The following is a 72,089-nucleotide window of genomic DNA, read 5'->3' as shown; positions in this document are numbered from 1 at the left end:
ATTTCATTTCAATAAATACTGCATTAATGTAAACTGACTTGGGGAGTGGGGTGTAAAGTTAACGGTAGGATTCCCTGGGTATATTTCGGGATGGGGAAAATGTGATGTAAATCTCCAGTCACATACACATCACAAAGGCATATGCTTCTGCCTTTGGTACAAAGTACCTGTAAATGTTGAGACTACACATTTGCTGTAAAGATCAGTTACTTTTAAGGCAAACTGGTTCACAATCTGGGCATGAAAAGCTTATGTTGCATGTGATTACAATCAGTGAACATTTTACTTGTTATTAAGATTAGTTGGAAGTAATTGTTTAGTTCGCCTTCGAGTCATTTCTGACTTATGGCAACCCTAAGGTGACCCTATCATGGGGTTTTCTTGGCAATATTTGTTCAGAGGAAGTTTGTCAGTGCCTTCATCAATAGTTATTAATAGGAAATGTGGAGCCAGGAAAAACATGGAATGAGGAGTTTTCACCAGCAGGTTTAGTACTGTTGTTCCAGTGCCAGGTAAGTAATCCAGACCTTGAATCTAGTTTTTGAACACTGAATGAAAATGAAAGTCCTAGTAAGTCGTGTGTGTGTGTGTGTGTGTGTGTGTGTGTGTGTGTATTACTTCTATATACATTATCCATAGAATCAGGAACATGCAGACTAAAGGGAACATTTGTTTTCTTTTGTTTTATTGCTTATTTAATATTTCAATCTTGCTCTCCAGACTTGCCCTCTGGGAGTCACTTCCTCTTCCACATCCCATATGTGTATTTAAGAGAGAAGGCCAGGGTAGAGAAGGAAGATGGGAGCACAGCATGCCCATGTTCCGGTCTGGCTCAGTGCATTGTTGGATCAGTATCCACTTACCATTGGCTGAGCACTCAAGCTGATTTTCCCTTGAGACAGTGATCTTCATAAGAAAATGGTTCCCATTCCTATATAACTAGTATAAAATCTATACTATATGGCAATGTTCTTTTTCAGCAGTGCTCTCCTCTAAATAATTTTGTCCAAGCGGTCCTTCTTTTTTTTTATCTTGTAATTGAAACATTTGTCGAGTAGTGCTCTTTCAGGTACCTATAGCTTAACTGTGACATTTCTGCACTAGAAAAATTTCTTGCAATGTGTGCTGTATTGACTGTGCCAATGCAGCCCCATATGCCATGATGTTGCAGGGATGTTACACCCATGTTCAAAAGTATGTGTCAGTCTCATTAAGCATATCATCACTAGAGGGAGCTCTAGATAGGTAATCGTGATCAAGCCAAAGTTAAGAAATCACATCCCATTGATTTTAATAGGTGTACTTTGAACTGGAAAATATACTGAAGAGCAAAGAGATAAAACTGAGCACTGAAGTCAGAATCGTTCAAACCATTGTATTCTCAATTACCATGTACAGATGTGAGAGCTTGCCAGTAAAGGTAGCAGACAGACAGAAAGAAAATCAACTCATTTGAAATGTAGTCCTGGAGAAGAGTACTTAGGATACCATGGACAACCAAGAAAATAAACAAATAGGTTCTTGAACAGATCAGACCAGGGCTGACTTGACTCAAGCGCAACTAACAACAACTTTGACAATGTCCTACTGAAGTCAATAGGACCTGTAGAAATTAGTGAGTGTTATACAAGTGTTTCACATTGACCTGAGAAATCAGTGAGTCTTAAAAGTGTTTAACTTGACCCAGACCATTGACCTGGAAATAATTAATTTTGTTGTTTGTTGTGGTGAGGCCCTCTCATAGGGTTTTCTTGGCAAGATTAATTCCTTTACCCAATAAGGAAGCTATTATCACATTACATTACATTAGTAGCATCATGGGAAATAGTTGCAGTCCATTTGTGGTGTAATTGTAATATAAAGTTAGTTACATAGTCATGGGGTTGTGGCTTAAATAAATGGTGAAGGAATAATATCACATAAGACCCTTTTGCATTACATCGTGATGCTCCAATGTTTTACACTCACCCCCCTCACTCAATGTAGTATATAAATAAAAATATTTTGTCTATTTTGTGTGTGTATTTTCATTTATGTATATTTATGTATATTCACATTTTAATATTTTAAAAGGAAATAATATCATTCAAATTATAATAGTTTTATTTAAGTAAAGTCAATACTTAATGCATGTGCAAATTTTACACATAAAAAGGTTTGGGAAGAGAGAGTGATCAGGGCCTTCATCTTTCACATACTCCTTTAAAAACTATTGCACCCTCCCTGGGTGTCCCAACCCACAGTTTGAGAAACATTGCACTATATGATTATAGCAGTATAATTCCATTATAACTGCCATGTTTCTATCCTATGGAATTTGTAATTTGGTGAGGCTTGGTTGCTGGCTAAGAATACCATTCACTAGCCTGCAAATTCCAAGATTTCATTGTATGTTACCATGCGAATTAAAATGGAATCATAGTGCTTGTTCAGTAAAGCTACAAGTGCCTTTAAGTTGATTTGTGAGTGAAAGCTATCTTCTAGTTAATTCTGAAACTGCTTCCAAAAGGCTGTGAATAAATGAGTTCTCCTCTTTAATGAAGGATTCGCCCATTTACTTCAAATCCAATGCACTTATCCATACATTTATCATTTGTGTGTGTGTGTGCTGCTACTGCTAAAGTACCCACTTATGATTTGATTGCTCAGAGCTGAGAGGTCAAAAACTCTCTTCTCAAAAAGCATCACAGAGATCTATAGCTGCTTTGCTCTTGTGTTCCAAAGGTGAAATGAAGATTTGCAATTAATGGTGCATTCTAAAAAGGCATACTAGTGAAAAAAGAGGCAAGGTTTTAAATGGATGGTTATAAGCAACAACAACAAAGCATAGTTGATAGTACATGGTTGGATAAAAATGTGCCAAGTGTGTCTTTATTCAGTGGGTGGGTGTGCATGCACCCTTCCAAAACACTTCTTTGTGTATCTTCTGTCTTTGCTTATTCAGTCCTTCCAGTCAAGTAAAATGCATTATCCCAGACCAGTGGCTGACTAGCATAGTGGAAATATTCCCCAGACTAGTGGCTGGCTGGCACAGTTTTCCTATTTTCAGGAAAACTGGAAGTAGGTGAAAGGAATGGTTTTTACTCATCCAGTTCTCTTGACATTATACAAACAGAATGAAAGAGAGATAGAGAGAGAGAGCTGCATGATTGCATAGGATATTCTGTCTAAATTGCCACAATGTCATGGACTAAATAAACAGAAACTGAGCAAAAGTCAATTTCTGTGTATTTACACAGAACAACAACAAAAAGAGAGAAGATGTTAGCTTGATCAAAAAGGGTTTCTTGTAGTTTGTCAGCCATTTACAATACAAGCAACTTTGCGCAGTGACCCTTGCTGGGCCTGATGGACTTTGAGCTAACCCTGCATGGCAGTCTGCATGCTCTTGAGCAAGTGTACATATCTGGATCAATTCAGCACAGACTGATTATGCCTCAGCTGTTAAAAGAGACTTTGAACATAGCATCTTGCTTTGTAGCTATAAAATACTTCAGTGAGCCTCAAGGAGTCTAATGAAAAGTAATCAGAGTGTGGAAAAGTTATATTTTGGGGATTATGACTTCCAAACTTCCCCAGATAGTGTGGCCCTCGCAGCTTTAGTCTAGAAAAAGTAACCTGTCCAATCTTTGACTGTGAAAGAATGAAGCTAGATTAACCCTGAATTTGATTGTGCTGACATGGTCTTATCATCTACAGGCAATATCCTTTTATAACTGACTGGCAGTTTTGGCTTTACTAGCTAGTGTTTTGCTTTCCTAATGACAGACACATTGGCTCAGCGTCTCCTGCGACTGGGCAAACCAAGAGCAGGTGCTATGCCAGGCATCAGAGCTGGTGTGCAACCTCTTTGCTCTCATCCCTTCTTTGGACTGTAGCTCTGCATGTCATCTGTGGAGGATTTAGGGCTCAAATTTGCTGAAAACGTGGTTTCTTCTGGTTTCCATTACCAATCACTTTTGGCCTATTTTCTTAATTCAGAGGAGGAGGATGGAGTGTTTCAAGGGTGGACTGTATCTCTTGTGCAGTTATTGACCAATCCTGTTCAATTTCCACAAATCATTTTTTAGGGGGACTCAGGCACTTTCGGAGAGCTGGAATGGGGAACAGTTTTCCAATTTCCACCATAGAAATCGAGATGGGGTAGAGATGGGACTGCCAATGGACCTTTGCCTAAGTATGTCAAAAACCTAAAAGATGCCCTGGATCCTGAATCCTCTGTGTTTGCACAATGCTCTGCCTGGAAGCTGTGAAAGAACAAGGGGTACAAATATCAAAAATGTTGGAGTGTTCCTCTTCATTGTTCCAGTTACGTATGCCTCTCTCCATGGCGCACCATTCCATTCGTCCCCTGCCATTTTCTATGTTTCTCTGCCTGAACAACTAGTCAGAATTTCCTGACCACTGAGAATGCCTAATCTTCACTGAGTATGGCGAGGCAGCATTGTTTCCCCTATATAGGATGTACTTCTTTCAACATCTTTTTAATGGTGCTGTTTGGACACTTATATCTGGACATGAGTAATATGGAGCGTTGTAGTAAAAGGATAGGGAGGGAATGGCAAGTGAGATGGACTTTTATTATTCTGTTCCACTAGCCCGACCCAAGATGCATAACTTGTATTGGTGGAGCTGTGAAAAATGTGGTCTCTTAAGATCAGACTTCCAAATAACAAAAACTCACTGCTGTGTGTAAAATAAATAAATACTTGATTGCAAACACAGAACCATAATAGATGTTCAGAAAGGTAAACAACAGAATTTTATATGCATTCCTTCTAATGTTAGCTGACCCATTCTGTAAGGCCTTAAAGACAGAACTGCAAATACTAGAACAGTAGGTTTGCTAGATTTCTTTATAGGATATGAAGGCCAAGATTATGAAGTAAACATATCCATGGCAATGTAGTCAAAAACATAGTGTTAACAGGATTGCCAATTTCATTCCCATTTTTGAGGAAAGGGTGAGATATAAATAAAGTGGAGGAGGAGCAGCAGCAAGAACAACAAAAACAATAATACTGCCTCAATCCACAGGGAGAGGTGGGAAAATACAAATACAAATTAATAATAATAATAATAATAATAATAATAATAGCAAGAACAAGAAGTGTGATGGTTAAGGAGCATCCCAGGCCCAAATTTCAGGGTGAAAACCTTGGACCTAGGATTGTCCGCTGCTGATGTCACAGAGGCAAGGACTGGGAAAGTCATTGCTATGTTAAGCATTAATTTACATTAAACTTAGGAGTGTCATTTAGATAATAAACACGAAGTCTTACACAAATTATAAAATATTTCTCCAGTGGGAAATTTAGTTTTCCAAGCTCTGCACTGAACAGAAATACATAAATGTGCTTCTTGGCTCTTTTTAAAAATACTTTTGCAAAAACTGCTTATAAGAACACATGCAAGTTGTAGCTGAACTAAATAAAGTTTTCCAAACTCTGCTTTGAACAGAAAACTGTTGGCAGTAGCATGGGTGAGACAGCTTTAATATATATATCGGAATTTAAGGCTTTTATGAAAAGGGCTGTATTTTAAATTGTATTGACTTTTTATAAAAATTTTAAAGGTGAATTTATATAGTTAATATGGTTATATAATTCAGTTTTAAATGTTGACTTTATTTATATTTTTAATTGTAATTTTTTACACGTATAAGCTGCCTTCAGTCCCAGTCTTGGGGAAATAGCAGGGTGCAAATAAAGTTGCTGTTGGTGGTGATGATGTTCATGATGTTTATGGTGATAGTGATGGTTTGCAGTTCTCTCACCCTGAGGAACTAGGTAAGAGGTTCTAGGTCCTGAGACTCAGGTATGCAGAATTATACTGGAAGACATCAAAAGTAGACACACTAACTCTCCTTCCCTCTCATGTTGTGAACACACAGTCCTAAATCCCTTTGTTATCCCCCTTAAATCATAAAAGAAATCTCAACAGATTTACTGTAGTTGGGACAAACAATTGGACTGAGGTCATAGATTTCTTCCTTTGCTTGTTTTTGTTATTTTTTAGGTTTTGAAACACTTTAGCCAGAGTCCTGGGATATCAAACAACTTTTGCAACAACCCAGGATCACTTTGACATTTTTGCCAGTTGTGCACTGAGGTATCCAGGATCACATTGCACAAGTGGAAGTTGTGTTATGCTGATGGTAACTGCTGCACGAACAACAGCAAGCAGCAGTGATCTCACATAACTAGGCGAATGACTTTTCATTTCACCATCATTCCATAAGATCTTCGCCCTAATAAGCAGAACACAGACACACTGGATAAAACAGGCTTGGGGTGTTAGTCAAGTCAAGGACCTTTAAATCTCATTAATGAGAGCGATATAACTCTAAAACATTGGTTAAACAATACTTTCAGTGTAGCATGATTAAAGGAATAGGTGGGAATGTTAACAGGAAAAAAGAGGACCATATCAGAAAATGAAAACACAGCAATACTTGCTAAAAGTTTCAACCTACTACTGAAACACACTTCATCTGTTTCCTTTCCGTATGACAGCAAAATGAAAAAAAAAAAACAAAAACCTTCACCCTCATAAAGAACTAACTCTGCCTTTTAAAAGATGTATTCTGTTTATAGATTGATGCTTCTGGCACCATATTTAATGGTGGAAACACTGGAACATGACTTCATTTGAAGAATTAGTTGCTTGATGCCTTTGCAAACTGAGTGCTGAGTGAGCCTAATGAAGGAGCTTGGATTCACCAGTAGAAAATGAAGATACTTGGAATGTTGATAATTTGCAACAAAGAATAAATATGGTGCCTGGCAGCTAAATGAGGTGATAGTGGAAACATGGTATTTTCCCCAAACTGTTGTTTACATTAGTAATTGCTGAGCAAAATTCAGTAATTTTGGCAGAACTCTGCGTGAAGGATAAGTATTCACAAGTGAAATTATGAATGCTTCAAGGGCTTATTTACATGTTGTTGTTGCTGTTGTGTACCATCTGACTTATGACAACTCTATTATAAGATTTTCTTGGCAAGATTTAGTGAGAAGTGTGCCATTGCCTTCCTTTTAGGCTGAGAGAGTAGAGATTATCATTTTTTTAAAAAAATGATTTACCCCTGCTGTTTTCAAGTCTGTTACGGGATGCAGTCGGGTAATATGAGTATCCAGCTTGTTGGGGGCAATTAGCTTACAGTTGTAAACCACTTAGACACTACTTAGTTCAGTATGAAGCAGTATATAAATGAAGCTGCTATTGCTATTATCACATGGAAAATGCGGCCGATGCTGCTGACTGACTGCATCCCACCTAAATCCTGGTGAAAAGCTGCTCTCAGCCAGCCGATTTGTACACACAGGAAGCTCCCAACTTTGCAAATCGTCCATCTGAGTGCGGCTGGTAGCTAGCCGGGTTTTACGTGGGATGCAGTCAGGCGGCAGCATTGGCAGCATTTTCCATGTGACAATACGCGAAAATGGCAGGGTTAAGTTGGGTTTCTTGTTCATGCGATAAACTCCAGTGTAATTTGCCCAAAGTTACCTAGTGGGTTTCCTCAAAGCATCCATTTTCACTGGATCTAATGTGGCTACAGAGCCCTTGGCTCTTCCCTCTGGTACAAATTTGTTGCATAGAGGTAAACCCTTACAAGAAGAAGATTGAAATATCTAATATCCAGCTTTCTTGAAGACAAGAAATGCCAAATGATGAGAAGAATTCCCCAAATTCCTGGCCTGCAAACTTATTGTGCCAACCAGCAATATTCCAAGATAAAACCAAAAGAGAAAACTGTGATTCCAATCTGTCCAATCATGGAAAGTGCATGAAGCAGCTCTTATTAACAAAAGGGGAACCTCAAATTTCCCCTAAGCTTTCCTTAGACCTGCCCCTTCTTCCCAGATCTGAAAGGTTCTTGTTAAAATTATATCTAAAATGTTCCCATTTGCATCTGGGTTGGGTATTCCTGGCATGAGTTTGTGGGGCAGGCATAAGGATTAAGAGCAGCAAGCCTAGAAACTAGTTTGGCCTGGTGCCCAATGCACTTCCAGGAAACAGGGATGTTAATGTAGGTAGGTTATATAGGAAGGCATGGCTTTACTACCAATACTGCCATTATATGAGGATCCCTTATACAGTAAGTGTGAAACCATTTGGGCTGATCAAAAGAAAATGGCTAGTGACTTTTCTTTGTCTTGTTGATGTGAATAAGTAAATGTGGAATTTTGGGCTAAAATGTGCTTATCCCACTTAAAGGACACATTATTATTTGTAAAGTTAGGGAGTAAGGGCCTCTACAGACCAGTGATAAATGCTGGCCTGGTGGCAGAGTGGGGCCATGGCTCCTCCATCTGTGAAAAGGGGAAAAACATTGTTTCCAAACTGTAAAAAAACAGGGGTGGGAAGCAATATTCTGTGCTTAATTGTTGGATATTTATTATGGATTTTACATGCAAAATCTTTAACATTTAAATTAAATATGTAAAGATGAAGTATTGCTCCTTGTATTTAATACCTTGCTTTAATTTACATATGATATCAGCTTTCCCTTTGCTGTTGAACTGCAACAACCATCATCCATAGCCAGACTGGAATGGTGAGGATATCTGGAGGTTGCAGTTTATCAATAGCTGGAGAGGCCACATATTATCTATCTCTGATTAACATGTAGATGTATGATATTAATTACAAATTATTAAATGGATGCATTTAGATGTGAAACATTTGCACATTCCCTACCCCTGTGCTAGTTTGTAGAGTATGAGCATTTGTATACTGAGGGAGAATCCATGGTAAAATACATTTTATCCCCCAGCATTGTCTGCAGAACAGAATGGCCTTGATGTGCTTTACTTATTGCTACTGTATGCAAGACAAACAGTGGAAAAAACCTGTATCTCTAAATGCAATATGCATTTTAGGAAACATCGCTTTTGCAGTCAACAAATGTATGCAAGAAGCTGAAAAAAATGTTTAGACTTATGTATGGTCTCATGTTTGCTTCTTGATCTCTCTTTAGAACTGGATAGCTAAGTCACACAGCAATGAAAATACAAGCTTCAACTAGTCCATAATGTTGCCACTTGCCTCCAGATGGATATCAGGAGACAGAAACATTTCTGTCCCTGTGGCAATAGCTGCATTGGTAGCCTGTTAGCTTCAAGGCCCAAATCCAGGTGCTGATGATGCTTACCGATATAGCTCTCAGTGGCTTGGGAACTACATATTTCTTAGTCTGCCCTTCCCAGCAGGAGCCCTGCCTTGTTTACATTCTCCAGGTTGGGTCCTGTTCTGCATGCCTTCACGGCATGATGCCTACAGGGCCTTTATTTTTTCCCCAGAGGTGCTTTTCCTAGAGGTTGTGGGATGACTTCTCAAAGAAAGGCTGAGAACTATTCTCTTCTTTTCAAAGGCAATGTAAAATTAAAACAAAAAAAGGAATCCAACAAAAGTAGGAAAATTACATAGAAGGGGATTTACTAGCTATATACAGCAAATATCTTTCATTCTTAGCACCGTACAAATACTGCTATAATGCTTAGGCTGTATCTGCACTGTACAAATAATACAATGTGACACCACTTTAACTGCCGTGGCTCAGTGCTATGGAATCCTGGGATTTGTAATTTTGTGACGCACCAGAGCTCTCTGACAACGAAAGCTAAATATTTTGCAAAACTAAACATTCCAGAATTCCATAGCATTGAGTCATGGCAGTTAAAGCAGTGTCAAACTACATTATTTCTGCAGTGCAGATGAAGCCTGAACCTGTGACTAGTTCTGTAATTGCTTGGCCAGTCGTAGTGAAATAAGAGTCTGAACTAAGTGGCAGAAAATGGCTTGCAACTGCCTTATTTATGAAGCGGTTCTCTTCAGAAAATTGAAACATGTTGGGTACTGGCACTATTGTTTCTATATAGTCAATGCCGTTTGCATTTTTAAGGTATAATCACCCACCTGTTCCAGAAGGTTTTTTGTTGCTATCTCCAGCAGTATAGCTGTCACTGTCACTGTTATCTTTATTGTTATGTTTTATTGTTCTGTTTTCTTTCACTGTTGTCAGTTGCCTTGAATTTTTTTTAAATTTTTCTTCTTCTTAAGGGTTGAAAACAGACTGACAAATCAGCATACATCATCAACACATAATAGAAAACCGAACAAAGATAAGAACCAAATAGTCTAAATTTCCAATACTTTCACAAACGTATAAATATGTTACTAATTTAAACTCTACCTTAAATTTCTTTCAGTTTTGGAGAGGTGGATTAGAATGACTAAATCCAATTGCTAGTCACAACAAGGAGGAGGGCCCTTGAATTCAAACTGGTGAATGATGAGTCAAACACTTGTCCAAATCACATTGCTTCAATAGATGTATTCTTGTTGGGACTAGCAACTGGATTTAGGCTTGCTTTTTAATAAATAAATAAATAAATAAATAAATAAATAACAGTATTATTATTGCTATTGTTGTTGATGATGATTTATAAATAAATTAAAAATATATATTTACGAAAGAAAGAAAGAAAGAAAGAAAAGGGATTTTTGACCAACAGCTCTTAACTTAGCAACTAAGTGATGCACTTTTTACAACAACAGTTTCATTGGATGCTTTTTCTTGGAACAAAGAGAATTAGAAGATAACCTGGTTTTTACTTTCCAAGTTTAGGATACTATAGTTACAGCAGTGCTGCAAAATGTATCTTTTTTGGCCTTAAAAGTCATGAAACCAGATTGCCAGTCTGAGAATATGATCCAAATGAAAGGTTCAACAATAGATTTCAAATTACTGAAATGCATGTATGTGTGTATCAATTTATCAATTTCAATTTTAATTAACAGATTTTTAAAACTGTAAAAACAAGAAAGTGGTTTCTGACTCCAGCATGAAAAGTGAGCAGTCTAGCTGTACCATTGTGTTAGCCTAGAGAGCAATTGGGGTTGCTCTCCCTGTTCGTAACTTTCTTCCTCTGGTGGATGGTAGTCACTACTGTGCATGGAAGATTGTTGAAAGAAGTTGTCAGGTGGCCTCACTGTGGTGAAGGCCAAAGGAAGGAAAAGACTGCAAAGTGTCATTTAATATACAGTTTAGGAGAGAGAGAGGAAGTGCTAATGGCTTTGAACTATTAACATTCTTGTGGCTGAACAAGGAGCATTTGAGAATTGTCTACACATTGCATGGGAACTCCAAGAGGAGTCAGTTCTGTAGGAGTTTCCTTGGTGCCAATTTCCCACTGCTAAAATGCCTTGGATGACTGTGTACTTAGAACTGAGATACACCTTTGGTGAGGCAAAAGCCTTCATCACAATCATGACTGTTACCTCTAAGTGAAGCTGATGGCTCATGTTAACATTTTGCCAAGCAGCTATGCACCAATGTAGACAATTCTATGTGGAGACTAATTTCTCCCAAGAATGGAGTATCCTTGCATGGCTGAATCCTGGATGCCTCACACCACATAGGAAATGGCACTCTTTTTGCCCTCTGTCTGGTAGCCATAAAGCAAGGCATAAATGTTTTAAATGAATGATAGAGCTTGCAGTAGTTTGTAGTGGGATAATGAACTCTTCCAGCAATCAGGAGCTATTAATATGCTAATTACCTGCCACTTTTGTCTCTGAACAGAGAAAAGGGGGAATGCCACTCAAAAGGCAAAACAGAAAAGTTTGCTGCTTTTGGACTTTTAAGCAATGAGGTGCAAAGGGAAAGCCCTTGTAATAAACAAGAGTTTATAACTGGGAAGGAAACCCTCTGAACATCCACAATCAGCTTGCTACAGTCCACACTGTTTATGCTGATATTGTTATTTGGACTAAAACTAGTGAGCATAAACTCTTTTCTATGTGTCATGTGGATGTTCAGTGTGTCAACATACTGATCTCCCAGGAAACACTTCTTATTGATATGCACTCTTTGTTTAATGCACTATTCTGTCATAAGGACTTGTGGCTTTATACTGGATAGACACAAGTACAGTTCTCGCCGAAGGAGTGCATTTTAACTTTAAATTGAGAGGCCAAATGTGCCTGTTTTATTGCCTTTGTTCCCACTCAGTTTACAGCCACAGGGGGATTGTATGCGTGTTTGCACTGATTTTTTTTTGTCTGTACCACACAAAATGTATATAATATGACCACTATTCTTTCCCCTATATGCTATTTTGCCATCTTTGCATGATGAAGAAGGATGTGAAGTTTTGAAAGCTAGCACACTGTAGTTTGTGTATTTTGCTTGGCTCAAAAAAGGTTGTACCAGAGAATGGATTTTAGATTTTGTTGTTTTTTTATAATGATCAACATCTACTCCTGCTGGAAGTTAAATCAATGCCTTTGGCTGCAGCTACATTGCAGAATTAATGCAATTTGACACTGTGTTAACTGCCATGGCTCAATGCTATGAAATTTTGGGATTTGTAATTTTATGAGTTATTTGACCTTCTCTGTCAGAGAGCTCTGGTGCCACAACAAACTACAAATCCCAGGATTCCATGGGTGGACTCATGACAGTTAAAGTGGTTTAAACCTGAATTAATTCTGCAGTGTGGCAGCAGCCTTCATCAGCTCATCCTCAAATTACTATGAGGTAAGAACTATGACCAGAAGAAAGATGGATTAGGAAAGGCTGTGGGAGTCTGGCATGGTGAGACTTTATGTCTGGCATTGCTGGAGAAGAAGGAAGTCTGGCTTCCTCTCTTAATCACAAGAAAATGCATGTGTACAACTAAAGAAAACATTTGTCATTCTGAAGTACCTATTTCAGTGCTTTAAGCCTATAAACAGTAAATACTTTGGCACTTTAATTGCAGAATAATAGCTTTAGTTTGAAAGAAGAGAGACTAACATATTGTATTCCTCAAATGCAACTTGTTCAGCTTACCCTCAAATATATTTCTGGCTCCTCTGAAAATGCAGTGTCAATTTTAGGCCTTGCTGGTGTTCACATCTTTTCCTTTCCCTGCACCCTGGGATATAACTTGGGGGGAAAACAAGTACCATTGGCACTGCATCCTGAGCTGAAACCACTGATTAATGCATCACTTTCAGGCTTGGTTGTGGGAAAGTGTGTTTCTCACTGAAAAAGAATCCATGCAACTTTCTGCATAATGTCTGAATAGACATTATACAAAACAGGTCTTACTTTCTTGGAAGGAGATCCAGTGAAAGTCTGTGGTCTCTGTTATGGTTAGAAATGGCTCCAGCGTACATTTTAATTGACAAGAACCAACCTTCCTTACTACAAAAGACTGATGGAACCTGCCATTTCTACTATATAACTATATTGGTTTCCATTAATTATAACCAATGACCATTTTTCAAATAGATTATTATTGCAATGGCATAGTCCTCAAAGGCAAGCTGCCTGAAGACTGAATAATTACAAATACAAAGGGGAGATGCCTACAAGAAACTAAATGGGCTAAGTAGGGAGCCCAGTGATTTACCTTAATATGCCTCAAGAAGAAATTTAAAAAATCAAGATGGACAAAATATTTAGGTTTAGGGAGTAATCTTGCAACCTATAAGCTGTTTAGTGGTTAGCTGGGGGACTTTTCAAGATTGCTGTTCTTGTGGAAAGGCACCATCTATGCCTCCAGAGGAGCATCTGGTACTCCATCAATGAAAACTTGAATTGATGCTAATGACTTGCCAGCAGTGAGTTTGGTGGCAGTAAGCAGGAAAAGGGCATTGTGCAGATAAATTGGAGGCAAAATGGGTAAGGCCTTGGGTCCATAAGTTCCAACACCCCCTTGTTCCTTGACATGTTCCCAACAATAGAGAAAATTGTGCTAGACACAACAGAGCAGGGGAGAGGAAGAAAACCAATCCACTTTACCAACCAATACCCTCCAACTGTCCCAGTTTGGCAGGGACAATGTGAAGTCGAAGGCTTTCATGGCTAGCATCCATAGTTTTTTGTAGGTTTTGGCGCTATGAGGCCATGTTATAGAAGAGTTTAATGAAATGTTGGCAGTTATGCCAACTTGAGCTAAGAAGTTGTGATCCCTCCACCATGAGGTTTCCCTCAGTTCTTCCTCATATGATTGCTTTGCCAAGTGATAGTAACTGATGGATTCAGAGCTGATGGACCCAGCGTGGATAGTGGCTGATGCCCCAATGACATCTAAGCCCTAGCCACCATTGCTGCTAAAGATGATAGGCTGTAGCCCATTACTAAAATACTTCGGACATAGTGAGTACCATGAAATAAGTAAATATGTGGCGTGATCTGCCCATTTCACTTCCCTTTTTCACACTCATCTTTCATCCTCTCTCTGCTTTCTTTCTCACTTGAGGTACAGTAGAGGTTGTATAGTCATCATGGTCTTTGGAGTAAGGTTTCTACACCCTAAAATTCTTTTCTTTTTTTAAAAAAATGGAAGAAGTAAATGTCTGAATTTATCTGTAGGAATATTGGTATGGATACATTTTTTCTCATCCTTTGTTATCAAATTTTCTTCTTATTTCCCATATTGTACAATATTTCTCTTTTACATTGGGAACATAAACTATTAAAAATAAACTATTTGTGAGAAAACAACAACAACAACAACATATCGAAACTGCAAGAGGGTCTCCAAAAGATACACAACGTCTATTATACTTAGTCGGAGTGGATGGATGGATATAAGTCATACTCAGTAAAGAAGTGAATATAAATATAATACACATGAGAAAATTGTTAATAGTGAAAGTCAACCAACAAACAATATAACTGAAGCACAAATAAAATATACCAGACAATGATATGATAAGCTTGAATGTAATATATAGAATAATGCACAGAAAGCAAACAATAAACATGAAATAAATATATAAATTAAAGTCCATGATATTTTCAAATCATAAGTCCTTCAATAGTAAAAATAAGCAGCTGTAAGAGCTTGCATGAAGGGTTGCAAACAAACAAACCAGTAATTATGTTCTCTTGTCTAAATAATTAAGCCACAATATTTTATGTGAAGAACTGTAGAAGGACGGGGAGAGAAGCCTGAAAGGTTTCAGAGAATCCAGCAAGAGAAGCAGATGGCATGGGCATTATTTGCTGTTGCGGTTAATCGCCATTAAGTTGGGTTCCATTTGTAGCAACTGCATGAATAAGAGACCTCCAGGCCATTCTCTTGTCAACAGTCCTGCTCAGGTCTTGCAAACCCAGAGCCATGGCTTCTTTGGTTGAGGCTATCCATCTAGAATGTGGTCTTCCTCTTTTCCTACTACGTTCCACCTTACCAAGCATTATTGTCTCTTCTAATGAGTCATGTCATCTCGTGGTATGTTCAAAGTATGACAGTCTCAATTTAAGAGAGTTCAGATTTGATTTGTTTAGTACCCATTTGTCTTTTATCAGTCTATGATATCTGCAGAACTCTCATCCAGTACTACATTGCAAATGAACTCATTCTCTTCCTGTCAGCTTTCTTCTCTATCCATCTTTCAGAAGCATATATAGAAATCAGAAATATGGCATGGACAATCGTGGCTTTGGTATTCCATGAAGTATCTTTACTTTTGAGAATATTATTTAGTTACTTCACAGCTACCCTTCCAAGTCCTAGTCTTCTTCTGATTCCTTGACTACTATCTCCCTTTTGATTGATGACTAAGTCAAGGTACAGAAAATATTTTACTGTTTCAGTGTCTTCATCATCTGCCTTAAAGCTACGAGTATATAAATAATCTGTGATTACTACTTCTTATTGTGTGCCTACAAGTAGCTTTCAACTTACGGTGATCTTAAGGCAAACCTATCGCAGGGTTTTCTTGGCAAGATTTGTTCAGAGGAGGCTTGCCTTCACCATTTTTTGAAGCTGAGTGAATGTGACTCACCCAAGATCACCCAGTGGGTTTCCATGATTGAGTGGGAATTTGAACCCTGGTCTCCAGAATTGTAGTTCTATGTACACACCATTACATAATGCTGGCTCATGGTCACTACTACCAGCTGTCATTATAATGATGTGTTGTAGTGCCTGAGAAAGTTATATTGGACTACAACTCCCAGAATTCCCCAGCTATCAGGGCCACTGAGTTTTATAGTCCCCAAAGTAGCTTTCCCAAGATCTTTAATCTTTGCTTTCAAATTTTAACATGTTTTGAGCCAGCCATCTTTCACCCAATAAAGTGGGCACCTTGTACTCTTTGAGAGCTCTTACATCAAATTTCCTATCCACAGAACAATTTTTTTTCACTTTTATTGGAAACAGAATGTCCATGGTCCAAACAGAGAAAGCAACATGCTTTAACTATAAAGCTTTTCCTGCAGCTCTGTCATTCTAGTTTAGTAGACTCCTGTCTCTTCAATCCTCATGCCCTTTGTTTCTGTGCTATAGTACAGTGTCCCACCATAAAGCCTCAACTCCATATCAAATCAGGCTTATAAATCATTTGTCCTAATAAAAGGTAGGTCTTTAAGTGTAGCGCGTGGGTCTTTCTTGCTGTTCGGTCAATCCTGGCCAAAGTACACTTTTATTGGACCAACAGTTGTGCAATAAACACAGCTCCAGAGACCTTTGCCCTGCTGCTTCCCAACAGAATTTATGTTTTGTTTGCATTCGGGGGTGGAGAGTAAGTGGAAAAGGTAAGGACTGTTGTTTTAGAGTCCTTGTATTATACCACTTATACTAGGAAGGTAATCTCAGAGTAACATTAAGAAAGGACTGCCTTGTATTATGCTCGGAAGTAACAATAAGTGAAAAATCAAATTAATATAATTAGAATAGGATTGAACTGAACTATAGTTATAGCATGTTGGTTACTGTCCAAAGGACAAGTGGTGGAAATGTGGCCCTTTTATAATGTTATTTTCCCATTTGTGAGACTATGGCCATTTTCACATGTTTGTAATGTTGCCTAAGTAAATTTCACCTTGGGTTTCCTGAAGTGTAGCAGCAACTCCATGATATAAATAATCAACATCTCCCATGAATTCCTTTGTTTTGTCAAATAACATAGTTGTGAACTGGCCACATTATTTTATTTTCTTCTAATTCCTTCTAACTACATTGTACTCCATTCTGATGGAAGTACACTCAGATGCATTTTTGGATGCATTACTTCACATTTGACGCTCTTGAATTTCACCATTTCTACTGCTTCAGTTTCTGACATCATCCAATTCTTTGTGTATGACTTTCTAACTGATGTTTATATGTAATATCATATTTTACACACACACACAACACATAAAGTTGTTATATCACTAAAGTCCCACTGACAAAAGAGATTAAAAATGACGAACTGTTTAAAATAAGCTCATTATGTAAAATATGTGAATTTCATTTATCTTCTTCCACAAACTATATAATCCTAACATATCAAAGGAACTTGACGTCCAGTCATTTGTTACATATCTCAGATACATGATCTGTAAAGCAAAACCAGTGTCTGAATTTGGATCATCCAATGTTCCAGCTTGCTCTTGTCTGTGTTGCTCCCTCCCTAGTCCTCCACAAGTACACTCCACTGTCCTGAATACTTCCCAAAGTTATGTGTGCAGTATTCCTTTCTTGTGGGAAATGTGCTAGGTCAGAAGCTTCCTCTGCCAGACATCTAATGATCACTAGGCTGCTATAGAGAGAACCAGAAAAATGTGGATTCCTCCCCTATTCAGTTATTATGGATGGTTATGAGCATGGCTGGCATTGCTTGCCTTCTCCACTCCTGCTAGTCTCCTGCTTCAGAGTAGTCAGAGAAGAGGCCTGCAAAGGCTACTGCTTTTATGGAGTCCATTTTAATCTTTTCTTTCTTTTCTTTAGAACTTGGAAAACTTATCATTTGGACAAGTTTCCACTGGCCATGCTGGCTAGGGTGCTTGTGGACACTGTGGTCCAAAAAGTAACTTCTCCAAGTTCCGTTCTTATATACTGCCATGCGATGCATATTAGCCATTACACATATTAGCCGTTACATTAGAAAGAAAAGCTGCTATTTCCCTGCTCAGAAATGTCCACAGGAAAGAAGAAAGAAGACATATTGAGAAATTGTTTCTGCCTGTGTTCCTGTTTTAGTATGTACAGATTTTCGTGACCTTTTGACTGTTAAGATATTTTCCAGAAAGGACTCAATGCTTACAGACAACTAATTTTTTCAAAAAAGAAAGAAAGAACTTCAGGTTTTCAGACTTGGAATTCTGCCGATGAGGAAAAGGATCATGACAAATGCTTTCCCCCTTGTTTCAGCTAAAGCGCTTTGAAGAATTTTTGCTCTTGTTTTGCTCTGATGGAATCCCACGCCACTGTACATAACAAAACAAGTTATTGCAAAGACACCATCAATCTCCAAAAGATATTGGTTGCCTTGAACCTAATGCCAAAATAGCATTTTTCTTCCGTTGTACTGAGGGCACAGCTATCCTTTCTGTACATTTTTTGCTGACTCATATAAGTTTGTAATAAACACAACTTGCAATAAGCGGGCTTGCAATAAAGCATTCAAACTAAACGTGGGGAGAGGGTTCAATCCAGTGGTGGGATGCATAGTTCACATGTCATAAATTTCACATTCAGGCCCTGCCATTGTTAGTCAAAATTGCGAAATAACTTCACCTCAGATCAGTTAGTTATGAGTAATCAAAGTCACCCTATGTGTTTGAGATGTTAGGACATTTCTACCTGCATTTTGAATTATTTTGTTTTCCATACAGTCAGCAGAAAAGAGTGGCAAGGAGAAAATATTCCATGACATCAGCCTCTTTTATCACATGTCCTTTCTTTGCTTTTTTCTAATATACATATTTGCCCTTTGGTACAGGTCAAAAAGTGCATCTGTTAAGGCACAAAATGAATTAATCAGCCACTGCAGGTTCTAACCGAGGCATTCAGCCTCCAAGCATGGAGATATTGATGAACACACATATGAAGACCCCATGTTGTCCCTCCCCCCACTTCTCCAACATACAGCTATGGCTAATATAGGTGACTTGTTTGCAGGGAAGTGAGGGACTATTTGTGATTCCATGCAGACTTTGCTGTGTGCTAACTCTATATAATCTGCTTGTCAATGGTGTGTTGATTTTTCCTGTCCCATCATGGCTATGCAGGTCATTTGTGCTTATTGCAACTCCACTTGTACATGATGAATTCACCATGCACACATGTAGTTGTGCAGAAAACCAAAATGAAAACAAAACCCAAACCCTCGCTATGCATTTGAGATCAACATGGTTGCACTGATAAGGGCCAATCATATGTTTGGATCATATACAGGATCATTTTCACTGATTTAGACTTGGATTCATGAGCCATAGATGACTACATGGAGAAGATTAGTGCTTAGAAGAGTGACTAGTTTGGCTTCAGCTCCCGGAATCTCCCACCAGCATGGTCAATTAACTATGTTGGCTGGGTCTTTTTTAAAAATGTGTTAGCCCTTAAAGGAAGATTCTATATCAGCTGCTTAGTTAAGTACCATATACTAAGTAGCATCCCTCATCCAACCTCTCCAATCCAAACTTACTGAATATCAGTCACTGTGAGTAATGGGGATACAGCAGATGGATATTTCTACCCCCATTCATGAGCAATATTGTGTGACAGTCAGCAGGAGGAGGATGGAGATGTCAGTTTGCTGCATCCTAGCTGACAGGAGAACAGATTCCTATCAGCTGCAGCAGCTAATGCCTGGTAAGGCAGAATTAAGAGACTTCCACAATCCATACATATTTACTACACTATTGCATAGGTAGGAATCATGAAGGAGGGATAATCATGAATGTGTAACTCTAGGTTAATTCCATTCCAACTTTTAAGCTCTGTACTTGGTGAATGCCATACTTGCTTGAGTACATCTGAGAGTTATGTCACCATGCTCTGTAAATAAGCCTTCTTGGAACACAAATGATGTGCCAACTTTTGATCAAGCATTAGGCCAGGATTGGGGAGCTTCTGTCCTGCCAAATATTGCTGGGCTCAAGCTGCCATTGGCTCTGGATAGTAGATCAGGTCATTAGTGATGATGGGAGCTGAAACCCAACAATAACTGGAAGTACACAGGCTCCCCCATTGCTATAGTAGGATCACTTTTTCTAACTGTAACCTGGGCTGTGTTCAGGCAGAGTGGTTTTTCTGTCTGCATGATAGATCAGGCTCCAAAGGTAGCACATTTTCTGAATGCAAGGAACGCTGCATGCATAATTTTGGGAGGCAATTAAACATAGACAGAGATTCTACATTGGAGACATCTCTCCAGCCTGCAGCTATGAAACCTCTTTCTTTCCTGGTGCAACCACTCAGTACAGAATTCCCAGCAGCCTGGGGCACACTCAGTACAGCATTTCAAGCTCCACAATGTCAAAAAAGTGGATTCTGTTAGTTGGATTTACACCACTGTAACTCACTAACTGGATGTCAGCCATGTCCAGGTTCCATTGAAATCAAGGGTAGAACTTGGAATATTGTGGCAATAGGCACTATGAATTGGAATCCAGGCAAGCTTTTCAACTAGACCCATATCTGATTTCAGGAACCAAAGCAGAGAATTGCAGGACATAATTTTATTTTGAAGGAACACTAGCTGTCTTCATTGCCAATACATATTTCTATAAAAAAGTTAGGAAACATGGGGGCACATTTTACAAGAGGAGCGCCAAGGCACTGAAATAACAAAGCAAATCTCTACTGTTTCAAAGGTTTCCCAAGGGAAGAGAAGAATTTGATTTCTCCTCCTTTTGAGTCAGTAGTCCTGCAAGTTAAGATCTAGAGCAAGGCTCTGACGAATTTTCAAAAGAGTTTCTGCCTCTGATCCCACCACCTGGTAACTTACTGTGATGATAATATTCAAAGACATAGCTGTGTTAGTCTGGAAAATCAATATGCAAAGGGGTTTTGTAGCACCTTAAGTTGGCAGCATGATCTTTCCTAGACTTGAACCTACTTCCTCAGATGCATAGGGCTTTTGAAAGCAACTTCCCAATAGTAACAAAAATTGAAATGTAATACTATGTGAAAAACCAAATGGGGAATAAAAAGAACTGTACACTTTGTTGGAGCTTAAAACTCATGATTTTTAAAATCATGGGAGTACCTGGACTCCAAAATTTTCTAAACAGTTTTCTAAGCTCATCATCCAGACCAAGGGAGTGCACATTATGGTGGTATGATGGAAACCTGCATCATCATCATCATCATCATCATCATCATCATCATCATCATCCTGAAACCAGTTCTGCCTTTGCTTAAATGTGAACTGTACAAAGGTCCTCTACATTAGCACAGTGCTGAGATGGGGTCACAAAAGGGCATTTTGCCCATGAAAACAAAGTTGGCAATATTTAATGGTTTCAGAATTCTAGGGGCCATCACCATACTCAGTGATATCAGCATATTGGAAACAGAACAAGTTTTGGAGGAAGTAAAACCAACTAGCTTCATGATATCACTTGCAATTTTAGGGGACATGATCAAGGCACTTCAGTTCTTCATTATTTGCCCAGGCCACAGACGTAGTTGTATTGAAGAAGAAATGATGGATGCTAAAATGACAAGATCATATTGCAATGAATTCTTGATCACTTAATGTGCTACTGATATATGTGCATACTGTAAGAGCCAATACAAATAGAGGAATAGAAAATGAAAAGGACTATTATTAGGTAACTAATGTCGACATAGCCAAATTATGACACATACTTGTAGGTCATTTTAAAAATGGTATGCAATAAGTACGTTTGCAATATGTGCCTATATATGCACATTGTAAATGACACAAGTTTCTTTTTCTTGCATGCTTTGTGTGGAATTAAGAATGTATTCATTTTTAAAGGAAGCATTCTTGATAAATTGTAAGATTTGCACATCAGTGCCTACCGTTTGAATTGGGGGAGGGGAGGCAACCCACCATAACCACGCCTAGTCTGGATGGTGAGCTGCCTTGAGTAGTCTTGTCTTCCTTCACCATTTAGAAAACTTTGGATTCAGGTACTCCTGTGATGTTAAACATCATTGAGTTTTAAGTTCAAACTGAGTGTACAGTTCTTTTTATTGCCCTTTTGCTTTTTCCGTCTCCCACAATAAACAGCATCAGATTTCAATTTTCATGAATATTGATAAATGCTTAAGGCATATCTATACTCACGAACATTAGAAAGTTACTCTAAAAGGAAGCATAGCTGTGATTTCAAGATTATAGCAAGCTTTACAAAAGTTCCCTGGGACCTACATTTTACCAACATGTCTGCTATTAATTCCCTTGAATGATGCAACTTAAATAAGGAAATTTTCTCACATGCTTTATGTTTATGCAGCAGCATAACAGCATAAAACAAGAAATGTAAGATGTTGACAAAGCAGGTGTATAATACAACTGATTGATCCCTATCTGTGGTGCTGATGACTGAGGGAAATTAACATTATTTCTGTGTATGGATAAAAGAAATCTGAATATTTTTTGATGCTTACCAAATTTCTTTGCAAACTAGCAAAGAGATACGCCTAATAACTCTCTATTTTGTGATATATTAAAGAGAAATCACATTGTAAAGAAAGAACACATAACCCTTTTATTTTCAAAGCTCCCGTGAAGACAACTTTCCAAATGACATGCCATACCATTGTTGCTGTTGTTTTAATGTAACCTAGATCAGTTACATTATACAGACTGCATCCAACATTTAAAAAGATGCCTTACTATTCTGTTGGAATATTTACAGATTTCTCCACTAGGTAGTAAAGTTTCACTGCAATTGATACTTTTCTAGCACATACTTTATTCAGTGGCAAGATAGTGGGGATGACTTTATAGTTATATATAAAAGCTTATAACCAGATAGACAGCTAGGGTCATTTTTTTCCTGAGAAAATATTTGTTCTTGAAAGTTTTGTTTTAGAAATCAGAAATACAGAAGTAGAACATTTTTGTTGCAATAAAAAAACCCTATCAGGATACCTTGGTTAACTTTTTTCTTTTAAATTATTTACGTACCATTAAGTTAAAAGGTTTACATTCATTCCATTCATTCATATAAAAACTGCTGTTAAATCTTCTGCTTATGATTTAACACTGATTGCTGCAACAGAAATTGCACTTATATAAAAACAAAATTATTGTATATATGGAAGGGGGGAAATTCTACCCTGTTTACAAATTCTGACTGTTCAGTCATAACACAGAAACATTTATCCTCCTCCATCACAGTATATGTCAAAAACAAAACACATGTATTTAATAGCATGTTCTCATTAGCATGTTGTAACTTGAGAAGGGTGTACCAAATGTGATTTTCTTCATTGGCCTGAATCAGACGTCAGCATCAGAAAAGTTGCTGGGAAATACGGCCATGTGATGAGCAGAAGGCATTTGCTGTGACACTAACCTGTTAGAGGAGATCACATCAAACCATCTAGTCCAAGATAGGCACATTGGAATAAGCTGCACACTCTTCTGTGTTGCGCTATCCTTTAGAATGCAAACTAGGCCTACTTTGTCTACAAGAACATGTCAATACCAGTCAGATCCTGGATGTTGGGCAAGTGGGAGTGAAACAAATACACCATCCACAATTACACAAGGCAGTACTAGGAGTTGTGGCGAAGATCTATCAATAGTGCAGATGGGTAATCCTTTGTCGGTTTAACAGAAGTAGTTCATGCTCCCTCAATTCTCTTCCATAGCTGATGAGTTGGGCAATCGGAAAGAGGCCATGGGGAATAAACACCTCTAGAATCAAGACACAGATACGTCGGGCAAGGAATGTTCCTGTCCTCATTGTCATCACTTCTTGGACTGCTTGAAAGAACAAAAATACACCACACAAAAGTGTATCTGGCTGCTGCCCAGTGCAAGTCTTCTGCACCATTTATTCGTCACCAATTCATGCAAGAGCTATGGCACACCAGGAAGAATCCTGTCTTACAGAGGCTGTAACTTCTGCAGTGGAGGTCAGGCTGACACTTGAATATAGGCCTTCTTGACCAGAATACTTGAGTGTGCTAGTCTCAGGACTGGCGCTGTCTCCCCGGGTGGACATGGCTGAAGACACCACCTGTACCAAAATGGGGGAAAGCAAGCAGTTAAGTAACACAGAGTCATTTTAAAAACTCACATTTTCCTGGGGAAGGAAAAGTTCTTGAAGAAATGTTGCCACAGTTCATGACAGGAATTGTCAATGACTAAAATATCCACCACTTAAGTCATCAAAACAAGTAATTGTCTATTAAACAGATCAATGCCTTTGTTGGATTTGATTTTGCCAGTACTACAGCAACACACACAAATGGTATGTGTATGTGTGCACATACATATGAGAGAGAGAGTATAGTGCACCATTCACAGATGGGAAACCTATGACATTTGGTCTAACTTTGAAAGCCCTATGCCAGGGAGAGAGAAAGAAAAGCATCAGAAAGAGATAGTGTGAGGAGAAAGCAAGTGGGTGGTTACAGAAATAAGGAGAAGACTATGATGCTGAAGGGCATATAGACACAGGAGACCTGAGAAAACTTCATCTGGGGAAGATGGGCCCTGTCTTACCTATGTTGACTGCATCAAAGCTTGGAAAGGTTACTTTTGACTAGTACTACTCAAACCCACCAGCCAGCATGGTGAGTCTGAGCTAGACCAGCTAGAGCAGGCCCACTGAACCAAGAAGACGTACGTCAATATCTATGTAATTGATTTGATGAGTGAACTCTGATTTGATGAGTCAACTCTGGCTGGGACTAACAATTGGACTTTGCCTTATGTTTCATTCACAGAGAAGAATCAATGGAAAAGCATCAACCAGGTCTGTCAGGCCAATAACATGGGCAGTTCATTCCTAACAATTCTAGGGGATATATATTTATTTAAAAGAAGTATGGTAGATTTCAACCAACAAGGTAGCTTGGTTCAACATTTAATAGGTTAACAGAACATACCCATCACTATATTTAATCTATATGTGGTACATATTCATATTCCTGCCCCACTGACAGACACATGAAGTGATTTGCTGCATTTTACTATCAAAGAAGCATGTGCATAGGAGGATCAGAACACTTCTACCTTCCCTACCTTAATACCTGAAACCTTACTGGCACTCCATGCTGTTTATATGAGTAACAAACATGGTTTTGCCATCTCATAGCTTTGGGTCCTAGGTTTGCTGAAATAAGGGAATTCTCTAGATTCTCCGTTGGACACTTAAGATTACTCGTCAGAACTGAGCAAAGCAGGATGTCAGCCTTATGTGCAATGAACATTCGGTACACTAGAGGAAGTCATATATATCGTTTCCATGAAGATGTGTAGAGATTGTGCAAAAGATGTGGGAAGGAGGTGGGGTGGCATGCTCCATACCACTGGGAGGATTTTTTTTGGAAAATATCTAAACTCTTTCTATGCAATGACCTAAATCACCAATAGCATCCACAGGGATTGTAGACAACTACCTAATGTGAGAAACTACCAAAAATATACCAAGAGAAGATGAAAAGATTCCCATGATTTCACAACCTCAAATCACTGAGTCACAAAGAAGCTGCCTTTGGTCACATGTAAGAAGAAAGGCAGAATATTAATTAAATACATTAATAAAAAATACTCATCTTTGCAATGCCAGATGCTAAAAATTGGAAACATTTTTTTAACCAAGAAATATTTTAAGGCTTGATATTTTCAGAAGCACTAAACAAGGAATATCAGAGAAACTTTTGAAAATTTCTCACTACTGACTACTGAAACCACCCACCATATTTTAGGTGGGAAATGGTCTCTTCTGATTCATTTATTTTATACAAAAACAAAACCACTTGTTAACTTTACATTCTGGATTTGTGTCAAGTAAGACATTTCCAGGATGCGAGCTTAAATATTCTTGAGTTTATCTCAAAATTAGAGCATGGATTCGAAAGCCACTTCTGACGCTGTCTGATGGATATTTGTGGAGAAGAATGATGTAAGAACACGGAGGCATACAGTGACTTCAAATAATATTGTAGCATTTTCAGGTGAGACATCATTGTTGAAATCAGATTAAAATACACAGGGTTTTGCAGGTCACCTTTTGGTGACACTCCTACAAATGCTAACTCCCATTTTGTGATCCCCTGTTATTAGATATTTTTTCTTTATTAGCAAATATTTTAATTTGCAAGCTAAAAGATAAGCAGTGATACACATAGTTGTGAGAAAATGTAAACCAATTAAAGTGTTAATATTGTCCACAATGCTAAGGTGATAGTTATATCATCTACCACTATAGTTATTTTGCACACAATAAGTGCAAACTGAAATGTCACAGAATGGAGCTCATTAATAGCAACCTCCCATTCTGAGTCTAGTTTTGAGATCTTACATGGAAGCCCTTATTTCAGTCTTGCCACCCTGACAAGCATGGCTTGTTGGAACATGGGGGAAGGCCTCCTTGGTGGCTGCTCCCAGGCTCTAGAATTTCCTTTATAGGGAAGCCAGGCTGGCTCCTTCCTTATTCATCTTTTACTGGCAGGTGAAAAACTGTTTTCTCTTTTAGCAAGTTTTGGGGAACTGACTGTTTATAAAGAAAAGGCTTTTAACAACAACAACAACAACAACAATATTTATTTATAGCCCACCTCTCCCCAGAGGATCAGGGCAGGTTGCAATCAAGAATAAAACATAGTAAAATAATACAGTGCACCCACATTATATGGGGGTGCGTTTTACGTGGCATCCAGCATACCCTGGAAGCTGCGCTAGAAGGAAGGGAGGCGTGCGCTGGAAGTAAACAATGGCCTGTGCTCCTGTGGCATGTGTCTCGCGCACTGCTGTCACACCACCGTGGGCACGAGCACCATTCATTTAAATGGACCTTGAGCATTTTTTCCTTCACATGGGGGAGGGGGTCTGGAACGGATCCCCCACATAAGGGAAGGGACGACAGTAACACAATCCCTAACCCACAATTAAAATACAACAGCATAAAAATCAGTTATTAAAATCGCAATAAAATTACAATAAAATTTAATCCCCATTACAATGAGGTGATTTAAGGGAGAGTCAAAGAAGGCATAGTTGTGGGACAGTGGAGAGGGCCCATGTATTAATCTAGGAATGTCCGCCAGAAGAGTTCCGACTTGATGGCTTTTTTAAAGGCGTCAAGAGATGTTATGTGATGTATCTCATCCGGTAGGTCATTCCAAAGTTTAGGAGCAGCTGATGAGAAGGTCCTCTGGGTAACCACGGCAAGTCTGGTGTTCTTAGTCTGTAGTAAATTTGTCCCAGAGGACCTGAGTCTGAGGGGTGGATTGTATGGAAGGAGACGTTCCTTTAAGTAAGCTGGACCTAAACCATGTAGAACTTTAAAGATGATTACCAACATCTTGTTCTGTGCCTGGAAACTAATTGGCAGCCACTGTAAAGATTTTAGAACTGGAGTTATATGATCGCCTCTTGATTTTCCGGTGACCAACCTGGCTTCCACGTTTTGGATTAACTGAAGTTTCCAAGTTAGGTACAAGGGTAGCAGAAGTCCAATTGAGAGGTTACCAGGGCGTGTACTACTGTTTCTAGGTCACCCGGTGCCAGGAAGGGTCGTAGTTGGCTGAAGCTGATAACAAGCTGGGCTATTCTCTCCCCCCCCCCCTTTTATTAGATTTCTTTTAAATTGTTTTTAATTCAATATATAGTTTAATTAGCAGTAATTATATTGAAATGAAATATGTACAGGCCTGTTTCTGTTTTAAATTGTGTAAGCTTCCTTTAGTCCCACTTCTGTGGGAAAAGTGGTGTATGTTGTGTGTGTGTCTGATTCCTCCTCTCTTTCTTCACATGTTCCTCCAGTGTACTCATGTATATGCCTGACAACTAATGTACTGAGGCTCAAGTCCATTAAAGCATGTAACAAAATAAGGCAATATTCTTTGTCTTCTCTCCCTGCCACAGCAGATCAACATGGCAACCATTCTGGAAACTGCCATGGCAAGAACTTTCACATTCCTGACAGTCCCTTTATTTTGTCTGAGTCTTCCTCTTTTAAAAATAAAAATTTAAAATGGCAATTAAAAAAAAGCCACATGTATGATCTAACATCAGATCCTATTTTAAGCCTAAGAAAAACATGCAAGTGACTTTATCATTGGCATGGCGCACAGCTCAGAGTGCAGCTGTGTGTGACAGACAAGGGGTCTGGGATACATGACAACCTCTGGTGGATATTCAAAACATAGTATCAGTGCAAATTCCAGGAGCTGACCTTGTGACAATAGATAAGAAAACGGAGTGGAAAAACAGCTTGACTCCTGTAGTAAATGAGTACCTGCTGAATCCAGCCTTTATGAATGATCACAGCACTTCAAAAATTCATTTAATTTAATGATGCCTTTTTGGAAAAAGTTAACCTGCAAGATATCTTTTATAGCTGCCAAGTGAGGATCAATTGGATCTTAATTTGAATCAGACAGGATTAATTTAGGAAATTAGATTCAGTGCCAGATCTGAGAACACTGATAGCTGAAGCAACAACAACAGGGCACAATGGAGCATGTACAGAGCATATTTTGCTACAGGTAGCAGAAACAACAAGGCACAAAGGCATGTGCACATTTTTTCATTGTTGGTAACTACAGCTAAGTTTTAAATTTTCAACTACATTTACATTTACATTTTCAACTACAGGAAACAGAATTGCTAATTAGAGGGCTTTGTTTCAAAGTAGCCTAAGCCTTGGAAATCTCTCCTACTGGAAATGAGACCTGGGGAGTCATTTCTTCTACTTTTAAATCCCCTCTCTCCATATTTCTGTTATTAAACTCCTGAGACTTGCACTGAATACACAATTCTTACAGAGGTCTTTATTCTGATAGGATAGACAAGGGGATGCTACAACCTCCTGTCTTAATAGTAGTCCCATCTATTACAACCACCATCAAAGCAAGGCTCTACCACAAGGAGGGAAGCCAGGTAGTCCCTTAGTAAAGCTGAACAATTATATTCCCTGCAGCACTTCTCTACTATTTTACTAGCAATCACTTCAACAATAGTTAAACTCTACAGACTACAATCCATAGATTTCACAACAGGGTCAGACAAAAGCAAACTGCTGTAGCCTCTTCTAGCTTGTGTGTTCTTTTGTGACCTTGACCACACTCTTAATATTGCTTGGCCACACATGTCCCAATTTACACGTGTGAAAATGTTGGACAGTATGCCATCATTGACTGAGAGTTCTCAACTTAGTGGTCCCTTTACAAGTCAAAAATCACAAATCAGGATTTGTCCTTGATTCAGGGAGCAACAAGTCTAGATCCCGCAAATTTGGATGACACTAAATAACCGTATCTTGTTTGCTTGCTCAGTCCTACTAGCAGGAAGAGTCAAGTAAGAAGAAAAGGTATGTGTACACCAAAGGAGAGCCAGTTCATAGTACACCAAAATGACTCTGGGAACAAAGTCAATCTGATTCATCTGCCTGGTTTTCCATCCAGAACTTATTTTAAAAAGTTACTTTGCTGACTTCAACTTCCAGCATCCCCACAGTCACTGCTACACAGGGCATTGTAAATGTTGCTGTTAAAAATGTTATATTTTGCAATGATGGTTCCCAGGTAGGTATGAGAAGAGGCATTGATAATCCCTCAATCAAGTAGCAGATGTAAAGGTACAAGAACCACCTCTGGATTATGACCTGGTCAACTGTCTTAATCTCTCCATCTAATGCACTGCCCTCTCCCTACAGGGTTGCCTAAGTCAACAGGCAACTTGAAGGCACACACACAGCTTCCACTGCATTAACTTAAAACTTTTGTTGAACAGGGTTTGCCAAAAATCATGCCTCATAGGTAATTTAGATTATCGAAATCAGAATTTCCAAACATCAGAGAAAATGTTATTTTACTCAGGAATGTTCAACGGTCTTGCATCATCTGAGAAAGCATTTAGAAGACAATGGCAACCAATTTGAACGTGCAATTTAAGTTATATAATAAATTGTCTATAGGGCATGCCTTTTGGCACACCCTGTTCTGTTTAAGCATCCAAAGAAAAGGGGAAGGCAAAGTTACCAAGGGAATACAAACACAGCAAGTATAAATAAGAGATTTAGCAGCAAACAACTGCCACTGTCTCATTCTCTAGATTGCTAACTAGAACTAAAGGAAAATTTCAATGGAGGGGCAGAATGCTTACTGGGGACAATGTCCTCATTTTGCACCCCTGCTTCAGCCCCCCCCCCCAAAAAAATTTAAATTGTCTAGTGTGGCTATAATGTTCCTCTTGCCTTTGAAGCCTCAACCGTTACCAAAAACTGGCCAGAAATCAATTAAAATCAAAACTGAACTGGTTCCAAATTAACAAAACTATGCAACCCCTAGCGACGCAGGGGAGGTGAACCTAAAGTTGCTCCTTTTCTTTCCATCCTAGAGTTGACAACTCTGCTAACATAAAATGTTAGTACAATTCAAGACAAAATACAAAACTTACTCAAATAATCCATTTAATGCCTTCTAGTACTGGGGATGATTGTTGCTAGGAGAGGAAATAGGGAAAATGGGTGACTAGGACACACAGCTTTCCTGGACTGAGGACTCTGGCAGTGCCCCAATCACATTAAACTTAATTCTTTTGAAAAACAAAAAAACAGAGATAAATCACTCTGGAACACAGAGCAAAATCTCAGGCAATTTCCCCCCAGGTTCAACTGAATTCTTAGGAGAAAGTCAATTAAAATGAAATCTATTTCACGTTCTAACTACATATTTGTTAATGTAAGTTAAAATTTTATATATTTATGATAACACAACCAAACCTGCGGCCAGATTTGACTCCTGTACTGTCAGGATATTAAATTTGCTGATTTAAACAATTGTTATTTTTGTTTATTGTTGTTGCATTTTTATAGCAATGGAGGAGGAGACATGCTTGTGGGGTTTTCTGTCTAAGATTCCAAACTAATTTGTCTGGCCTTGGGTACTATGCAACTTGAATGGGGGAGAACTTGCTGCTCCTTCTCTAGTGCCAAAATAACATTGCTTGGCCTTCACTATGTTTTCAAAATATTTAAGGAGTTTCAGAAAATGAGTTGTTGAAAGAATATTTCACTTCAGCTTCAGATTAACCTACAAAGGGAATGTAACATGTATAGGCAATAAAATATCCCACAGAGAATGAAAGGCAGAGGCTTAATAAAGTGAAAAAATATTTAAGAGTTTATGGCCTTATGCTGGTGTTATGTGGCAATGAAAGGGAGCTAATAAGTTTGGGACATGTTAGAAATGACAAAGAGACTAGTACCATATGACATTTACATAGGCTGAGTTGTAATCCAGTACATCTGGAGGATGCACTAAATAGGGGGAGCCCATTGAATAATAATATGGTGTGGGTGATCTGTGGGAGCTCTAATCTGTGGATGGCAGACGAATTCCCAAAATTCCTAAGTACAGTGAATTAATGGTTGTTCTCCATAGTTCCCCCCCTGTGTATCAGTTACTGTATCCATTCAACCTATCCAAACAACTGCCCTATGAAGTTTGAGGAACTGTATTCTATGGCTGCATCTGCACTGCAGAAGTAGTCCAGATTGACACAACTTTAACTACCATGGCTCAATGCCGTGGAATTATGGGAATTGTAGTTTGTTGTAGCACCACAGCTCTCTGACAGAGAAGGCTAAATGTCTCACAAAACTACAATTCCCAGAATTCAATAGCATTGGGCCGTGGCAGTTAAAGTGGTGCAAACTGGATTATTTCTGCACTGCAGATGCAGCCTCTAATTACTTTTCAGAACTCTGGTACATCCAGCTCCACATTCAGACTTAGCTGAACATGTAGGAGGGCAGAGAGGGCCACATGCACAAATATTGGTGGAAGAATTAGGCAGGTGTGCAGATATCAAGAAAAGGCTGAAGTTATAGACACTGGCAAATTTCACTGTAATGATGTATGTGTTCTGGTCTTTGCTCTGATCCAGCACAACTAGCCTGATGTTCTTAACCAACTATAGAAACATAAACCATCCACTGTTTAAACTCCAACTACAGAGAATTTTGGAAAATTAACATCTTAGCCTCCAGATCCCAGGATCTACCAGGATGTCCAAAAGTGTAACATTCCAAGCTCTGAACCAACAGTGGCCAAAGAATTCAGTTTGAAACAAACACAGTTTTCAGGTTGTGAACTGAAATAGCACTGAGCAACCAACCATGCAGTCCCAACACCCACATTTTCTGTGGAACAACTCCCTTTCCTATTTAACAGCCCCAACCAACAGCTGCTATGATTGCGTCCGCTTATTTCCAGATGATGTGTATTAGCAAATATGGCGAGTTTGGATAATACGACTTGTTAATGATTGCTGTGGGAAACCCCAGGGTTACATTAGTGTTTCCTGCAGAAAATGTGCAACATGAAAAATATTAAGTTCCTCGCCTTATGCTGGTGTTATGTGGCAATGAAAGGAAGCTAATAAGTATGAGACATATTAGAAATGACAGGGGAAACAATGAAGGAACCTGTGATTGACTTCTACTATCATTACACTTTGGGTGCTTTCTACTTAAGCAGAATTTGGAAATGTTACTTTGTGGTCTACCAGAATCCCCCAGTCAGCATAATTACTGACTGAGTGTGGAATTCAGGGAATTGTGGTCCAAAAAAGTAACATTTGAGCTCTCTGAAGAAATCATAAGATGCTCAGCTGCTTTTATTTACTCAAGAAACCTATTGCAATTGTTCCTTACTCCTCTGACAAAAGGTTCAAATTCCTTTCACCCTAATCACTGTCCAGGTCTCCTTTCCCCAATATTGTTTAGAGTATTTTAAAAATTCTTGTGTTGTGCACATACACCCTCTCCGCAACCTTGATGGTGCTCCTTGTTTTCATTCTTTTTATTCCACAACCTTGAGAACAAATTCAGTCCCTCCTCAGCTATTTTGCAACTTCACCATAGAGTCTCAATGTTATCTTCCTTATTTGCTTTTTGAGCATTTTGCCAAGGATAGATGTTGGTTAGTTAAGAGTACTCTTTGACAACCTGATGCTTCTTCAAATCTGTTGAAGGGCAGCTCCCCTGTTCTATGCTTGCTGGGGATGCTGAGATTGTATTTCAACATTTGGACAACACTAGGTTGGTTGAGGCTGCTCTAGTAGACAGCCAAAATGGTGGGTCCCTACCATTAAGCAGAGTGAAGCAGCTGCCTTAGGCAGATTTTGAGCATTATAAAAAGGCAGCAACATTTGCTGCCTTTGTATTGACTTGAAGAGGGAAAGAGATGCCTGTGGGATTATAGGAGGGCGCGTATGACACCATTTACTGTTCTGTACCAAGCAGCAAAATGTCTTGTGCAAATTCTGCTTGAACAACAGATTACCTATGGTGCTGAATGAAGGAACCCAGAGGCGCCATGCCATGGTGGTTCCATTGGAACTTGCTTTTCACCAGCAAGTAAATACTTAAATAATTATTTTAAAAGGCATTTGATGATTAATTGGTTGCAGGAAATCTTTTTATGGGGTGAGGGCTATGCATTGTTTCTTTATGGTTACATTTTTAAATGATTTTATACTTTTTAGAATACATGCCATTTTATTATGATGATTGTTTGTTTAATTAGGTTTTTTTAAAGCTTCATCTTGTTTTAGTTTTGTAAGCCTCCTTGTGTCCCATGCTGGGAGAAAGGTGGGCTGTATATATTTTAAACAAACAAACAAACAAAATTTCTCTATATTTTTGTAAAACTACAGGTAATGTAGCTCCTGAATTTAGAGGATTTTGCTCTATACAGAGTGTGCCGCACAGGGAAACTGTTGGATCACCCCAACCTGGATTGGGGACAATATCTACTATATAGTAGAGCACAACAGAATACATAGTACAACACAGGATAAATAAGGAAAAAAAGCATCTGTATCTATACCTATATATCTGTATATCTTACCAAAGTTGTTTGCGAAGTGCTTTCATTTTACATTGTGTTTGCATTTATAGGCAATTTCCTGTGAAATTCCCACTCCAGTATCAGCTAACAAACTGAAAAGTTTATTTTGATTACTGTTCTACTAGATAAGATAAAAAAATTGAGATAAGAGAGACTGCGGAAATCTATGTATGTACTATTATGGATACTGTTTTATCACTTACCCCTGAGGCTGTGGGCTGTGTGCTAGGGGAAGCATTTTTTCTACAGTCATCTGAGTTCGTAGAAGACGTGGAAGTTGGAGTCATAGGAACAGCATTATTGCTATTATTACCTGCAATGGTAGCACAACCCGTTAGAAACTGTGTGTTCTCTGGATGGCCAAATCTCTGTCCCTCCACCAACTCTCATTATATTTACCCGAGCATGACTTTATCTTAGATAGGTTCTTTGGTTTGCGTTTCCTGGTTTGAATTCCCTCCTTTTTCATAGCAAGAGGTCGAGGCACCTAAAAGGGAATGCCAAAACATAAAGGAAGACATTAAAATTCAGAAGCAGTTTCCTTGTCGGAAATGTATTTTCCTGCATTAGAGCCAACTCACTATAAACCAACGATAATGTTGCATACCCACCCACATTTTACAGATGAAAACCAGGGCACATGTGGCCAAGCAACATCCGCGTTTAGTGCAATCTACTTTTGCACTCAGTTTGCCAATGAAAGAAGGTAATTACAAAGGGGCAAAATGAGGCAGAGCTAAACTGGGACATTTTAAAAGCAGCTGAAAAAAATGGAATGATACAGGATTAATTGGGACTGTCCCTCCCATCTTGGGAACATTGGATGGTTATGTTGGCCCAAGGCATCTTAAACCCCAACATCCTCTGGTTTGGGGAATTTGGATGGAGCAGCAGCCAATTCTATCACAGATGCCTTAGTTGCACCAATGGAAATCTCCATAGATGATATTCTATTGCTGGTCATGTTCCTGCCAGCAGTAGGCCCCAGAATGAGGCATTTCAGGAACAAGGCAATGGCAGTGGAATACCTGATGGTTCCAAAGTATCCTCCATTGCCTCTAGGGTCCAGGTTTGATAGTCCCCTGCCCCTGCCTTGATTTCAGTGGAAGATTTTTAAGCAAAAAGATCCACTGGGCAGAAAAGAAGAGAAACAACTGATTCCTCTCCATCTCTTGCAGAGCACTAAAAATGGACAAATACGCAATCTTTTTACTGCCCTGCCTTAGACACACACATACAATTTATTACATAGTCACCCTTTGCACAAAATTTCACATTTTTTTTACTTCAGTCTTATGGCTTTGTGTGTGCAGAAGAGAGAGCTGTGTCCTCCACTGAGGTGAAGCCTAGTCCCACATTCTGCATACCTAAGAATTTAACTCACCACTATCTATGACTGCATGTGCATTGCAGAAATAATCCAGCTGACACCATTTTAACTGCCATGGCTCAGTGCTATGGAATTCTGGGAATTGTTTGGTGGAGCACCAGAACACAGCTCCACCAAACTGCAGTTCCCAGAATTCCATAGCATTGAGCCATGCAAGTTAAAGTGGTGTCAAACTGGATTATTTCTACAGTGCTGATGCAGCCTCAGACCCATCTGGTGAGGACATGGGAGAGAGCCTTTGCTGTGGAATTCCCTACTACAGGAGGCCAGGTTGGCTTCCATCTCTAGTATCCGTTCACTGGCAAAGGCTTTTTTTTTTAACCAGATATTTGATGATTAATTGGTTATGCAGAAATGCCTTTTTATGAGAGCCGCTGTAAAGTTTTCAAATTATTTCATACTTCTTAAATTCATCTTATTTGCCTATGATAGTTTAATTGTGCTTTTACTTTTTTCAGGTTTTAACTTTATCCTGTTTTAATGTTGTTATAAGCTGTCTTGTGTTCCATGAAGAGAGGCAAGAGAGATAAAATGCTGGGAGCTCAGGAAGTGATGATCACCTTTTGAGTAGGGTTTGAGGAGGTGGTGCTAGGCTCAATCCAGCCACAGCCTATCAAATAGGAAATTTGTAGTAACAGATTCACTATTTCAGAATTCTATACAGCAGTGGAAGCAGAAACACAGCCTTTTCCACAAGTTATTCAGGTATACTTGTTCCTATGTCATTGTCAGCACATGATACGAGGCATATTGACAACAGTGTATGTTGTCAGCATTTGATACAAGGAGGAGACCAGCAAACTTTCAATTAATCTGCTTTTTAGCATGTCTCATTTGTCTTCTCTTGTGGAGGAAAATTGTTCTTGCTTAGAATTTGTCAAGTATGTAGCAACTAAACCTTCCAGATGAAGATGGCTCTTTCTTCCAGTCATTTGCAAAGCTTAAGGTCTGCCAACAGCAGTAATCAATTACTTCTATATTGAACTGGCACATTAAATAAGGGGCTGTGCTAGGATACAGTGTTATAGAGTTGATATCTTTCCCTGTCATTTAATAGCTGGTGTGTCTCTCTCTGTCTCTAGTAAAGTGGGATGTGGCTCTTCTCTTCCCTGAAAGTTAATGTACATTCCTTCCAAGGAATGGCTCCAGGACAGAGTGCACCACGCACCAGGCAGGGACCAAAATAACTCCTGATAATACTGAAATAGCTGCTTACCCCATGAAGTTTCATGTACAAGCCACAGGCGTTACAAACGGGCTCTCCTTCTGCGTTCCTGCGCCAGAGGGTGGTAGTTGTAGTGTGACAGTTAGCACAGGACAAACCCAGTCGTCTCTGAGAAGGCTAGAGGCAAGCAGAAGGAAATGCAAAAACAGAGAAATATAATGGCAGAAGACATGATAGTTTGCATATCCCCACCCCAGCGCAGAAGCCACAAGAGTCTCTATGATGGTATACTGCCTATGAAAAGAAAAAGAAAAAATGAGAGAAGCAGGCAGAAAAGAGGAGCTCAGAAGCACAGAAGACTGAAATGTTCAGTTGATTCCCCACATATATATTTTGCCTATGACACTGTAAAATGTTCCACATTTGTAAAAGATAATATTGATTCGTTTGTCCATAGCTGCGTCTACACTGTAGAATTAATGCAGTTTGACACCGCTTTAACTGCTATGAATAAATGCTCTGGAATTCTGGGATTTGTAGTTTTGTGAGACATTTAGCCTTCTCTGTCAGCAAGCTCTACTGCCACAATAAACTACAAATCACAGGAGTCCATAGGTTGGTGCCAAAATGACAGATAAAGTGGTATCAAACTACAAAAAAATTCTGGAGTGTGGCAGCAGACTGTTTACATAGCAGAACATTGGGTTGGATTCTTATTTCACACCATCCCATGGGAAAGATATGTGGCTTCACTTAAGACATTACTAACTTTCCCAAGGGCAGATAGACACAACTTCATGCGGAAGTGAACCTACAGAGATGCATAATGACCTTGAGGAAGATACTCATTTTCAACCCCCTTTCTGTACTCATTTTCAAAACCCATGTTTCTGGCTTTCTAGCATACTAGATGATCACTTGAATCATCTGAATATATAAAACCCACTCTGTTAGTTTTCTGGGAATTATGTGGAGAAATAAGTCCAAGATGCCTTGCAGAAGTGGGCTTTCACTGGGGAGGGGGTGGGCGGCTCATGAAGAGCAGAAAGGTCTATATTATAAACAAGTCATTTATGACACTCTTCAGCAGAGTTTGGAGCCAAGATGAGGCAACGTTACATCAGAAATAACTGTACAACAAAGAGCTTTACAACCCCATCGATCATAACTGAAGCCAGTCTCCATAAAGATGTGAAGTGAAGGTGAAGGGGTTATAAAATTTCCTGTAGCAATTGATCTCTTTTACATTAATCACAGGCAAGGAATTCCAGCTATATCATAAATCTGCTGTTTTGCACAAGTTTTTTTTTAAAGGATCAGCAATTATCTTTAACCTTACAAATGTTAACACATTTACACAGAAAACAAAAGTCAGTTCCAGAGAGCTGTATTCCTCTCATCCAAGATTGCAAATGTTTAGCAAACATAAATTGGCCTCGGGTTCCACTCTTCTTTCTGCAAAATTATTTGTTGTGTTGCTAGAAATAGTTCTTAACAACTGCTCTCCTTTTGAAACAACTGACACACACAAATAGCACTTGCCAGTATTGTTTTAAAATCAGACGATAAAGTTTCTTTTTAATCTTTTCTCACTTAATTAGAAACACACATTGTATTACAAAAAATGCAAGTCACATTATCAGTTAAACGTATATTTGCAGAAGAGTGTCTTGACAATTATTAAACAACATTAGCTTTATTACAGCCCCTCTGATTTTAAAGATAAAGCTGTTAAAATCCTCAGTGCTCTCTCTCTCTCTTTCTGTCATTACATATACACATAATTTCTTATAGTTTCAGCATAATTCATATTAACAGCTAAATGGCTGGGAAGCAAATTGTCCAATCTAGGAATGTAAAATTTCCAGAAATTTTGGAGCCATGGAGAGAGTCCCCCCCCCCAATTATTTTTCAAGGGAAAAAAAAGGATAATTTTAGGGAAATTAAAAAACGCAATATCAACCTGCCCAATTGAAAATTACAATTATATATTGAACGTATTTTTTTAAAAAACAGTTTTGCTACAAATGGAGCTACAAGTTCCTGAAATGTAAAAAACACCTAAACTATAAGAGACCACTCTAGTTTTATCAAAATGTTGAGCAAACAATCCCCCCTAAAAAAAAGAAACAACCCCCCAAAAAAGAACAAAACATCAGTAAAATGGGAAAAAATATTTTGTTTCCCATTACTTCTTCATACCTTGCAGTAAACCTAATGGATTCATTCTCTTAAAATGAACTGAGAAAAGGAAATCCAAGACCAGAGATTACAGTGATCTGATGCGTACTCATATGGATTTATATAAATGTCTTCCTCCACATTGTTTTAAAAAATTAATCTGAGACAATAAATATGTGAATATAATATATTAAACATGTTGTTCATATTTTTAAAATAAAATATTTCATAACCCTTTTTTTCTTTCAATATTTTTTTTTGGGGGGAGGCTTCAGGAAAAACCAGGGAAACTGTTTCCTTAATTTTTACATTTTTTCCAAGCCTTCACAATTTAACAGTCATTTTAAAAATGTTAAATGGCTATTACATTATTTTCCAGATATGAATGTAGAGTTGGTAGTTACAGAGAACCATGTTCAAGATACATATAAATTAAATAAAATGGAAAATCATTGACCAGCAACAGTCAGTTGCAAGTCACACTAAATGGGCCATTTCACAACTAAATTTCCCTTCATCTCATTTTTACTCATTTTTGCTGTAGCGTTTTGGGATGTGGCCCAGACTGGTGCACATATTATCATTTATGATATAATTTATAATAGAGTTTTCTTGATTATTTTGTTGCCCTTTACTTCCAAAATGGCATAAACCTAATATCTTCTAATCTAGTTTTTAGGGGCTCATTTAAAACATTTCAAAATTAAATTTCAAATGTTGCTTTTGAAAATATGTGGGGTTTTTTAAATGAACATACTGTGTTTGTGTACCCCCTTTTTAAAACAATGTAACCATTATCTCTGTTGTTTGGTGTTGCGCACCTTCAACTTGTGGCAGCCCTAAAGTGAACCTATCATGAGATTTTCTTGGCATGTTTGTGTCTCTAGTTTATTTTAAAATTACAATTGTCTTATGTTGTGGCCTTTTCATAAGACAAAACTGGCAGCTGGAGGATTAAGAGGTAACAACCGAGCAAAGTACTCCATTCCCTTTATTTCTCCTAATTAGATTATGTCCTATTTAATGGAATTGGGTAAATAGCCATTTTGAAACCCACACTGTGACTAACTTTGAAATGCCTCTGCCTTATGGTAACCTCACCGAAGAAGTGGTGATCCAATGAGGAAAGTGTGACTTTTAAAAGCTCATTGTCTCTCTCAATGTGTTTGTTTATCCTTGAACAGACTCGTGAAGGTGACACAGCCCAGATAAAAAGGAACGCTACTAAAGTTATGCCAAAAGCCCTTGCAAAGTCAGCGTAGTCAAACCAATAACGGCATCTGATCTTATACAGGACTAGTAATAACAAGAACTATAATAGTGACTTCAATTCTTACACAGTTTCCTGTATTTTTTAAAATGTACATATAAATATATACCAGCTGCAGGGTGGATGAACTGGAAAAAAGAGTTTCAAATGGAATATGCTATTTTATCTGTTACTGTGTATGAAAATATATATATATATATATATATATATATATATATATCCTGCCCTTCAGATGAGTTGTCTTAGGTTTTCAGCTAATATACTGTAATAGAGCATAATGATGAAAAATGCAGTAATTAAAAATGTAGTAGATTACAAAAGTAAAAGAGTAGCCAATGACAAAGAAAAAAATGATGATAATTTAAGGCTAAAGTTATTCAAATGCTTATGGTGGGGAGGGGGAGGAACATGTTTCTTTCCCCACACAAATGCAGGTCAATGTAGCTTCCAAGAGAGCCTCTCGCTTTAAGGAGCACCATTCTGACCTTTAAAATATTACTTATTTTCTATGCTTTTCTGCCACTGAGCTGAGGTTCTGCTGCTAAGTGGCGTTTCAAATGTCATATATTTTTGTAAAATATTCTTATGCTTGTGCACCTTTCCTTCTTGCAAAGCGACGCCAAAGTTCTGTAAGCATGAGTGAACTGAGATTATGTTATTAGCCTGCAGATCGTGTACATGTAAGACATGCTTGGACTCTGTCTCTTAAGAATATATTTGGAGGGTATAATAAATGTGTGCCCAATCAGGTTCTAGTCCTGGGTGATGCCTGGTGCATCCTGCTGTCATTGGAGAATATGCCCAGCAGCAGAGGGCTGCCTGCAGGCCCTGGCCCTGAGGAGGTCATGACTCAGAAGCAGCCATAAATCCCTCAGTGTCACCGCAGCCTCCAGGATGAAAGATGCAGAAAGATAAAGGAGGCCTTTGGCCTGCTGTCTCTGAACCCAAATCCTTCAACCAAAATAATGATCAGCTCCAAGAGGAAAAGAAGCCAAGTTCTTTTTTCACCTCTGAAGCCAGCAGTGATTCCCACCTCTGGTCTTTTGGACTTCAGCTCCCAGAATCCCAAACTATTGGCCAAAATGGCTGTGGCTTCTGGGAGCTGAAATCCAAAAACACCTGGAAGGCCATAGTCTGGGAATCACTGAATTGTCTCTGGATAAGGGTGACCATGTTGAGGACCAAAGGAAGGTGCAAAACAGAGATTGGATTTTATTGAATGGGAGGAGTGCAGGATTTATAGTCAAGGGAGAAATAGACACAGCATTTTACTTTTGTAGGCTACAACTTCTTTTTTTGGATTATAAGTACACACAGTGATTATGGGAGTTGTAGTTCTGCCCACCACCCAGCCCCCCCCCCCCCGTGTTTTAGAAGCAGGTTGACATTTTCTTCCTTTGCCTTCATTCAAAGAGGCAAAGAAATAAAGAGCCCTTCATTTGCAGTTCATCCCAGCACCACATGCCACACAAATTATATGTCCACACTGATTTACTGCATTGCTCACCTGACATTCACATTCAGTGAGTGAATGGTCATTCCTGTAGTAGACATGACTTTAAAAGAAGGAGGGGGAAAAAACCTCCCCAAAATATGCTTTATTACATTTAAAGTCCTCGATAAAGAATGGCAATATTTAGGATTTACTTGCTTCCTGGGTCAACAAACTTAAACAGAGCCAAAATAGAAACTGTCAGGAATGTTCAGGCAATATTTTATGGATTGCTTCATTCTAGGGAATTGGTGGTTTCTAATCCTAATGCACACAGACATACTTTGAATTCCTGAAAATCCAGCCCTAAAAATCTCAAGGCTCATTTGATGTGAAAGAGAATCTCTCTCCTCTCCCTCTCTCTCTCTCTTTTTAAAAAAAGACCAGGCGTGTTTATAGCCCTTATGATTTGGAGAAGAATGCTTACTAACCACAGCTAAGTCCCTTTTACTGGAATCAACCGGACAAAAACCACCTGTCCTAGTTCTCTAAAGTCGGTTTGGAATTTGGGTCTTAACCAATCAATATAAGATATAAAATGGTCCATCCCAGTATGTTCCTCAGAAATAAGGCTCATTGTTACCTGTTGCTGTTCAAGATTGCAGCTTTTGCCTGTACAGTTTTAATCGTTTCTACTGTGCTTAAAGATTGGTAGGTACAGGTTCAGGTTCAGATAGAGGCTTGAATAAACCCAAACTCAGCATGACATGGTAATAATTCCCTTTATATCCAATTAGACTTACTCCCAAGTAAATATGAATAGGTTGCTGTCCTATACACCTACTAGGGATTAAACCCCATTGGGTATGATCATGCCAATGTGAAGCACTCCTTAGCTTTGGCTTAACCAAATGCCATTGTATTATTGTTGCCCTAGTATTTGTATTGAACTGTATTTTTTATTGCTAGGGGAAAGTTGATATTTGTTAGTTAGATTAACTATGTTAGGGTATATTTTAGTTTATTATGTTGATAATGTGGAGATATATATATATATATATATATATTCCTTGCTTTAGACATTAGGTTTATGTTTTGTATTCTGGCTTATGTTTACTGTATGATTATTTTTTGTATCTCATGTTCTTGTTGTAATCCACTTTGATTCCATGGGTAAAAGGCAGAAATAAATCATCATCATCATCATCATCATCATCATCATCATCATCATCATCATCCATGTTTACTCCAAGTAAGCCCATTAGTTCTGTGTTGGCAGCTATGAGATTTCATAGAAACTAAGCACAGGCATAGAGTAATAGGTCTTACTATATGGGTCTTCATAGGCTCTGGAACTGTGTGGTACTGTGTGTGATGCATTAAGTCCACTTTAATACAGAAATGGAGAAGGATGTATTCATTTCCAGGAGTATGAAGAATATTATCCATTTCCTCTTGCCCTTAACTCTGCCTGGCACTTACCACTCTCTTCTGGGGTTTGATGAGGGGTCTGCTGAGGCCGTTCATCTTGGTATACAACCCACAGGCATTGCAGAGATAGTTGCCAGTGCCATCTTTTCTCCACAGCGGGGTCTGGATGGAGCCACAGTTGACACACTCCCGGTTGTCCTGCAATTCATCCAGGAGGTCTAGAGTGGAAAGAGGAAAGAAAGGCTGCTTTACTGTAAGCCAAGCAGGACAGTCCGCCCAGAGCACCTTGTGGTTTGCGAAAACAACCCTCCACCCTTGGATTCCCTTCAACTGTAAAACATTGCTAGTCTCAGTCACAGCTGTGCAGGGAATGGCCTCCACTCTGTCATCTCCTTCAAAACAACAATGACTCTAAGGAATCCATCTAAGATTCTAAGGAATCCAGCCAAAACATCTGGGAGAAAGAGAGTCCTACGGATTTCAGTACAACTAAATTCCCAGGTAGAGAGCCCTGCAAGCCAAATCTATTCAAAAGTAAATGCCATAGACTATGCTCCTTTAGAAACACACTAAAAGGCTCCTGCCCTATCCATAGTTACCTAAGAGTAAGAACAAAACTAAACTTGTTCCCAACTTGAATAGTTGGTCAGGCTGACATTTAGTGGGGAACTCTGTTAGGATCAAACTGTTATTAGGATACTACCTAGACAGCTGTAAGCACCAGAGGAAGAAATAGCATTGCCCTGAAACAATAACTGGAACTGGAGTTCAACAGTATCCGGAGGGCTCACAATTCCTACCTCTAGTCTAAGTAAGCTATGTATTATTTCTATAGGACTTTCTCCATAGTACAGTATATGTCTGTAGAATTGCACACAAAAATAATGTGTTATTATAGATTTGCAGCTGACAAACCAAAGTTACAAATTAATTACAAATGGCACCACCCATATCCATTCTACCACCAATACTCTGTATCCCATCTTCTGGATAGTCCATTGCATTTCTGCTACCTCCCTTTTCTGTATACACAGCCCTAGTCAGACACTCTGGGGAAGCTTAGCTCCTTAGTATTTCTCCTCTAAGCTTCCCCTACATAACTGAATAAAAAAATTGAAGCCTTATTTATTGATTGATTTGATTTATACCCTTTTTTCCTCCCCTGTAGCTACAGAGGGGGAAGGATGACGGCATCTCTCCTCTCTTTCAAAAAACGTTCCTGACATTTCTAGCATTGCAGTAACTTCATTTGTGCATTTGTGCATTTAGCAGTAGGATTTAAGCATCCAGAGAAAAGGGAATGCGGACACAGCAAACAGAAGAATTTTAAGAAGAATTTGAACCATTTTATTCTCATTCTTGCAATGCAAGAAATTTTGGGACTGGAAAAAAGCCAGCATGGGATAGTGGTTTGACTGTGTGACTCTGGAGACTGGGGTTGGATCCCCCTCAACCATGGAAACCCAGTAGGCAAACTTTGGCAAGGTACCCAGAAAGCCTCATGATAGCTTTAGGGTTGCCACACAACAAGGGAATTGTCATTGAGGGGCAAGATTTTCATGGAGCATCAGTATTCTCATTGCTCCAGAAGCTATTCCCACACACAGAATTTATATAAAAGCATAATTTAACAAATTGCAGTATTCAAGGAGATCAGCATCAGGATAAGAAAGTATCACACCTGCTCAGCAGCCAGAATAAAAAAATATTCCCCTTGCCAATACAAGGCCAAGAGGATGAGAGCCAGCTTGGCCCTTTTGACATGGGGTTCCTCAACCTCTGGGAGAAACCATGGAGAGGTATCCTCAGGTAGACTGTGACCACCACTTTTTAAAGCCCTCAATATTCCCTTTCTAGCTATTTCACCCTCATTCGGCCTCTGAGTTCATTACAGGTGAGATCCCACTTTTCTTTCCTTCAAGGGGGTTCATGTTTTCCCTGCAGCTCATTCCAGGTTCTCCAGAACCTAACCCTGGCCACTGGGCTTCAACTCCAAGCAACTTGGTTGGGGATTCTGGGAGCTGAAGTCCAAGCAACACCTGGAGGGCCACAAGCTTGGGAACCCCTGAAAGAGATGGTGACTCCCATAAGGGTTTATGGACAGGATAGACATTGGAAGCCAGATCCCAAGTTCTCTCTGCGATCTACAGACCCATGTCTGGAAATGGCCTCTCTTATTTTCTTCATCTGGAAATGGTTCACTTATTCATGGTTCACTTATTATAGTTAAAAGCCCATCTCTGCTCCCTCTTCTCTGGCCCCATCCACACTGCTGAAATAACCTGGTTTGACACCGCTTTAATTGCCCTGGCTCAATGCTATGGAATTCTGGGAATGGGAGTTTGTTGTAGGCCCAGAGGGGGGCAGGGGGAAAAATCTCCTATAAGTGGAGTTTCTGTGCTTCACTTTCTCAGGAGCCAGCCCCAATGACTTCAATGAGCTTCACTTCTGAGCTGATGAGTAAACCAGAAGTACAATGTTTGTAACTTCGGAGTAGTTGAGTAGCAATGGGATCCGGCATGGTGTGGTGGGGTCACAGTAAGTCACAGCCTCAGAGGAAGGCAATGGCAAACTCCTTCTGAACAAATCTTGCCAGGAAAACCCTAGGATAGGGTTGCCATAAGTCAGGATTCATATCGTGATCCTCATTGCTTTTCCTTCCAGGGACTGAGGCCACAAAAATCTTCTTCCAAGAAGAAGAATTCAGATTGAGCCTCCAAGTTTACTCAGGAGTAAGTCCCATTTCCTTTGCTAGGATTTGCTCCCAAGTAAGGAGACCACTGCAGAGCTGTCAGCTTTGTACACCTATTATTATTATTATTATTATTATTATTATTAGAGGACTGTAAAGTTTGCACATAGTAAGGGTCAAATAAAATAAGGGGGGGATAAAAACCTGCCAAGCGGCAGTACAATCTAAAACAACAACATTACATGATCAAAACACCTCTAAAATAATATTAATTAGGAGACAAAGGAGACAAAGTAAGCAGGAGATGAACAACCAGGAATTTGGAATAATAATAATAATAATAATAATAATAATAATAATTTATAGCCCAAATACTCTTCATTTGGGAGCCAGCCACCTCTCTCTCCAAAATGCTGGGATTTATTCCAGTACTACTGTATTGTACAGTACTACAATGTGCAATTAGAATGTACAACACACATTGTAGTACATTGTACATTTGCACATGTTAACTGTACATTGCAGTACATTGTACATTCTAATTGCACATTGTAGTACAGTACAATACTACAATGTGCAATTTAAACCAGCATGTTTCCCCACTAAAACCGACCAGCCATTTGATCCTCCTGATTGTAAGTAAGCGCCTTGGAAGCGAAGAGGAACAGACAGCAATTTTTCCTTGTGGCATTCAAATATATAAATGTATTATTATTATTATTATTATTATTATTATTATTATTATTATTATTTATTAGAAACGAAATGTTGAAAGCTCACCCAATGATCCTCAGGTCTATCTTATAAGTGTGTCAGTGGTTCCGAACCGCTAAACTCTCTGCCTTTCGGTTTCCGCTGCAAAAACTCATTGTCTCTTTCTTTTATTGCAGCAGAGAATTTTGTCAGCCTCCTGGTTTTGGAGAAAGGCGGGCGACCCAATAAGTAAATACATAAATAAATGTCCTGGGAGCCCCCCCCCCCCTTAAAAATGGGAAGAAAGCCTTCTGAGATTCCAGGGATCCCTTCTACAAAGGATCCCGATCGGCCGCCAATATTGGAATTAAAAACGCGGAACCCGCCGCGCTGAGATCGCTCTCGTTTTCTTCGGAGGACTGTCCTCCATTTGCAGCTTTGGAGCAAATACAGCCTGAAGGCTCACTCTGTGATCTTGGCCAAGTCACACTCTCTCAGCCTCAAAGGCAAGCAAAGGCAAAACCTCTTTTGAGAGCGAACCTTGGCAAGAAAGCATCCGTTTTGACACCCCTTTTGAACTGCCACGGCTCCATGCTCTGGAATTCTGGGATTTGTAGTTTGTGGTGGCACCTCCGGTGCCACCACAAACTACAAATCCCAGAATTCCAGAGCATGGAGCCTTGGCAGTTCAAAAGCGGTGCCAAAACGGATTCTTTCTGCACCTCCAAGTTCCTCCTTAAAGTATTGTTTTAAGCACTTCTAATGTCTTCCTTTATTTCCAAATAGGAATAACCTGTCCTTTCCTTTCCTTTTCCCTTTGTCTGTTATTCTGTAGCCCTTGCAGGATTGCTACATGTTTAGTCTAATCCAAACTTTCTCTTCTTCTCAACCTCAGCTCTGTCTAGTTTCCCAGTGGCTTTGATCAGGTTGAATCTTCAAAACAGACTGAGCAGATCTCTGAACTATTTGGAAAGTGCCACTTTCCCCCTCCAAGAACCATCTCATAGGTTCCTTGGAAACATCATCAGCTGAATTTAGCCACTCAGGGGCTAAAAACTGCAGTTAGGAAAATCTGGATTGAAATTAGGATCACAAAAAAGCACTTAAAAAACACACACCAAAGTAACACTACTTGCCATATTTTTCAGGATATCTAATAGATTCCTAGATTCTCCTTAGAAACTATTGGACACTTTCAACTATACACAAACTAGAAAATTTATAAGCAAACCAGAAAATTTAGCACTGAAATAAATGTTGAAACTGTGTATAATATATAATAAATAAACAAATATATATATACACACACACACACACAAACTAGAAAATTTATATAGTCAACCCAGAAAATTTAGTACTGAAATAAATATTTAAATTGTATGTAATATATAATATATTAACAAACTATATATATGTGTGTGTGTGTGTGTGTGTGTGTGTATAAACAAACAAGAAAATGTATATAAGCAAATCAGAAAATTTAGCACTTAAATAAATGTTTGTAGTAGTTGTTCCTTTTCCCATCAATATTTCAAACCATCTGGAAACTTTAATTTTATGGGATGAGCCTGTCCTTTTTTGGGTGTGTGTGTGTGTGTGTCAAATATTATCTTGTATGCTGGTGTGTGTGTGTGTGTGTGTGTGTGTACACACACTATATATATATATATATATATATATCTACAGTCCCATATATATATATATATATATATATATATATACACCCTACCTTTCCCCACAGAACCAGGACTCAAGGTGGCTTAAAACTTCAGACAGATATAATGTAGATTTTTAAAAACCTACAAAAGATTGTCATTAAAATGAAACAAAACTATCATTTGGCAAAGTAATCCCTCTCCTCCAAGGCTTCTGAAAAAATGATTTTGCAAGGAGACACCCAGTCTCTCCTTTGTCCTTTGGGCAATTAAAATGGGCTTTTAAAGTGATAACAGATCCAGGTCTTTTTATCTGGCTTGTTGTCAGAGCAAGTCTGTAAGGTAGATCCCTGCTCTTTCTAGAGACCTCAGGCCACCCCCCAAATCTCTCCTGCGGTTGACAAAAGATCATCCCAGGTCCACCCACAATCCCTGAACTCTCTCTCTCTGCTTGGTGGCCATTTGTGAAAATTCATTAACATACCAGATAAGATTTGACCCCCCAAATAGGACAGGCTCATCCTGTGAAATTAAAGTTTCCAGACAGTCTGAAATATTGGTGGCAAAAGAGCAACAACTACAAGCTAATAAACATTTACTTCCATGCTCAACCCTCTTATTTGTTTCCAGTGCTTTTCAGTCCCACTGTGTTCTGGAGCACCAAAATTATTTATTTGGACTCGGTTTTCTTTTCATTGTTTTAATCAAAAAGCCATTTGCTTTCCAGATGCTCTTTATTTGTTTCCTAATATTTCAAGATTAAATGCTGGGTTTCACAAGCCCTCTATTTGCCATGATTCAGTACCACTGATCTGTATTTTAATCAAAAGATATCTTTGTGACCTGCATTTAGTTTACACTTCATACACTTAACTGCAGTTAAAATTATTTACTATTAATTATTTGAGGTAATTAGCAGTGGGAATTTTTAAATATACAGTATATCTCCACGTTGGAGTCTGTATAAATCCATATTATTTTAATGGTAGCAGCTACAGAGTATGTTTGATAGATGGCTTAGAAATCAATTCAATTCAATGGTAAGTACACCAATTTAAACAGATCAACACAGAACTTAAGATATTTGCAAGTGTCTTTAGGGGGAAAATTTAAATTGTAATTAATGTTATTCTAATCTATTCCGGTTAGTCTAGTGAGACTATAAACCAAACTCATGTTGGTGCAGGTGTGAATTACAAAAGCAATATCTATATATCTGTGTTCAGTTTACTCCACAGTGAACTGACTGGATAGCTCTTTTTACACATATGGAACTGTATCGAACTATACATCTCCACCTGACTTCTTATGAATGTTATGAGCATTGAGTTGTCTGCACTGAAACCAGGGTTCGAATTCCCTTTCAGCTTAAGATGAAGACAATGGCAAACCTCCTCTGCATAAATCTTTCCAAGAAAACAACAGCAAAAGATCCCCATCATCAAAGTGAAGGGCCATAACAACAACAAAGATTTTCATATATACATTTTCATATACACATATATACAAAGATGTTCATATGCACATATGTACAGTTTCATCTATACATTTCCAAAGAAATTGTTGGCAGGAAAGGTAAGGCATATGTTACTCTCTAACAGAAAAACAACCAAAATGGTCGGTATCCCTTACTGATTCCAGAACAGAGCTCAGCGCACTTGACTTGGGATATATTTTGATATAAATTCACTTGAGACCATGGCTGTGATCCAAAGACTGTTTTTATATGTCCAGACTGTATCTCTCCACCATCACTTACACAAATCAAGCAAACCTATAGTATTCATCATCATTTACTACATCTACACACTTCTCTATGTGTTGAACGGATATTCCTAAAAAGCCTAGTCAAGTAGGCCGCTGTATCAGTATTAAAGATCGGAGGGAGGTTGGGTGAGAGAAAGTAATTAGCTTAAAGCAAAGGTGGGAATCTCATGACCCTCCAAAGGTTTTTTGGACTGCAACTCCCAGCAGCTCTGGCCAGTAAGGAATGCTAGGAGTTGCAGTCCAAAAAAAATCTAGAGGGCCCCATGATTCCCACCTCATTCTGCAGCTAGATTGATGTCTGTTCTACATTATCTACAAAAGTAGCCCATACCACAAGTGTAGAGCTCTTAGGATTGGAGCCATTTTCCAAAAAGATTGACCCTATGCATGGAGTGGTTTATTATTGTGTCAGGAATGCCCTTGCTAAATGACCTACTCAGAAAGTCTGAGAAGGTAAGAGGTTTTGCCAAACACACAAGTCACTGAGTCTCACACCTTGAAATATCTAGCAATTGTATTCATTGAATCATTGAGTTGGAAGAGACCACAAGGCCATCCAGTTCAACCCCCTGCCATGAGTATGTAGCAGCACGCAGTTGTAAAACGAGCGAGATACAAATAATAAATGTCATAACAATAAAGCACAGGCCTCTTGAACATTTTCTTGCACTGAAAACCCAACAGAGAATCTTAAGTAATAGCAGATTAGATAGAGGAGAGCAAGTTTCTTACTGATAGACTATTTCTCTTGCTATTTAAACTTCTTTATCTATAGTCACAGTGATAATCTTTGTATTTGACCAACTTATCTAGGCATCCTACTGGGCATCCCAATTGTAAATACATTACAATAGGGCTTGAGTTGAGAAAGTTACTTTTTGACCACAACTTCCAGAATCCAGTGGCTAACTTTGACCATGATGGCTGGTGGATACATGTTTTAACTTTTTGAACTCTGGTTAGAATAAATCCAACTATATTAGTAACTTTTTATACAACTTTTTGAACTCTAATTAGAATAAATCCCACTATATTAGGATTGGCATGTAAGGAAACTAAAGCAGCTGAAGTGTGTACAAAAGATACAGTTATGGTAACATGTGAAGCAATGGGCTACTTTCAAGTCAGAATCTGAAACTGAACTGGCACTGGAATATCGAAAGAAATTATCGTGCTGCTTATTTTCTCAAGAGCATACATTCCTGGTGAATTATAAATGGCTTTCATGCTGATTAATGTCCTCAAAAGTGGTTAATTACTGTCTCAAAAAATTAACATCTCAACATGGAGAGTTTTCATGGAGAGTTTCCCTCTTTGATTTCCTCTATTTCCTCTATTTTAGGTAAGACACTAGGGCTTCAGTCCCTAGGGAGTACCTCACTGAATAAAACAATATCCAAGTAAACATGGAAGGGAGGATTGTGCTGCATAAAGTTCGATAGTATTAATTTAGAAAATGTTCTAAACTATATATTTTTAAATCAATAGTTTTCTACACTATTTAGTTAATTTTTAAAATTTCGTCCACATTTCTCAGCGTTTTTAATCTTTTTCAGTCGTCCTGAAAATCTTTTTACAAACACAGTTCAGTATTGGGAAACTGTAAAGTTACTTGGTCAGTCATTGAACTTTAACCAGTTAACAGCTTACGATGTCTAGAAAGACACGTAACCCAATTGTGAAAGACCTAATGAAATCCCCACTACCCCAAAAATTGCCAGGTCAATGTCCAAACTCCCAGAATACCCCAGGTAACATTTCCAACTACTGGTCTATTGAGACCCCACGAGTTTCATCAAGTCTTCTTAGGCAAGGAAAACTCAGAGGTGGATTTGCCAGTTCCTTCCTCTGAAATACAGCTTACAGCACCTGGAATTTGTTGGTGGTCTCCCATCCAAGTACTAATCAGGGCTGACATGGCTTAGCTTCCAAGATCAGATGGGATCTGGTGCCTTTACATAAAGTAAAACTTTTCTAGGTGTCAGACTTTGAGTTGGATTGAAAACATCTCCTGCAATTTCGATGGGGCAAGGATGTAATCAAGCCACAGATAATGTTTAGCTGCTTGAGTTGCTTTGGAAAGATCAAATTGTGGAGACAGTGGAGGCTGAGAATAAAATAGAGATTTCTAATTCCTAGATTATAATTTTGTAGTCTCTCCTAGAGGCTTGGACAGGGATGTCAGCAGTGTGTGTATGTGACATATTTTCACCAGCCTTTTTGTCACATCTTGTCTCCCTTAGGCCCTAAGGGAGATTTCCTTCCAAACTGCACATTTTAAAAGGCTGCAATCATATTCTTTTTGAACACCTCCTTCGTGTTGATTATTCCATCAGGGCCGATGGAACAGAGGCTCTACAGATCACAGTCTGACTGCTTTTCCATAGTGTCTGGGAAATTTACAGAGCTGTTGGATGCTACTTGCATCTGGGGTCACAGAGTGGTGCAAGAGGGAGAAAGGACTGCTACTTGCTGCCTTTTGTAAATTTCCCTCCATGATCCCAAATGCAAGTAGGATCCAACAGTGATGTCCCATGCGCTCAGTGCTAAGGCCCTCTGTATTCAGTGAGCTTTATTTCCAGGTAAACAAACGGCCTAAGGAACTGCTATGGACAAAACTGGTATATCACTTATCCTGGTGATTTTAGTTTTCTTGGTAATATTTGGGTAAAATTTCACTTATGTGAGACAGAGTGGAATTAACTCTGAATGAATTCATTATTAAAGGGTGAGAGTAGAGGACTCTTTGGGGAGCTTTAAGACTAATACGTTTAATTTAGCAAGGCCTTTTATGGACTGCCATCCACAAAAGCTTAATTCAAGGTAAATTTGTAAAGTCTCCAAATTCTCTCAAACCTCCTCTTAAGAGAAACCTTTTTAAAAATCTTAACAAATGCTCTCAGATATATATGTATGTTGCTCTTGGCAATTTAATATTAATGAGTAACCCTTACTTAGTAACATAGCTTTAAACTTCTCTGACCCAAAGTTAAAACAAAAAATTCCCCGCATTACACCTATCTTATTATTGTTTAAGGCAGCAGGCAACATCCCACTGTCCTCACTGCTAATATATACTGAAAAATAGGTAGAGTTAAAAATGAGGCGTGGGATATTTTACAACACTAACCAGGCATCTCCCAGGCATCTTCCTTTTCCCTTGCTGATGTTAGTACATGTTAACAACATGCGTGCAACATTTCACTTGTGGACAGCAGTTTCTTTTATTAGATAATGATCTTTCAAGAGTAAAAAGAATTAGGAGAATAGAAATATATTCTTTAAAACTACTTATTTCTTCTTTTAATAGTACCCAGACCCATATTTTAGGGAAGAGGAGGGTTTTAAAGGGAAAGTAAACCTAGCCATAGACTTCAGTTGCTTAAAGATCTCTTCCAAAGAAGTGGCAGTTAATTTCCAGTAACACCCACTTTTATTTAATTAAAATTAACATTTTAATTTAATTGAAATTAACATGGGTCAGTGTATTCGGAGGATTGCTTCTCTGTTCCTAAATATAATCTTTTAAAATGCAATCTCAGTGTTTATCTTTTAGGTTGGCAGTTATCTCTTCCTTTCCCTTTCAATTAACCAGCATTATCTCTGTCTGATTAAAGTTAATCTGAATCCTAGAAAGGGAATTTCTCCTTGATTTAAACCCAAAGTAAATCTTGCTCTCAGATCTCCTGAAATGAAATGGAGGGGAGAGATGATTTTAAGCAACACCTTCTTGTTATAGAGTAAATATTGACACTATGGTTTGCGCTGTATATGACTAAATGATTTGTTGTAAAATGGCTGGAACAAAATATTCAGCCAACTCTGCATATTTTTGCCGCATCGTCTTTAGATATTTCATTACGGAATCAGGACCAATTCATTTTCAAATTATTCTAGTGAATTAACTGACAAGCATTGGGACCTTCTATTTGAAAAAACGAAAAACAAAAAGCCCTGTGGCTCCAATTCCTTTTGCTTTATAAATTAAAGGGAAATGTGATCGACTGGGATTTCCGTGGACTGGCTTTGTAAAAAAACCCTCTTTCTTGACACCTTCAGCTGCTTTTGGGAAAGCAGGAAAAAGTAGTGACATATTAATGAATATTAGTACTAATCAAATGATTATTGGTTTGAACTATTTGTTCCTGGTGGTGGGATTTAATAGCTGAGTGGTTTAATTTGTGTTCAGTCATGAACCCTCTTTGAGTGGAAAGGCAGGGTTTTTAAAAAGCATTGCAAAGAATATGTAAAAGCTTACAGTAGAAAGAAATACAGTCCCTGTATTTTGGAGGGTCTTCTTTTCATATGTGAAAACCAAAGGTGGAAAGGTGGTTCCCATGCCTAAACAAAACTGCCCCAATCTTTAATTAATTCCTATAAGTAAATTGAAACCATTACTAGAGACAGCAAGATAAATAATTTTTCTCCCTCCCCCCCAAGCAGCTTGATCTCTGTTTCATCTACTTGCATGTCATTTAGTAAAGGAAGACCACAGTCCAATACACACTTGGTAGTAAGCCTCACTCAGATCAATGCATACCAATCGAACCAGTCATGTGTAGAAGAACCATATTTTAGATTCCAGTGAATAAAGGGAGAGCAAATGCACAGGAGTAAGCTTGGCTGAGCTGAATGGGGCTAAAGTTCCCCAGGACAACCCTAGGCAAGTCTGGCCCATCATAGTTGCCTACAATGCAATCCTATTTTTGTGGGACTTGCTTCCTAGACACTGCATTTAGGACTCCACCTTTGAAGACTATTAGATAGATAGATAGATAGATAGATAGATAGATAGATAGATAGATAGTCTGTTTAAGTCCTTTAAAACACCTTCACCTAAAGGCCTGGCCATTCTAAAAGTAGCTTGTTATCAGATATATCTGTTCAGTTCTTCACAGAAATATTCTGTGAATATTTCCACTGCACTCAATGGGGTTCCTGCTCTTTCCAGCTCACATATTTCCAGCCTCTCCTTTCCTTCCCCCACACCCAAGATTTCCAGAGCTCAGGAAAGTTACTTTTGGGATGACTACACACTCACACACACACACACACCCCTACATAAAAGTTTCTAGGCCCTACAGATTTCAGAACTCCACCTGGCAGCCCAGATGGAAAAAGTGGGCCTTTCCTTCCACACCTTTTCCTCACCTCTGGGAAAAGGATGAAACTACAAAAACAAAATTAAATTCAATTAAAATATCCCCTTTCCCAGCCCTGTTTCTTCTCCTTACTTGCTTTAGCAAAACCCTGGACAGGTTACTTGTCAGTAAGGCAATGATAGCAGCCCAACTGAGATGGTGAAGGTGGAGAGAGATGAGGCAATCTAAGGAAAGATCCTTATAAACCATTATTATTATTGTTGTTGTTATTATTATTATTATTATTATTATTATTATTATTATTATTATTATTACCATCTTATTCCAACTATTTGTCAGTTCTACCACACTCAATGGGGTTCCTGCTCTTTCCAGCTCACATATTTCCAGCCTCTCTCCTTTCCTTCCCCCACACCCCAGATTTCCATTATTATTATTATTATTATTATTATTATTATTATTATTATTATTATTATTATTATTCCTTATATCCCGCCTTTCTCCCAATATAGGGACTTTCTCCCAACTAACCCAACTCTATTAGTCTAACCTACTCTTCCCTCCACTGAAGTTTCAAGCTGTTTTTATATTTTCTTTCCCCCAGGAGTGGCAAGTGTGTATGTGAGAATAACTCTCTTTTTCCTCTCCTCATTTCCAGTGGTGTCCTCCATACCATTTGCACTGTGAGAAGTATACCCCTATAGCCTGGATTTAGTCAGAGTCAGCCCTCCATACCTACAGATACGGGATTTTACAGTCGTGTGTCGCTTTATGTTGCTGTTTTGCAGCATTTTTGTATTTTTGTTTTTGGCAAGATTTGTTCAAAGGTAGTTTGTTTTGCTCTTGCCTCCCTGAGAGAGTGTGACTTGCTCTGGATTTGAACCCTGCTCCTAGCCAAATGTTCAACTACTCAAACCACTCTTTTGGCCTTAACCCCATTGATTTCACTAACCCAGATTCAATTTTTGGGGGTCCCACTTAAAGTAGACCCACAGAAGGGCAAAGCCCAACACTTTGGTAAATCCAGTGATACAATAGGTCTACTCTAGTAAGTCTTAGGAACTGGTTTTGGCTTAGTTTAAGATTCAGGCTGAAGGTTTCCAGCAAGGCAAAAAAAAATGAAGGCATTGCTCCTCCAAATAAGAATCCAAACAATTCAAACAAGGCAATTCCCTCCAGTCTCTACATTTCTAGCGTTTGCTGTGTTGCATTTTCCTAACGTTGACTTTTCCCCTTTACTTCCACATATTTCCAGAGCTGAAGAAATTAAGTTGCTGCAATGCTGAACATTTGGAAACTAAAGGAAAAATATCTTTTTTTGGGGGAAATAATTCTTATTTGACGTGCAAATATGCCCTGCTTTTGCGATCCTTCCCCTACACTCCCTTTTGAGACTTCAGCTACCTCCCTAAGGAACAATACATTGAAATAGCCGCCATTTCTAGCCTCAAAAGCAACTATTTAAGCAACTATTTATTTTAAGAGGCTTGTAGCCTCCGAAAGAGATGTGAACAGAACCAGGGAAACCCAGCCGCACCCCAAAGACGGGGGTTTCGCAGAATTTGTTGCTGTTGTGTCCCTTCAAGTCGTTTCCCGACTTATGTCGTCGGCGACCCTAAGGGGAACCTATCAAGGGGTTTCCTTGGCAAGATTTGCTTCAGAGGGGGTTGGACATGGCCATCCTCCGAGGCTGAGAGAATGTGACTTGCCCAAAATCAGTTTACAGAATTAGGAAGAGGGATTGCTTTTCTTTCTTTCTTTTTAAATCACCTTGTAGTCATCAGAGTACAGAGATTCTTACATTTTTTATTGTGCTGTTTACCTTGCATAACATACATTGCACAAAATTGAAATGCTTCTTTATCTATAAGAGCTCTTTCCGGACCTCTTATTGTCCTTCTGGTTTGTGTGACTTGTATCTTGATATCTTATCCCTTTCTGTTTCCCTGGCTTGGTTTTCTTCATTTTCTTTGGGATCCTCATGTAGTAGTCTAATGAATACGTTTGTATGTCTCTTGGCCTGTTTTTATTTTTAGGAATAGGAAGAAGAGATTTCAGAGGAGGAAAGGAAGGACACGATCCCCATCCTGCTGTCGAAGGCAAAAGCGATCGCGGTCCGACTCCAGTTTCTCATTGTATGCTATTTTCTACTCACGGTCCAACCGCAAAGTGAGTGGATCAAAGACTAGACATATCTCCCTGAAAGGTTGTCCTCTTCCAGGAGATAGATAGATGCTATCATCTATCTATCTATCTATCTATCTATCTATCTATCTATCTATCTCAAGCCGCCTTGATCATTTTTTGGAAAGGCAGGGTAGAAATAAAATTTATTATCTATCTATCTATCTATCTATCTATCTATCTATCTATCTCAATGATCCTGGAATATATATAGTCCAGGATCATTAAAACAGATAGCTAGATAGCTAGATAGCTAGATAGCCCAGTTATCCTGGAATATATATATATATATATATATATATATATATATACCTGTATATATTTTCCCAGGATCATTGAGCTGGACAGACATACAGACAGATAGATATCCCAATGATCCTGGAATATACATATATATATTCCAGGATCATTGAGATAGATAGATGATAGCATAAAAATATATAGCCCAAAATACAACATAAAAATGAAAATAATAATAGTAATAATAGTAGTACTAGAGTAGTAGTTCTGCAAAATATATATATATATATATATATACACATACATACATACATACACATATATATATGCAGAATTATTATTATTATTATTATTATTCATTTTTCTGGTGCCTTTCTCCGAAAAAGGGACCCAAGGTAGCTCCACAAGCTAAAAACGAAGAGCTCCTCCGAATCTCTTCCTATTTAAAGGCCATTTCGGAACCACCCGACATCTAAAGACCATTCCAGAGCAAATCAGCAAAGAAACTTTCCTCCCATTAACCCCACGGGACTAAGAAATAATGAGGGCCGGTGTGGTTCTGAGCGTTGGAGATCTGGGTTCAAATCCCCGCTGGGACATGAAGCCCCAACACTGGGGGGACCTCGCCTGAGTCACACTCTCTCAGCCTCTGCGGATGGCAATGGCAAACCTCCTCTGAGCCAACCTTGCTAAGGAAACCCCCCATGATGGTCGCACTAGGGAATCCAACAAGCAGAAGGACCAGGACAGTCATAAATCCACTTGTTCCAGTATCGACTGCCTTCCTTTCAAACATGAATCCATTCATTGAACTCAGTGGGATCCCAATGGTCGGAGTTACCGATTGCTGCTGGGATTAAAAGTCTAGCATCTTCAGGTTCTTCCTGTGTACAAGAAGATCCCAAATTGGCCTCAAGAGTGATCCCTTTATGGATTGCTCAGCAAAAAGGTACATGGAATTATTATTATTATTATTATTATTATTTATTGGGCTCTGGGAAGATTTTCTGATGAGGATGAAAGCTTTTCCTGTCCCCTTTTCCCGACCCAAACCGAGATCTCTTTACTAGCTTTCTGGGTAGATCCAGTATCCAAACCTAATTTGCGACAACAAAAGCCCACCAAACCACGGATCCCTTTCTTGGGCCAACCAAATGCACAGTCTACATGCTGCAAGCTTTGGAAGCTCCACTGGCTTCTTCATCGGGCCAAGGGCTTAAAAGCCATCCAGGAAGGGGGGGGGGGATGAAGATGTTCGTTATGGGGCTGTTTTTCGTTTTGTTCTCGGTTCAGATGCTCCAGAAGCCAGTGGAGCTTGGAGAGCTCGCAGCAGGGAGTTAGTGAGGCCTTGTGGTTGGTTGTCCAAGGCCTGCGTTTCTTCTGGCTGGGTCTTGGGCTGGCTGGCCTTGTTGCTCTGCCCTCCGGCCTGGGCCTGCTTACCTGCCGTGGGGGCCCTCATGGCGAGGGGGGCGGCCCTGGTCCCGGGGAAGTGGAGCATGGAGTTGTCGAAGGGGCTTCCCCATCCGCCGGGGCTTCCGAACTGGGCTCCGACGTAAGGCCCGTAGTAAGGTCCGTTCAAGGGCCGGGGGCTGTAGGGCTCCCGGGGTCCGCCGTTGGAAGCCGGGGGGCTGTAGGCGAAGCGTTGGCCGCAGGAGGCGCCGCCGTTGCCGGGGGCCCCGTAAGAGGAGGAGGAGGAGGGGGGCGAGGGGCTCTCGGGGCCCGCCGTCGGAGGGGCCCAAGGCGAGGGCCCTCCGCTCTGGCCGCCGCTTTGCAGGTAGGGCAGCATGGAGCGGGTGGGGGGCACGTAGACGGGCGAGACGGAGGAAGGGGCCCCGAAGGCGGCGGCGGTGGCGCCGTTGCCTGCCCCCGCCGCGGCTGCCCCGGGGGAGGAAGGGTCGTAGGAGGCGCCCTGGTGGAGGCCCTGCGGCGGGGGATGATGGTGGTGGTGGTGGTGATGGTGGTGGTGGTACATCTCCTCCAGGGCCGTGGGCGGCGGCGGCGGCGGCGGGGGCCCTTGGGCGGCCGCGGGGTCGTGTCCGATCTTGGCGGCGGCGGCCGCCGTCGAGGCCCGGCTGGACCAGAGGAGCTTGTTGGCCTGGTCGAGGTCGGCCAAGAGGATGACGTCCTCCCAGCTGGGCAGCGCCGAGGGCGAGACGAAGGGCCCCAGCAGCGCCCGGCCCTCGGGGAAGGCCGCCAGCGGAGCCCCGCCGAGGCCCGGCTCCTGCTTGAAGGTCCGGAGCGGGAGAGGGCCGCCCCCTCCAGGGGAGCAGCCCGAGGAGGAGGAGGCCGAGGGGGAAGAAGGGCAGGGGGGCTCCCGGGAAGAGGAGCAGGAGGCCGAGGAGGGGGCTCCCAGCGGGAAGAGGGCGTCCTTCAAGAGGCACCAGCCGCCCTCGGCCAGGGCCATCCAGATCCAGCCCCACGCCGCCCCCGACGGAGCCTCCCTGAGAGAGAGAGAGAGAGAGAGAGAGAGAGAGAGAGAGGGACTCGGTGGGTGGAGGAAAGGAGGCAAGGAAGGACCCGGTTTAGTAGGGGTCCCAAACCCAGCAGCCCCCGGGCCTTTCTCCTCCCGACCCACCCCTGGGCCCACCCCCGCCCTCCTCCCAATCCAGGCCGCGCCTGGAGGAAAGGGGACAAGGGGGCCTCTGAGGACGTGCAGAGTGTCTCTCCCCCTCCCCCCCCCCAGCACTAAGTAACCTCTGTTCCCCAAGTTGGCAGCCGGAGCTTTCCTAGTCTTAACACGGATCTTGGAGCAGAGAGATCTCGTGGCCCCTGTTGAGACTCAATGAAAGAAGGAAGTTGGCAGCAAGAGCTTTCCCAGACTAAAGTCTCCTTCCTCAGATTTTGAGGCACCTTTGAGACCTCACTGAAAGAAGGAAGTTGGCAGCAGGAGCTTTCCTCGAGTTCGGTCTACTTCCTGAGATGCATTTAGCTCTGGAAGCTTGGCAGCAGGAGCTTTCCTAGCCTTCCGCCTCCTTCCCAGCTGCCTTTATTCGAGCGGAAGCCAGGGACAGGGCGATCTCTGTCCTCGGAGTCTGAGAAGGGGCTTCTTCCAGGTTTCTAAGAACGGGCCACAAGCAGGACTCTGGCTTCCACTCCGCAGAAGGCACCTGAGGAAGGAGACCGAAGCCTAGCAAAGCTCCTGCTGCCAAGGCCTTCCTTTCAGTGAGTTTCAAAAGGGCTACAAGATCTCTCTCTCTCTAGTATTATTATTATTATCATTAAAGTCTAGCCAAGCTTCTGCTGCCAATTTCTTTCTTTCAGTTGGCCTCAAAGGTGCTCCAAGATCTCTCTGCTCACAGATCCGTGTTAGTCTGCCATTATTAGGGCGTGAGGATGTCGGTTCAAATTCCAAAGCCTTTAGATATGGAAAGAAAGTGGCAACAAGTCCAGTTTGGAGGATGGCACAGTTTCTTGACGTTCACTCCATCCATCTAAACTGGGGGCTTTCCAGAGCGACAGAAAGGCAAAGAGATCGCCCTGTGACTCTGCAGGAAACGCTACAGCTTGCCACTTGGTTTTCCTGCTCAAAGGGATCTGGCTTTGAATTGACATTCTCGCCACCGAATGCATCTGAGGAAGCAGACCGAAGTCTAGAAAAGGAGGACCCTGGTGGCCTGGGACCCATCTTTGCTTTCCCCTCTCCCTCCCTCTTTCTGTGCAATGGGAGGTTAAGAAACAGGACAAATCGGATTCGGATCCACCAGGGAAAGAGAGGGAAACCAAAGGGGAGTGGGGGAAGCAGGGATGCGGAGGCGGGAGGTCCTGGGTTCGAAAAGAGCTCCCTCCGCTCCTAAGGAGGCTTTTTTGTCTTTGGCTGGCTCCCAGAGGGGCCGCCATCTCTCTTCGCTTCGGTTTCAGCCCATGAGTCACTGGATTTGGAAGGAAAACAATAGGGAATGCAGAATCGGGGGAGGGGAAGAGAGAGATGCTGCATCCGTATTAGAGAGAGAACTCGGCTTGAGAGCGCTTGAACTGCCCTGGATCCATGCTCTGGAATTCTGGGAATGGTCGTTGGTTGTGGCACCAGAGCTCCACTCCCAGAATTCCAGAGCATGGAGCCAGGGCAGTTCAAGCGCTCTCAAACCGAGTTCTCTCCCCAGGCAGGGAGTGGCAGAGAAGAGCCCCGATCGCCCCCATCTAATAAGGCCCAAGGCTCACCTCTCCTCCTCCTCCTCCTTCTTCTTCTGCCTGGATCGGAGTCTGTCTGTCTGTCTGTCTGTCTCTCTCTCTCTCTCTCTCGGCTGAAGCGAAGGAGGTCCAGCCGAGGCGGGGAAGGGAGCTGGCCGGCCTGCGAGGCTCCGCTGGGTCCGTCCAGCTGGGGATGTCGAAGAGGCACAGAGCCAGAGAGAGAGAGAGAGAGAGAGAGAGAGAGAGAGGAGGCGCCTCTGGCAGCCTGGCCGGAAAAGTTCCTCTGCGAGAGATTCCTGATTGGACTCCGAGAGGGAGGGGGCAGTCCCAGAGCCCCAGGGGGCCAGGCGGCGCTGGGCAGTGCCAGCCAGGGACCCAGGAGCCCCTGGGCAATGACAGTCAGGGGTCCTGAAGGCGATGGGCAATGCCAGCCAGGGATCGAGGAGATGATGGGCAATGCCAGTCAGGGATCCAGGAGACGATGGCTAATGCCGATCAGAGATCCAGAAGACGCCACTGAGCTGAGCAATGCCAGCCAGGGATTTAGAAACCGATGGACAATACCAAACAGGAATCCAGAAGACGCAGAGCGACCTGGACGATGCCAGTCAGGGGTCCTGAATACTCTGGGCAATGCCAGTCAGGGATCTTGAAGACGTTGGCAATGCCAATCAGGGATCTAGAAGATGATGGCCAATGCCAATCAGAGATCCAGAAGACGGCGGAGGCTCTGGGCAATGCCAGTCAGGGAGCGGAGCTCCGCTCTGGGCCCCACAACACACTCCAACTCCCAGAATTCCATAGCTTTGAGCCAGAAAAGACGTAAAGCGGTGCCAAACCGGGTTATTTCTCCACTCTGGAGTCCAATCCTCAAAGCACTCTGCCTGGCATACCAAGATCTCCTCCGGAGCATCATCTTCCTATTTTCCTGTTGGGGTGAAAAGGCTTTTTGTCTTTTCTTAAACCCCCAAACCCACAATATTCCGTCTTGGACATTTTCCCCTGTCGGAAAAATCAAAACAAATACAAAGCAAAACAAAAGCATTACTTTTTTCCCCCGATGCAGAAAATCCCTTCTTCCTTTTCAAACGCTCGGCCAATAAAATAACTTCTCTTGCGTTTTTATTGTAGGCTTTCAAGGATGGATCCATTGCCTTTTCCCATCATCCTGAAGGATCCTTCCCTGAAAGATCACTGAGGGGTCGGAGGGTTTCGTGCCGCTTTGGTCTGGGGGCCACAACAAACTACACTTCCCAGAATTCCATAGCACTGAACCTGGGCAGTGAAAGTGGTATCAGACCGGATTATTTTCAGCAGGGCGGCTTGGAGCTTCACTACGCAAGGACCAAACTGCGAGGAAAGGCTGGACTAGAAGGGATCAAGTCATACTCTTCGACGACATCATCATCATCATCATCATCATCTAATTATTATTATTATTATTATTATTCGAGGAGTTTTCCACCAGTTCGGGGGGCGATTGAAGCCAAAAGACCCTTTTCCTTATGCAACAATATATAATAATGCATAGAATTCAAAGTTGTAGCTGTATTTGTCTGTAGAGTCAGTATTTTAGAGAGATCTTGTGGCACCTTTGAGGCTCACTAAAAGAAAGAAGTTGGCAGCAGGACCTTTCCCAAGTTACTGTCTCCTGAAGCCTAGGAAAGCTCCTGCTACCAACTTCTTTCTTTCACTGAGTCTCAAAGGCGCCACAAGGTCTCTCTATGGAATAATAAATTATTATATTAATAATATAGCATAATATAATAATACAAGATAAAATAATAATTATTGTATTAATAATACCACTACATGCATTCATGCTAATATAAAACAGTGGGTCCTTGTTATGGGTTTGGTTCCAGGATTCCCCCGTGGATAACAAAATCTCAAGTCCCATTAAATATAATGGCATAGCAAAATGGGGTCCCTTATATAAAAGGGAAATTCAAAGTTGCTGCTTCAAATTCATACTTTTTTTCTAGACGTGGATACTTCAATCCATGGATAAAGAAATCTGTGGATAAAGAGGACCGATTGTACATTGTTATGTTGATAGTACATAAGAATATAATTATAATAATATATAATACATACTAATATATCATTATATACGTATTATTATTGTAGTTATAGTTATATAATAACATATAATAATATTGTTGTTGTTGTTACTGTATATTATTATATTGATAATACATAATTATAATAATAATATATAAAACATACTAATATACCATTATATACATATTATTATTGTAGTTATAGTTATGTAATGATATATAATAATATTGTTGTGACTGTATATTATTATATTGGTAATACAGAATAATATAGTTATTATATTTATATAATACACACTAATATTATTATATACATATTATTATTATTATTTTAGTTATAGTTAGTTATATAATATATAACAATATTGTTGTTACTGTCTATTGTTATAGTGATAATACATAATAATATAAGCATAATATATACTAATATATTATTATATACATATTATTATTACTATTATTATTATTATTATTATTATTATTATTATTATAGTTATAGTTATAAAAAACATCTAGGGGTAACCGGTTGGCCATACAGCAAATCCAATAAGATCCCAACAATGATACCTTTCATTGGGCCAACCAAAATAGTTCTATAATAATATATAATCATGAACATTGTTGTTTTTGTTGTTTTTGTTGTTGCTATCCCTTGCCCGCCTTTCCCCATGAATCAAGGCGGGACACAACAACAAGGAACAACTCTGGTCCCGAAAGGAATCGCAAAGTGGTTTCGGGGTCTGAATGCGGCACAAGGAAGCCATACTCAGCATGGAGATCCTTTGGGCATATCCTTCTGGGCAGAAGGTGGGAATGGAGGATAGGCCCTGGGAAAGGAGGACTCCTGGGCCCCTGGGCACAAGGCCATGGGAAGCTTGCCATAGGCACCTTCCAAACAGCAACAACAGACACACAGAGAAGATGTGAAAGTACTGTCTATGTCTTGCTTGATTCATTTGGCCTCTGATGCACCTTTCTTTCGCTTTTGCGTTTGGGGCTGGAAGGGGAATAGTCCAGATGAGTCCTGGTCCCATTGAGCTCAATGCCACTTTCTCCCAGGCAACTAACTCTCTATACACCGCGGTTCCACTTAAGCACCATATCAGGGATTTCCCACTGAAAAGGCATTTTTAAAAAGAACATCCTGTTGCTGAAAAATAATAATAAAAGAACAGGGTGCCTAGGTGAAAAGTAAGTAAATAAAACGAATCTAAATAAAATAAACCCAAGTGATCGGAATTAACTTGGAAGTGTTCTGGTAATTATATATATATATATATTAGTGGATATTCAAGTCCCATTAAATATAATGGCCGAGCAAAATGGTTCCCTTGTATAAAATGGAAAAATCAAAGTTTGCTATTTGGAACTTATGCTATATATATATATATATATATATATATATATATATATATATATAATTTATAACATTTAAAACACACGAATAAAACATAGCTAATGGTATTATTTACATACTAGTCATTTCTAGTAATTAGTTATGTTTGTGAGGGGGGAAAATCTTCTACATCCATAATGGCTGAGAACCTATTTCTTCCTTTTAACTCTTAACTTTGTTATTTTTCTTTTTACCTTACAAGTATTTCTTATACTTTTTTAAATCCGTGGATTAAAAAAAATCCGTGGATAAGGAGGCCCGATTGTGTGGCTTTCAAGCTGCATCCGCACTACGGAAATAATGCGGGTTGACACCACTTTATTGAAGTGCGGATGCAGCCTCTGGTCTATCTCTACTTCCTTGTACCCCTATGGACATTTTTATTTATTTATTTGCACTTCCAGGCTCCCAGAATAGATGCCTCTAGACTGGAGAAATAACGCAGTTTGACATCGCTTTAACTGCCCTGCTTCTGGATCCTGGGATCTGTAGTTTGCTGAAGCATCCTTTGGCAGAGAAGGCTCAAGCCCTTGCAAAACTAGAGTGCGGGCAATCCAAACCGAGATTGAAGGCTTCTCTTCCTGGTGTACAAGGCTGCATCCACAGGGCAGAAACAATCCGGTTTGACACCGCTTGGACTGCCAGGGCTCCATGCTGGGGAACCCTGGGAATGGCGTCTTGCTGTGACCCTAGAGGTCTCTCCAACAGAGAAGGCTCACAAAAATCCAATTCTCACTATTCCTCAGAATGGAGCCAGAGCAATTAAAGCGGTTTCAAACCGGATTCTTTCTGCTGTGCGGATGCAGCCATAATCTCTCAGTTTTAGGGGAGGGGAGGGCAGTGGCAATCCTGCTCTGCTCTGGGGCCACAACCGACTCCCAGTCTTACCATTCCATAACATGGAAGCCAGGTCAGTGTCAAGCGGTGTCAAACCGGATTATTTCTGCAATGTGGCTGCAGCCAGACATCAATGCAGCCCGATCTTTGCTGGGATCCGGGAAAAGTAAGGAAGGATGACCCCACCCAGGATCTATTGACAGGTTGGACTAGTTCTTTGGGGGGGGGGGGGGAGGTGACAGGAGAGGAGCGATGGCCTGCCTTGGCTCTGATTCCTCTCTAATGGCTCCAGGGTGACCTGCCTTTTTAACCTCCAGCCTCTTAGGCTTTTTCATCCCAGGGGAGCCGTCTGTTTACTTTATAGAGCCAGCCACACATTTATTTTTATTTTCTCCCCTCTGCTCTGATAAGAAACCTTGGCCTGGCTGGAATTAAAGGGCCACTGGGCCACAAGGAGCTCTTCTTTCTGGCCCCTCCATCCCAGCTAACCTGTAGGGAAAAAACAGCTGGGATTGCAATAGTTATTGCCCCCCCCCCCCCAAAAAAAAAGACACTTTCAGTGGCCAGGCAGCTCCAAAGTGATGGGGAAATAACCTTTTTTGGGGATGTGAAGGGAAGGGGATCCCTGTTTTGTGGGGTTTGGGTGTCATTGTACTTTGCTACATACCCTTGGGTCTGGTGTGAGAGTATTATAATCCTGCAGTGTGATAAGGCCCAAGAGGGCTTTTTCAGCCTCTTGCAAAATTCATGCAACTGGAAACATAGGTTGATAGATAGTTTTTTTGTGGGTTCTAGAAGAGTTTCTTCCTGATGTTTCGCCAGCATCTGTGGCTGACATCTTCAGAGAATGCAGCTACAGAGAATGCCTTCTCTGAAGATGCCAGCCACAGATGCTGGTGAAAGGTCAGGAATAAACTCTTCTAGAACATGGCCATATAGCCCGAAAAACCCACAAAAAGACTATGGATGCTGGCCATGAAAGCCTTGGACTTCACATTGGTTCATAGAATCATAGAGCTGGCCTTGTGGTCTTTTCCAACTCTATGGCTCTACATGTTTCCAGTTGCAAGAATTTTGCAAGAGGATGAAAACGTTCTCTAGGGCCTTTTCACGCTACAGGCTCATAGCACTATCATACCAGAGAACAGAGCCAAGGGTTGGCCTGTTGTTGGTCGTGTACAATATAATATCCAAAGTCCACAAAAGAGGGGTCCCTTTACTGGCCAAACAAAACGCACAAGAGACATCTTCCCAAGTTCTACTTTGCAAAACTCCAAATCCCAGGATTCTGTAGGATGGGCCCCTGACAATTAGAGGGATGTCAGACCGCATGATATCTGCATTGTAGACACAGCCTTTGGCCCAACACACACTGCAGGAAGAATCCAGTTTGGGACTACTTTAACTTAGAAATCATAGAAACATAAAGAGATCACAAGGGCCATCCAATCCAACCCCATTCTGCCATGCAGGAACTCTCAATCAAAGCATACCCGACAGATGGCCTCTGTTTAAAGACTTCCAGGAAGGGAGACTCCACCACATTCCGAACTTCCCTGGCTCAATGCTAGGGGATTCTGGGAAATGTAGTTTTGTGGAGACATTTTGCCTTCTCTGTCAGAGAGCCCTGGCACCACAATAAATTGCAGTTCCCAGGATTCCCTAATACAGGGCCAGTGTAGTTAAAGCAGTCTCAAACTGGATTATTTCTGCATTGTGTTTTGGACCATAGTCTACTTCCTCAGATGCATGGAATGAACTGGGAATGCCAGGAAGGATTGTAAGGACCAAGCCTGCCAAAGATAATGCTACAACTTCTGGGGTTTTGGGATTCATGGCAGTTGAAGTGGGTCCAGCTGCACTAGTTCTGCAGTGTAGACACACACTTAGTCCTCCAGGTCAAACCCATTTCCTTGGGAGGCAGCCCAATACAACAAAATGGGCCTTTTTTCTCTCAGGAGACCTGAACAGGAGGGTAGCTTTTTAACCTCTTTTTGTGCATTTGCAGAAAAGGACCCAAAGAGAGAGAAAGGTGGTTCATTTTCCTTAATCCTGTTTTTTTTTTTAGGTGCCAGGGAAGTGAAGCGAATTCTGAGCTAAAGAAAACAAACCCAGCAACAAAAGGGCACTCTCTGATTCCAACAGCCCCTCCTCTCTCTCTTTGGCTTGAATGGCTGTTTCTAATGCAGATAGAGAGATGGAGACCCTAGCCAAGATAAACCCATCCTGCGAAGAAAAGGCTCTTCCAGAATGGTCAAAAGAAGAAGTGGGACATTTTGCAAGGTGTCGCCTCCTTGTCCACCCATGGTCTTTTTCATTCTTTGCTCCTAGCAACTTCTTGGGGTTCTTCCAAAGCCTTTTTAAAACCCAGGACATGGTTTGTCAAGTTTGAAGGGTTTTAGATTGAACCCAAGCAATGCACCCACTTAAAACAACACAATACACTCTTCCTCTCCTGTCTGTCTTCAAAGGAGCACATCAGGACAGTAGGAGGCCTTTGGGTCTCCAAGAACTAGAGACACAAGGCAGGTGTGGGTCAGTGTTCAAGTCTTAGCATTGTAAATGTAGATGAGGTTAGGAGTGCTGGAATCATTCTTGCACAGGCCCAGGAAAAGGCTTGTGAAGCTGGGATTACTTCTGCAGTGTGTTTTGGACCTAAGTTGGATCTGTGCTGCTTTGGCCACATCATGAGAAGGCAGGACTCACTAGAAAAAGACAACAATGCTAGCAAAGGTGGAGGGACCTAGAAAGAGAGGTAGACCACACACCATAGATTCAATCAGGGAGGCCATGGGTATGGATTTGCAGGACCTGAGCAACAAGTGGAGGACAAGATCTATTAGAGATGTCTCATCCACCCACATAAGAATCCCCTCCATGAAATTTTCCTTCATTTCCAAAATTTCTTCCACTGCAAAGGAGACACTGAAGATCTTTGCCCTGTTTGCATTTCTTTGCCTACCCCTTTTCATTGGGTGCCTAAACTACAACTCTAAATGCTGAACTGAAGTTTTAAGTTACTGTCATGCTGGAAAGGAAGGGTTTGTAACACTGCTGGGAGGGACAAAAGTGTGGCCTGACTCATCTAACTCCCATTGATTTCAGTAGGAACTAAGTACAACATCATTTAATCCAGAGATGCAATTTCACACACACAGTGACTCCTTTGAACCTGGTGAGATTAACCTTCTAGAAACAAACATGGAAAGGATTAGTCCATTAGTCTGGATCCATTTCAGCAACAATGCATTAGAAAAGCCAACTTTTCTCCCCTTTCTAATATGCCTGCATCCGCACTGCAGAAATAGTCCAATTTGACACCGCTTTAAACTGCCATGGCTGAAGGCTATGTGATTCTAGGAAATGTAGTTTTGTGAGAGATTTAGGCATCTCTGTCAGAGAACTCTAGAGTCACCAACTACCATTCCCAGAATTCCATAGCACTGAGCCATGGCAGTTATCTCTGCAGTGCGGATGCAGCCCAAATCAGCCAAGGAATTATATTGAGGGCAGACCTATCCTCCTAACTGTCCAGAACAGCTCTGTCTTTGAACAGAGAAGCAGGGCATGAAATACAGCTTTTATTTAATATTTTACTCACCATCTGAAAACAAGATCATCCTGGAAAAAGGATTTAAGGATCTTCTACAGATTGCTCCTCCACCCATCGCCTGTTTAAAATCCCCAGGAAAGAAGAAAAGCCAATTTATACATTTCATTTTTATTTTATTTCCAGCCTACATAGATCACAGATGAGTTTAAGGAGCAAGCAAGGAGTTGAAGCCATAGTCTGAAATCTAGGAGTAGGGATTCCTCCCAGTTGCCCTTGGACTCTAATTCCCATCAGCCCCAGACAACATAGCCAAAAGGCAATGGTTTGGGGAGTTGTAGTGCAGCAACATCTGGAATGCCATGGGCTTTCTCTAATCTCTGCTCTTCTCTCTTGTCAAGAATTTTACCTGAAGTCAAGAGAAACTCTAGGCTTCTCCATCCTGGCTGTTCAGTCCCACCTTGACTGTCAGGGCTCTGTCCTGTGGAACTCAGGGATGTGTAGTTTGGGGAGGTACTACCCATTCCCTGTGAGGGATTTCTAGTGTTATATTTCAGGGGAGTGGAGTTATAATCCTCACAATTCCAGAGAATAGGACCAAATTTAAAATGGTGGTTAAAATGGAAAATGATGCCTTCAAGTCATTTCCAGTTTATGGTGACCACTATAGGGGGGCTTTAATGGGATTTTCTCAGCAAGATTTGCTCAGAGGAGGTTTGCCATGACCTTCTTCTGAGGCTGAGAAAGTGTCATTCACTCAAGGAGCCCTGGTAGTGCAGTGGTTAAATGCCTGTACTGCAGCCACTCACCCAAAACCATAAGGTTGACTCAGCTTGCATCCTTCTGAGGTCGCTAAAATGAGTACCCAGACTGTTGGGGGCAAATTAGCTTACAGCTGTAGACACTGCTTAGGCGATATGAAGCGGTATATAAATGAAGCTTGTTAAGTAATATCAACGAAGTGGGTTTTCATGGACCAGGGCAGTTAAAGCGGTGCCAAACCGGGTTATTTCTCCAGTGTGGATGCAGCCTGAGTTTAAAAGCTGTTAATGGCTTTCCGCTGGTGAAAAACAAGTATATTTCCCTCCATCAGTTACTCAATTCTTTCATGTAAGAAAGAAGTTTGAGCTTACCAAACTCCGACAGAGAGGAATTGAGGAACCAATAGGTAGTAATATCAGGAAAATGAGATTTTATTTCTTCACATCAGTCTCTTTGATGTGCTATTTGCATTTTGATGCCACGTTCTCCTTGGATCTTAAGGCACTTTAACTGCCCTGGCTCCATGCTATGGCATTTTGGAAATGGTAGTTTGTTGTGGCACCAGAGGGAAGGGAAGGGAAGGAAGAAAGAAAGGGGGGGGGGGGACAGAGGGGGAAAGAGAGAGAGAGAGAGGGAGGGAGAAACACCTTGGAAATTGTAGTTTGTTTTGGCACCAGTGGTAGGGAAGGAAGGAAGGAAGGAAGGAAGGAAGGAAGGAAGGAAGGAAGGAAGAGGGGAGAGGGAGATAGAAAGAGAGAGACAGTGTGATTTATCTGTTTATTAGAGGTTTATTACCAGAGTTGCCACAACAAACTACAATTTCCATAATGCCATAGCATGGAGCCAGGGCAGTTAAAGTGGTGTCAATCCGGACACCACTTTAATTTATTTCTGCAGTGTGGATGTAGCCTCTTTTTCATTAAATCCAGTCTCCTTCTTTTCCTCTTCACTCTGGCTTTTTCTCTTGGGCGACGACAGGTTTTATAATTTTGTTACAAATGAAATTATTAGTTAAATTAAACCGAGCAGATCCTCCTCTGGAAAGCGAGGAAAGCGAAAGGCTCCAGAGTCTACTCAGTCCTAAACCCAGACCTTCCCGAGTTGGAGGCATTTTGAAGCGCATCCCGTTGTCAGCGACAGAGATCCGGATCGTTTAGCAGCTGGAGCCAGAGAATGGAAGAATTCCGGGGATGATGGGCTAGAGATAGAGGGAGGCACCGACAGATGAGGAAGGCAACTGTGGCGTGATGGTTCTGAGCGTTGCACTAGGACTCTGGAGACCAAGGATCGAACCCTGACTCGGCGGCCATGAAACCCACTGGGTGACCTTGGGCAAGTCACACGCTCTCAGCCTCAGGGGGAAACAGTGGCAGAAAATCTCCTTTGAACAAATCTTACCAAGAAAACCTCGTGATAGGGTCGCCATAAATCGGAGATGGCTTGAAGGTTCACAACAATAATAAACAGATAAATCACAGTGGCTTCCTTCCTTCCTTCCTTCCTTCCTTCCTTCCTTCCACTCTCTCTTTCCTTTCCTTTCTCTCTCTTCTTCCTTCCTTCCTTTCCTTTCCTTCCCTTACTCTTTTTTCTTTTCTTTTCTCTCTCTCTCTCTCTCTCGTTCTTCTTCTTCTTCTCTCTCTCTTTCCTTCCTTCCTTCCTTCCTTTCTCTCTCTTTTTCTTTTCTCTCTCTCTTCTTCCTTCCTTCCCTTCCCTTCCCTTTCTCTCTTTCTTTTTCTTTTCTCTCTCTTCTTTTCTTTTCTTTTCTTCCTCCCTCCCTTCTTTCCTTTCTCTCTCTCTCTCTCTATTTTCTTTTCTCCTTTCTTTCTTTCCCTTCTCTTTCCTTTTCTCTCTCTCTTTTCCCTCCCTCCCTCCTTCCTCCTTTACTTTCCTTTCTTTTCCTTTCCTTTCCCTTCGTATCCTTGCTGACTGCAAGGATACTGGGAACTGAACTCCCAAAAAGCAGCTTTTCTAACTACTGTTCTAGTTAGATGGATAGATTCCAAGCCTGGTTTCTGAAGAGTGTTTCAGTCAGTCCCTTCCCTTCTTCTTCTTCTTTTTAAAATTACTAATAATATTAATAATAATCAACAAACTTAAAAATAAATGGTACATGTATATACATAAATAAAGCATAACAAGAAAGAGAAAAAACAATAGAAACACTGACATCATATATAAAAAACACATATAGCTATATATATGTGTGTGTGTTCTTAGCAAGATTTGTGTGTGTATGTGGGGGTTACTACTGCCTTCTTCTGAGAAACTATGACTTACCCAAGGTCCCTCAGAGGGTTTCTGTGGCTAAGCTGGATTCGAACTCTGGTCTCCTAGTCCAACACTCAAACCATGACACCCCTCTC

General features: G+C 40.4%; 1 protein-coding gene across 2 annotated transcripts; it reads right to left on the bottom strand.

Moving 5' to 3' along the window:
• Positions 1-20,445: 20,445 nt before the first annotated feature.
• Positions 20,446-61,293, bottom strand: LOC149317246 (transcription factor GATA-6-like). Of its 2 annotated transcripts, XR_016280615.1 has the most exons (8): positions 61,149-61,293; positions 58,431-59,431; positions 42,709-42,875; positions 36,395-36,520; positions 34,188-34,275; positions 33,992-34,101; positions 23,270-23,938; positions 20,446-21,430 (listed from the first exon to the last, which is right to left on the bottom strand). XR_016280615.1 is itself a non-coding variant. In XM_089517162.1 (7 exons), the coding sequence occupies exons 2-7, from the start codon at positions 59,392-59,394 to the stop codon at positions 23,768-23,770; spliced, it is 1,626 nt and encodes a 541-aa protein (XP_089373288.1). In that variant the 5' UTR covers positions 59,395-59,431; positions 61,149-61,293; the 3' UTR covers positions 21,638-23,767. The 2 variants fall into 2 exon arrangements, 1 of the variants encoding a protein (XP_089373288.1); XM_089517162.1 differs by lacking the exon at positions 20,446-21,430 and having other exon boundaries at positions 21,638-23,938.
• Positions 61,294-72,089: the final 10,796 nt, after the last annotated feature.

Source organism: Sceloporus occidentalis, unplaced genomic scaffold, assembly GCF_023333645.1.
Source record: "Sceloporus occidentalis isolate IW3139 unplaced genomic scaffold, rSceOcc1.0.p SCAF_3, whole genome shotgun sequence".
Classification (NCBI taxonomy): domain Eukaryota; kingdom Metazoa; phylum Chordata; class Lepidosauria; order Squamata; family Phrynosomatidae; genus Sceloporus; species Sceloporus occidentalis.
Note: the sequence above shows the minus strand (reverse complement) of the source record. Positions and strands in the feature narration are given on the sequence as shown.

Coding starts and splice junctions, on each gene's coding strand:
- LOC149317246 (XM_089517162.1), bottom strand. CDS start 59,394: ATGGCCCTGGCCGAGGGCGGCTGGTGCCTCTTGAAGGACGCCCTCTTC. Junction 36,521..42,708: donor TCAAACCCCAGAAGAGAGTG/GTAAGTGCCAGG, acceptor GCTTGCCTCTAG/CCTTCTCAGAGACGACTGGG. Junction 34,276..36,394: donor TGTACATGAAACTTCATGGG/GTAAGCAGCTAT, acceptor ATTCCCTTTTAG/GTGCCTCGACCTCTTGCTAT.